Here is a 72,089-nt window from a genome sequence, read left to right on the forward strand (position 1 = left end):
CCATTTTGGAGAGAAGCTGTAAACAATGAAATGCAGTCAATTATACAAAATCATACTTGGAAACTGACTGATCTTCCTTCTGGATGTAAAACTATAGGTGCAAATGGATCTTTAAGAAGAAACTTAGGCCTGATGGCTCTGTAGATAAATTCAAGGTTAGATTAGTTGCCAAAGATTTTATTCAAAGATCTGGGGTATATTTTTTTAATATCTATGCACCTGTAGCTAGGATTACTACCATTAGGGTTTTGATAGCATTAACCTCCATCCATAGATTAGTGATTCATCAGATAGATGTGAAAATAATTTTTCTAAATGGAGACTTAAATAAAGAAATTTATATGAACTAGCCAGAGGGATTTATAATTCCAGACCAAGAAAAGAAAGTTTGCAGATTAGTCAGATCTTTTTATGGTCTTAAACAAGCACCCAAGCAATGGCACTTGAAATTTGATGAAATCATACTGACATTTGGATTTGAAATCAATAGTACAAATGAATGTGTATACTATAAGAGAGTTAGAAATAAATTTGTGATCTTGTGCCTCTATGTAGATGATATACTGATCTTTGGATAGATCTTTAGATAGTTAATGAAGTAAAGCAATTTTTATGTCATAAGTTTGATATGAAAGACTTGGGACAAGCTAACTTAATTTTAAATAACAAAATAATTAGAAGTGCAAATAGAATTGAGTTATCCCAAAGTTATTATGTTGATAAGATTCTCAATAAATTTAATTATACCAATTGTCAGTCCGTCTCTACTCCTTTTGATTTCTCTACACACCTTAAGAAGAACTTAGGAATTCCTATCCTTCAAAGCCTATATGCTCAAATCATAGGCTCATTAGGATTTCTAGCAAACTACACGAGGCCAGACATAGCATATGCTATGTATAGACTTAGTAGATGTACTATTAATCCAAATAGAGATCATTCGACAGCATTAGAGGGGATGCTTAGCTATCTTAAGGGTACCAAGTCCTATAGTTTGCACTTTAGTGGATTTTCTGCTGTTCTAAAAGGCTAAATCATAGAAAATCCACTAAAGTGCAAACTATAGGACTTTAGTGGTTTCACTAAATCGGGCTATATTATGTGTGTTGCTGATTTGATCTGAGCCATCGACCGAAGTTCAAGGTTAAGACCACCTTGGCTTCACAGATGTAATCAATTGTCACTAAGTGAAGGTTCAAACCGAAAGATACTTACACCTATTACATAATATAAGAAATCTAGCATTTTGTTTTGATTTTAAAATTATTTAAAAATTAATTTTTGTGGGAGATTGTTGGAAAAATTAATTAGCGCACCCGGCCCGAGACACGTGTCTCGAGTGCGTGCACGTGCTGGCGCCCGCTGGGGCACGTGTCTCAGGCGTGTGCACGTGCTGGCGCCCGCTGGGGCGTCTGCGGGCTGGCCGCGTCCGCCCTTTCTGCGGACGCATGCCAACACCCATTGGCCGTGGAATGACCGCAGACGCATCCACAAAAAATCCAAAATGCCCCTGCTTTCTTTTTTTGGGCCAACGTCTGAACCCTATAAATACCTCTCATTTTTCTCCTTTCTGGACACGAAAAAATAGAAAAAAATTCTGAAAAAATTCCGAAAAAAATTTCTTCCTCCTCTTAGCCACTTTCTGATTTTTATTTTTGCACCTTTATTCAGCAAAATTTATTTTATTCTTTTTATTTCGTTCTTTATTGGATCTGCAAGTCCAATCAGGTTCGTTTTAGCTTCTTTCGAGACGTACCGAAGAAGAAGTTTTAGGATCGTCGTATCTTTGAGGAGGATTGTCAAGAGACCCGCACGTGGGGGCAAATACTTCTTTGGGACAGCATCTATGCACTTTGACCTGCCTTCAATCAGGATATTTTTTCTTACTTTTATTTTAAATTTAATATTAGTAGATCCGTAGCATCCACAACTTTATGTTTTAAATTTATTACATGAATAGATTTCTTTTGTGCTAGAATAGATTTCTTTTGTGCTAAAATAAATTTATTTTGATGCTGAATAATATATATATATATATTATTTCTTTTAATATTTTCTATTAATTGTAATTATAGATTTATTTGCTTATTTAGGTGATGTATTGCTAACACCTTCTACAACTTGGAAAATAATTTTTAAGATTTAATAAACTAGTATCAACAAAGGGCAGTGCAGTTGGATGCTCAATCCGTGCCTACTCAGGACAGACCTCGTCGATAGCCAACCCCAAACCACTTTCTAAAGGAACAAAGCCATATTCGGGTGAAGACCAAACCTCTAGATTCAGGAGCAATCCTGCCTTAGATACTTCTCACTGAAGAAGGTCATAAATATCTCTCACTCTGACTCTGGGGTTGTAGGATGTACATCAAACCCTCACATCCAGACCAGCATACCCCGAAACCGCCAACAATTGTACACTCTCTGCAATGTGCTCCAAATAGGTGGCCGATCCGGTTGGAATCCCATCCTATCCTGTCGGGGCAGATGAGATCATGAACCCGCAAACCATCCACGACCTCAATTTTGACCATAGTCGGCTATAACCTCATCGGAAGAGTATTCACCCAAGGGTCCTCTACAATATTCATGTTGTACCCATCTCCAATTAGCCATATGGTGTTAGCCAAAATGGTGGAAACATACCTACTAATCTCTCTCCATATGATGGAGCACCTTCAGCTATTCTAAACTGCCCCACCTACCGTAATCGGTCTGTAACGGGCTATCATCATTTAACTCGAAAAGTACTAAAGCTCAAGGACCAGTCTTACTATATGTCTAGCAATTAGTGCCTCTCTCCTCGTAAGTAGAGACTAGACACCCGACCCTCCTTCCCATATTGGCTGGTAAATGGTACCCCATGCGAACAGGTGCACCCCATATATATGAGACTAGTGTTATTCAATTCTTGAGTAGATACGTTTCCTCAAGGAAAAAGATCAATGTATACACTAAATAAAGTGAAGGATCTAAATCCAATTTGACCTATTTTTCATGCAAAATTCTTTGTGATATGTGAGAGATGCCATATGGTCGCTCATATATCTAATAAAGGCTTCTTTAGAAGAGCAAGAAAAGAAAGAGGAAACAGCACTACGGATCTTGGAATGAAGGTTGAGGCCTAGAACGAGGAAGCTTGAGGGGTCCTTAATGAGTACCTGTGGGTTCACTCACCTAAGAATAGAAGCACGAGCAAAGTCATCTTGATGCTGCTGAGCAATAGTTTGAAAAGTAGCTTCCTAATCCATGATAGCTAGATGGTCTATGAGAATGGTTTGCAAGAAGATGGATAGTAATAAAGACCCAGGAGGCTAAATGTTGTGGTAGAAAAGGTTGAAGAATGCATTTGATTTATAATCAAAGTGTGCTCCATACCAAGGCGTAATCCGAAGAGATTCATTTTGATTACAACATTTTTAAAAATTAGGTTGCAGCAGTTTCCAAGAGACAACCTATGTTACATAGGCATGTGTCCACACTATGATGAAGGAGAGGAAGCGATGTTACATGGTTCCTATATGGCGATAGAGATAAATTTAAGAAAAATGAGAATCCTAATAGGCAAAGTTATTTAAAAATCATTTTAGATGCTGACATTTTGCAAGAAGTATGAACATGCTCAATACATCCCATCACCCTTTTTGATAGAGATGAGATGTGAGGGCATTGTTTATATCATATTTTGCTAATGATGGCACTCGAAGGATGCATGCATATTCAATCACATGGCAAGGCCAAGGTAGGATAATGATGAGCGGTCTCGAGCCAAATACCTTGAACTACGATGATAGCTCAGAGGCCGAAGTCCTAACACCATCTAGGAAAACATGCTAAATGAAGATCAGTTTAGAAATGGCAATGGGTAGGGTACCCATAAAATTTGAACTACACATACCCAAAACTATTTAAAATCCTATGGCCTAAACCTATCCCAAATCCGATTAAAGATTTAACCAAAAATCTCAAAATCCATCCCATCAAAAAATGGTAAATACGGTATCCGAACACGCCAAATTAATCTTTATTCAGATTGGGTTATTCGGGTTGGGGTGGGTACCTGACCTAAAATTTCTAAAAAAAGGAGGGGGGATAAGATAAAGTAAAAATGGGTATAAATAATTTGACAAATAATTTAAACATAAAAGAGCTTTGTAGCTTAATGATAAAGGCAGAGGTCCCTCTATCGGTTTGGAAAATGATGTGAAATCTAGCGGTTACTAGAACATAGAGAGTGGAGGACATTTAGTGTTGGTTACTGGAACTATCAGAGAAGTGGAGGTTAGACAGCTATCGACACTAGAAATGAGCAATTACCATACTGCTTACTATGTTATGTATAAATAGCAGGATGTAACCTGAAGAAATAACCTTTTGGCCAATCAAATAGGTTATTCAATTATGTCTTTTGTTTATCACCGCATCTATTTTTAATTTATTTCGTTTAGTTATCCAGCTTTACTTTGGTTTATCTGTAAGTATATAGCATAGAAATATAGACCCCGACTATATCCTACCTCCTTTTTTGGGCAAGCAATATTACGATAATGAAAGTTCTTGAAGATCAAGACATCAAAACCCATACTATCAACCCTTTATCCTATCTTCTTTTCGACTATCGACATCAATAGCATGCCCATGCACTCGCATGAACTTGCTAAGGGATGCATGTGTCGCCCATCCTCCCTCCTCCCCTCCGCCAACCTACAGAGGAAGATTCCATGACTAACAAAGATGGATTCCATATATTTCTTGGGTTGAAAAATAAAAAAAATGGATAGAAAATTTTGTTTTAAAATGGGTTGAACTAAAAGGACTCAACTACCAAGATAATAGTTGAAACACATAATTTTCTATAAATAAATACATTATATTATAAATGAGGTTATTTTAAGCAAGTTAAGGCATTTCCATAATTTGTTCTTTCCATAACAATGAATCCTTATTCTTTTGTTATAAAATGAAAGGAAAGAAAAGACAATATACTTTATCATACCAATTGATATTTTTGAAACTTTATTATTTTGGAATAACTAAAACCAGGGCCGGCTCGAGCCTTAGGCGATTGAGGTGGTCGCTTAAGGCCCCCGACCCAAGGAAGGCCCCGCTTTGCCCAGTGCCCATGAGCCCATCCATCGTTGCACAACTTTCACATCTGAAAGCTAGTAAGACAGTGAGCTACTGTCAGGCTACGCTGCTACAGTGTGTTTCCGACGACAGACAGGCTACAGGTTACAGGTGACTGAGGTGAGGTAACAGGCGAGCGGCGGCTACGAGCCTACAACAATTGACAAACAACGAATATTTTCTCCCCCCTTCTCTCCCCTTTCTTTGCCCGTGCCTTTTTTTTGCTGAACCTTCTTGGCTTCCTCAGTTCTCCTCTCCCCCCAGACTCCAGTACTTCTTCAGTTCTTTAGTTCTTCGGCCCTTCCCTTCTCGGCTTGATTGTCGACGGCTTCTCAAATCTTCAGTTCTTGGGATGCCCCTGCTCCAGAGTCCGGACCTCCTCTCCAGCTCTCCTCAGCTCTTCCGACCTCCGGCCTCCGCTCTAAAGTCTAATCCTCCTCGGCTCCTCTCGATCTCGTCAACAGTCCACGGTCCACCGTCCTCCAGCTCCAAGAAAGCTAGAACCCAACGACCTGCCACCATCCTTCTGGTTCTGCCGACTGCCATTCTGGACCTTGACGGCGGTGGGCGGCCACCTGGCCCACCTCCCAGTCGATCGGACCACAGGTCCACAACCACAGGGCCACTAACTCTAAGCCGGGAGCATCCAATGGGAAGCATCCCATTTTATTGTCGCTGCCCAACTTGTAGAGCTGTAAGTCTTGAGCTCTCTTTTTCTTGATTTTCTATGATCAAGTGCAAGATATAAAAAAGAAAACCCTGATTAATGTATTTCATCAAATGTTAGAGTTGTTTAATCTATTCATTCTCTTGGAATGAAACCTATATGCACAGCTCGTATATACTGAACAAAGTGTAAAAAGCTATCTGATGCCTCACTATTCTATCAAGAGTCTCTTATCTAGTGGCCTCTAGCCAGTTCTAAATCACTACATAGATATGAGGCACTTTATTGCATCATATAGTTCCTAAGAATTTTTTCTGCTCTAGATTGAATTTCTAAGTTGTTATACATTTTTCTGAATATACGGAGAATTCTGTTAGCTTCTGAGCTAGTTTGTTCATTAATCTTTTTTATGTAGATCATCTTTTATCACCATATTGACCTTTGATTTACCTGATATTCATTTACTCCCGAGGGTTCCACTGCTATTCATTACGAGCTTCTGAGAATTTTTTGGGTGCTAACTGATGATGCATCTGAGTTATTGTCAGATTATTTTATTAAGGTCTAGCTGATTTAAGCATTATTTTTTCAAAAAAGAAAATCTAAACATTGTAGGTTAGTCTTGCATTTTGAAACAATTTTTTTTTGGTCCAATTGATTTTGATTTAGTCAAGTTAGAGACACTATAATTGATTTTTTTGGTCCAATTGTAGGTTGGTTAGGACTTCGGCGGTTCGGCCTCTTCTCGCCGTCGAGTTCGGCACTACTTGTTAGGACCTAAGTTCGTTTTTTTTGACACAATCAAGTTTTATCATTTTCAACTTCTTTATATTTTGATTTGTTTGTGGTGATTTTTTTAATTGCTTTGTTTGATAATACTATTTTTAGATTAAAATATCTAATAGAAAATATGAATGTGGTTATGAAAAACTCAAAAAGAGAAGAAAAATCGATAAACTCATTTAATCTCAAAAAGGAGCTCTAGATAGATTTGTTGTCACAAACAAACAAAACACTACATCGAATTCAACTCAAAAATTAGCAACAGAACATGCACTCGAAATAGAGTTAGAAGATGACATAAAAAGAACGAAATACAATGATATTGATAACCAGATTTATAGTAGTATTCAAACATCTACTGAAATAATATTTAGTGAAGAATACAATGAAGAATCAGATGGAGATAGAATAAACAAGAAAAAAGATTGTGAAACTAGTTCTATTCCTACAAATTTATATGATCGTGGTTAATGAAAAAAATGATATAAAGTTGAAAGATTTAATAGTGGAAAGAGGTCCAATTAGAGATTATGATCTTCATTTTTCTAAGGATAAAAATAATAGACACTTCTCTACGATATATTGCATTCGTAAGTGACCTAATGGTGAAAAACATGATAGAAGATGGTTAGTATATTTGAAGGAAGGATTTGGATAGGGTATATTATTTTTGTTATAAATTATTTGATTCAAAGCCTATTACAAGTCAATTAGTCAATGAAGGAACTAGGAATTGAAAAAATATAGGTATCAAGCTCAAAAGTTATGAAACAATAATGAAAATATCACTAGCATGAATAAGTGGATTGATTTAGAAGTGAGATTATTGAAAAACAAGATAATTGATAAAAGTCTCCAAGAACAAATAAACTAAGAGAAGAATCATTGGAAAAAAGTTCTATTGAAAATTATTGTTGCCATGAAAAATCTTATAAAAAATAATTTAGCATTTTGAGGAAAGAATGAAAAGATCTACTAAAGCAATAACGAAAATTTTCTAAGTCTTATTAAAATGATTGCAGAATTTGATCCAGTAATATAAGAACATGTTCGATGCATTCAACATGGTGAAATTTACAATCATTATTTAGATCATAATAATGAATTGATTCAAATATTATCATCTAAAATTAAAGCTATAATAATTAAAAGATTAAAGAAGTAAAATATTTTCTGTAATACTTGATTGCACTCCTGATGCAAGCCATCAGAAACAAATGATCCTAATTTTAAGATGTATAGGTACTTGAACAAGTCCAATAAAAGTAAAAGAATATTTTTTAGAATTTTTAGAAGTAGATGATACCTCTGGAAAAGACCTGTTTAGTGAACGTATAAATATAATAGACAAATATAAACTTGAGGTTAATGATATAAGAGGATAAAGGTATGACAACGGGTCTAATATAAAAGAAAAATATCAAGATGTACAAAGAAGATTATTGGATATAAGTCCTAGAATGTTTTACATATCATGTGAATGTCATAATTTAAATTTAGTATTATGTGATACTGCTAACTTATGTCCTAAGGCTACATCTTTTTTTGGAGTGATACAACAAATTTATACCTTATTTTTCTCTTCTACAAAATAATGAAAAATTTTACAAAATAATGTATCCATATTGACTCTTAAATCTTTGTACATACACATTGGAAAAGTCGTATTGAAAGTATCAAAGCAATTAAAAACCAAGTTCCTAAAATAAGAGATGCCTTAGTTCAATTAGTGGAATTAGTGAAGATCCTAAAACAAAGAGTGAAGCTACATGCTTAGCTATATATGAGATTGAGAATTTTGAATTCTTATTTGGCATGAATATTTAGCACGATATATTATTTGTTGTTAGCTCAGTTAGTAAGATTTTACAATTTAAAGGCATGTATATTGATGTTGCTATAGATCAATTAAAAGGTCTTCTTTCTTATTTGAAAGGTTATAGGAAAAACAGATTTATGAATGCTTTGAATTCATCTAAAGAAATTACAAATGGAATAAAAATATAACCTATATTTCGTGAAAAACATGTAATCCATAGGAAAAAATATTTTGATTAAAATAGAACGGGGCAACGCCCATGAAGCTCCGGCGGAAAGGGAAGGCCTGCCAGGCCGTATGCCCATGGGTGCAGGATTCTTCGAAAAAGCGCGGGCTGACTCGGAGACCTGGGACCTTGGCTTAGCAACGAATGAAGGGAAGCTCGAAGAGCTTTCTCCGCCAGCGGCTTATGTAGTGGTCGGCCAACTAAAGCTCGCTAAGCTTCGCTTCCCTCCCTTATGAAACTTCATGAAGTAGTCGGCATTCTATAAGCGACTTGTCGAGTTTACAAAGCTTTGCTTCTTGTAGTCGGCCCTCCATGCCTCCCTTCATTTGCTTGCCTCCTTTCAGCCCAGAATGCCTACTGACGTTAAGCTAACCGCCAGAAGCGACACCCGAAGGGTGAGCTTCTGGCGCAGGAGGCCAAGCATTCTGCCAGACGTCCCGGCCTGGGAGCCCCGTTCGCCTTTACTATAGTCTTTAGTTTTTCTTCATTTTATTAAGTAGCTAAGTTTCAAAAGCAAAGGTGAACAGCCCCCTGTCCTTTCTTTATAGTAGTCAAGGGCTTATACTGCCCGGGCATTCCGTACATCGCTGCCGTCCTTCGTGACTGCAGGAAGTCGATGGTTGGATACACCAAGCAAGCCCCCAAAGCTAATGGTCTCCAACTCCGTCCTAGGCCTCCTTCTAGTCCGACTTCCCTAATGTTAGGTGGTAGCATGTCAGGCTCAGCTAAAGCCGCTCACACACAGCAACTCCAGCTGCAACCGCCAAAGCAAGAGGGTAGGGGTACGTTCAAAATTCTGCTACTCAAATGTACTCTTTAATGCTCCCGGTCTTTGTTCTTTAGCCGGCCGATCCATAGCCGTCGAAACAAGCAGCACGGGGATGGCGCATATACCTTTCCTTTTCTCTCCTGTCTTTTTCCTCCACATCGCTTTCCTCCATCTCATCAACCCTTCCATTTCTTTATCAAATTTGAAAGCCTTTATTCCCACAAAGCAAAGCCACCCTCAACAGTAGATTCTCTTGATTCGGTTGAGGCGGAACAACCACAAATAGTAGCATCCGCCATCACCAGCAGCGAGACTAGTGCCAGCATCCTTGCCTCTTCCAGCATCCCTTAGCAGTGATGATGAGATAGCAAGATCAGCTGAAGAATCTTTTATAATTGATTACTATATATAGAAAATCAAGCTATTTCTTCAATTCAAAATAGGTATAGGTTTGAACAATTTACCATATATGAAAATATTTTGATTTTTTATTTAATTTTAGAAAGTTAAAATCTTTGAATGAAGATGATTTGAAAAAGTATTATCTTGATCTTGAAAACTTTTTAAAACATGGTGAATATTTTGATATTGATGGTTTTGATCTGTTTTCAGAGTTAAAAGTTTTAAAAGAAGTTTTACAAATAGAAACTAGTACCCCTATTGATACTTTAAGTTTTATACAAAAAATAGATACTTTTTCAAATGCATGCATTGCTTCCAGAATTTTGTTAATAATACCTGTAACAATTGTTTCTGTTGAAAAAAGTTTTTCAAAATTAAAGTTGATAAAATCTTATTTGCGGTCAACTATGCTACAAGAAATATTAAATAGATTAGTTATATTATCGATTAAAAATAGTATTATAATGAATCTCGAGTATAAAAGATTGATTAGTAATTTTGCATCTCAAAAAGCTAGACAAATTATTTTTAAATAAAAGTTTAAAGTATTTTATACTTATTAAAATTTTTTCTTCATTTAAAAAAGAAGGTCTCCTTTAGTAAGTTTGCCTTAGGATCCAAAATGTATTGGGCCATCTCCGACTAAAACAACAGTAAATTATGTATATTTTATTTAATATATATATATTTTACATAATTTTTAAGAAAATTAAATGACTTACGATTATTTTTATTTATGTTACCATTACAGAGAAATATAAATGTAGATCCATATGATTTTGTAGTATTAAAAATTAGAATTTATTAATATTCATGCATATTTTTATTGTGTTATAATTTTTTTTATACAAATATTTACATATATTCTAAAATAATATGGTCCAAGCAATTGACCTAATACTTGCAATAGTGACCCAATCTCTTGGTCAGGTTGGTTTGTGGTCTAGGTTCAAAAAGTATGATAATTGGAGCAATAATGTAGGACATGTCTTTTTTCCTTGAAAATTTTTATCGACCTGCAAGGATATTAATTGAATTTATAAAGTAATTTTCTAAAGTAGAACAACTAGGATCAGCCAATTATTATATTGATAGCTTTTCTGGATGCAAGAGGAGTCAGACAAGAATACTTGCCAGACTAATGCATGGGCCTGCCAGCAGTTACTGGAATGTTACCCACTCGGAGGATGGTAAGCAACTAAACTAAGAAAAATAAAGAATGGTATTGATTAATAATAAAAAAGATAAATATAAAAAGGTAGTAATGATTCAAGAAATTGATCCTCTTTCTACAGCTGCAACTTTGGATTTGTAGACCTCCCTAACTACTAAGTAGATTTCTAATTATTAACTTGCTATTTGTCCACTTGCAGCATTCCGACCACTTCTTGATAGTTTCCATTTTTAATCTCCAACTATTATCCTCACCCTTCACGTTCAGACCTTTGGTACGGCTCCTTCTCTTTCTCCATATCCTAATTCGTATTTTTTATACAGAAATCTCTTATCAATGATAGAATAAGATTCATTTTGCATCGGATTATTGGATCGGAATGAAATTTTGAAAGGGTACACTTGACGATATGAATCACTTGAAAAATAAATGTATTCGTTCTGTAGCAGACCTGTTACATGATGAATTCAGCATATTAAAAACAGAGGTTGTCCACTAATCATTTGATTTAGCTAGACCTAAAACTTTACCCTAGGGTAACAATTTATTATTCAGACTACATTCTAGGTACCTTGTGTCAGGCTAATAGTTATTTAGACTTTGTTCTTAGTGTCCTATCCTAGGCCAAAAACCTTTACTTGGTCTAATATTTCTATGCTTAGCTTGCACTCCAATGTTAGCTTGTGTCTTAGTACTCAGCCTGCTACCTAGCAATTTGGTTTTAGTTAGCAGTGTCTGCGCCCAGCTTATTAAGTCAAACTCTGATGCTTGGCCTGTCTCTTATACCTTAAGGGGGCATTTGGTAACCCCAACAGGATTACCACGATGATCTAAGATCTCCGGTGATCTGAATACTGGGGTAATTTGATCCCTAGTGATTTAAGATCAATGTGTTTGGTAGGCCATGGTCTAGTGATTAAAAATTTTCGAGTATCCATGAGTAACTTATTTGATATGGTACGGAAATCTAAGATCGCCGACCAAATAATACCATAAATACCCCAGATATATCTTAGATGAATTTTTTGTGTTTTTAATTCTCATGAATCAAAAATGTAAATCAATATGCTAATTCCTATAATAGCTCCATAATTTTGTCACATATTCTACTTTTAGTAGCCCTTATCATATATTTATTAATCATATAAAATATATTATAATAAAATATTAATATATTTATCAATATATTAATTATTAATATATTCTATAAAAATATATTTATTACTCCTATAAATTATTAATCTTATAAAAATGTGTTATTTTTATTAAAGAATTAATATTTTTATTTATACTTATAATATATTTTTTAATACTAATAATTATTTTGATTAAAAAATAAGGTAAATAGGAGTAATATATTAAATATTTTCATTATATAAATATAAAATATAATAATATATTTCTACTATAATTTAAAATTATCCTTCAATAATAATAGGATAACAATATGATTAGTATTATATTATAATATAATATATATATCATTAATATAATATATAATATCAATATAATATTATATATATATATATATATAACATTGATATAATATATTGATGGTATATTGATATATCAATTTTTCTGCTAAATTGAGGGACATTTTTGTCTTTAATTTTCAACCCAGGATCACTGCCATGGGATGATCTTGGATTTCCGACTTTAAGGACGGGTATCCCATCATCGAGTTGGACAGTGATTTGAGTAGAGGTGATTTAGGATTACTGCCATGTAGGATCACCGTGGTGCAACTAAACGCGGTAATCTCACCACCTTCACCCACATCATCCTTGATTCTGGGACGATCATCCCATACCAAATGCCTCCTAACACTCGCTCTAGATCAGTTACTAGGGGTGAGCCCTTCTTTCATTAATACTCAGCTTTCATACGATGTCCGGATGTGGTTAGTATTTGGAATTCCACTATATTTTGTCGGATGTGGTATAAACATATTGGTATGTCTGTTTTCAAGAAAAATATTTCTACACCTCCACCACGGCAAGTAAAAGTTACTTATACATCCCATATTGGTTCTCAATTGATTATAAGATGAATCACTATTTATGAACCTCTTTCAATTCTTGAATTAAATTAATGCTATGGGAAATCTATTTTCTGCATCCTATTTAACTATATTCTCTGTGTGGTATAAACATATTGGTATGTCTGTTTTCAAGAAAAAATTTTCTACAGCTCCACCATGGCAAGTAAAAGTTACTTATAAATCCCATATTGGTTCTCCATTGATTATAAGATAAATCTCTACTTATGAATCTCTTTCAATTCTTGAATTAAATTAATACTATGGGAAATCTATTTTCTGCATCCTTTTTAACTATGCTCTCTTATTAGGTTTGATAGATGAAGAATTGAAAAGGATATATATATGTGTGTGTGTGTGTGTGTGTGTGTGTGTGTGGGTAATGATCTATCTTAGAGTAAATAAGAACTAATAAACTAATGTGGAATCTGAATACTTTTCTACTTACCATCATGAAACCATAAATTTCATTGAAAGAAATTGTTGGGGGAAAAACCCCAAGTCATGCCGCCGCGGAGGCGCTCGACCAAAGGGCACCAACCAGAAGGGTGCTCGGCTAGAGAGCGCCGACCCGAAAAGGCCCAACCAAAATAAGTAGGAACGCTCGGCTAGAAGGTGCTCGCCCGAAGGGCGCCGACCAGAAGTACTAGAAGTGACCCCGCCACAGGGCGCCCATTGGGCGATCAGCTCGGCTCGGCACCCCTGCCGAGCCGATTGCCTTCGACCAAATGTTCAACTCCCGCCTAACCCTCTAAGGGACCTGACAACTCCACTACAATCTGTCGCTATCTCCAAGTTATCAAGGCAAAAGATCTCCGCAGGTATTCGGCACGGCCTGCCATTAATGCATGAGACCCCCCTCAAGTCTCCGATGCACTCAGTCATTTTAATGAACACGGCTCAAGGCGATCTCCGGATCACTGAACCATCAAAGCGTATGGCTCTCCCTGACCGCCGGTTCACTCGGTAATAAATACACTTACCATCCACGGACCCCAGGCCCACCACAGCCGGCGGTTCAACCACTCCAACAGGTCCGATCGACCGTGACGACTCCCTGGCTCCGGTCTGATTCGGCCTTATTCTCCGCCACGCTATTAATGGGCCAAATCGTGCCCAATTATTACAAAAGAGGACAAATTCTCCTGTCACCTCCCAGGTAACACAATATCCCTCTATAAAAGGGACCTGGGGGAAAGAAGGAAGGGAGGACCCGGACTCGACCAGGAGAGGAGAAAGAAACAACACAGACACAATTAAACACAATATTCTCTTTATTTTTCTCCACATATCTCTTCCTTGCTCTCCCCACATATTGGCCCCCTCTGACTTAAGCATCGGAGGGCCGGCGCCGGGGAGCCCGGCCACCGGCTTTTTTGCAGGACAGGACAGGACGCACCCTTCTTTCCGCTCTCTCATCCCCACGAAGGACGCGGTCGGCCGGCGCACCGCCGTCCGCCCTCCTGGCAGCGGAGCTCCTCCTCCCCTGGCTTTGCGGCGGCCCCCGGGTCCAATTTCCAGCAACAGTTGGCGCTAGAGGAAGGGCCCCGAGTCGCTGCCATGAAGCTAAGAAGTAAAGGGGCTTCCAACGCCTCTCGATGTCCTTTACCCCAGTCCTGACAATTCTGTCCAAAACTCGCCGCCTCCGGCCGAGTCAGCACCTCAAGTTCGGCCGGAGCAGTTTGATGCCCTGGTGCAACAAGTGCAAGCCTTGGCTACCGCCGTCCAAAGCTTGCAACCCCGGGGCATCCCAACAGCACCACTTCCTCCGGCTCCAGTTCAACCAAAGCCTCCTACAAGCGGACTTCCCCTTCAAGGTCAGGACTCTCAAGTCCAGGCCTCCCTCTGGAGAGAGCACCCAGTCAGAGGCCACGGAGGCTGGCCACAGCCTTCAGAAGCTGAATCGGTTCCAGGGCAACCTGCACCCGAACGAACCGCTGCAGCGATCCTCCAGAATGACGAACTCGACAAGAAGGTCGAGAAGCTGGAGCGCCAAATCCAGGCACTCCACGGAAGAAAATCAGGACGTGATGGCGACTTCGAGTTTACTACGAAGTCGCCCTTCTCCCCGGAGATTGAAGATGAACCGTTCCACTACGGTTCAAGATGCCCCAGGTGGAGCCTTACAACGGCAAGGCTGATCCCCTTGACCACCCGAAAAGCTACCGGGTCTTGATGGCCCTACAAGGAGCCTCGGAGGCCATGATGTGCAAAGCTTTCCCGGCGACACTCCGAGGACCAGCCCGGTTTTGGTTTACCGGACTGAAGCCGAGTACTGTCTCCTCCTTTGAGCAGCTCGGCAGACAATTTGCCGGCAACTTTGCCGCCAGCCAGCCCCAGCGACGGACGTCCGACTCCCTCCTAGACATTAAGCAAAAGGAGGGAGAGTCCTTCAAGGAGTATTTGGACCGGTTTACCGCCGCAACATGGGAGATCCGGGAGCTTGACCAGTCCATCGCCATGTCAGCGCTAAAGACTGGAGCCCGTTCTTACAGGTTCCTCTTCTCGATCGAGAAGAATTTCTCCGCGGACCTCACCGAAATGTTCGCTCGGGCGCGGAGGTATGCCAAGGCTGAGGAAGCCGTGGCTGTTAGGCGGGGCGGGACCGAGCAGAACCCCAAGAAGAGACGCCGCGAGGAGCGCGGCCAGCCCAGAAGCCCGTCTCCGCGACGAGCTAAGAATCCGCCCCGCCCAAAGAGTCCACCCCGGTTGAGGGGACCGCCACAGCAGAGGTCACCACTCTGCCCGAGGTTCCCACTGCGGGCCCATGCACCCGAGGAGAGGTATGAAAAATATACTCCCCTCAATGCTCCTCGGGCTGAAATCCTCATGGAGATCGAGGGTCGGGATCGCATCCGGCTCCCACCTCCAAAACAAGATACCAAAATTCGGCGTGACTCCCGAAAATATTGTCGTTTCCACCGGGATCACGGCCATGATACTGAGGATTGTTATCAGCTCCGAAACGAGATCGAAGCACTCATCCGCCGAGGGGTGCTTGATCGATTTCGTGCAAGGCCGGCGTGAAGAAAAGAAGCCAGCCGAAGGAGCCGCCCAGCCTGAAGGTTCAAATGCCAACAGGCCCATCGCCGGCATCATCAACACCATCCGGGGCGGGGCCTCGGCTGGAGAAGCTTCATGGGAAGAGACCTCCTCAAAGCGCCTGCGCGCCTCTGAAGCCATCTCCTTTTCAGATGATGATCTAGAGGGAGTCGAAACTCCCCATGATGATGCCGTGGTCATCTTCATGATCATAAATAAATTTGATGTAAAACGCATCCTGGTTGATAATGGAAGCTCGGCGAATGTTTTGTATTTGGTGCCTATTGTAAAATGGGGATGACCAAAGAACAGCTACGGAGGATGAATGCTCCGTTAGTTGGATTTACTGGGGATTCAGTCCCAGTAGAGGGCGAGATTGACCTTCTGGTCACAGCTGGGCTCGCCCCCCGTGAAAGCACCGTGAGGATGAGCTTCCTCGTGATACGCCTTCCCTCAGTCTACAATGCCATCCTCGGAAGGCCAGGCCTCAACGCCCTCCGAGCAGTGGTCTCAACTCACCACTTGCTCATGCGGTTCCCCACCGGCCAGGGAGTCGGCGAAGTTCGAGGAGATCAAATGGTGGCAAGGCGATGCTACCTGGCGACCCACGAGACAAAGCGACTAGCCGAGGTGCCTGTCCCAACGACCGGCCAGCCCTCGACTAAGACTTTGGAGGCACGGGTCCGTCCTCAGAAAGAGCGGGTAGAGCCTGGTGAGTTATTAATTCAAGTTCCTTTACGAGAGAACTCTCCCGGGCTAACCGTGCAGATCGGCTCTGGCCTCAACGAGCATGAGAGGGGGTCGCCTCGTCAATTTCCTACGAGACAACATGGATGTCTTCGGCATGGTCGCCTGCAGACATGCCGGGGATAGATCCGGAGATCATGGTCCACCGGCTCCAAGTGAAGCCAACCAGCAAGCCCGTGCGATAAAAGAAGCGAGGCGCCACCCTGAACGACAGCGAGCAGCAGCCGAGGAGGTCAGCAAGCTCCTTGAGGCTGGCTTCATCCGGGAAATATCCTACCCGGAGTGGCTCGCCAACGTGGTCCTCGTCAAGAAAGCCAGCGGAAAGTGGCGTATGTGCGTGGACTACACCGACCTGAATAAAGCCTGCCCAAAGGACAGCTTTCCGCTCCCCAGCATCGACCAACTCGTGGACTCCACCTCAGGTCACGAGCTGCTGGCATTTATGGACGCCTTTTTCGGATATAACCAGATCCGCATGGCGCCAGAAGATGAGGAAAAGACAGCCTTCATCACCGACGGGGGAAACCTACTGCTACAAAGTGATGCCATTCGGTTTAAAAAATGCCGGGGCAACTTATCAAAGGCTGGTCAGCCGGATCTTCAAAGACCAGATAGGCCGGAACATGGAGGTCTATGTTGATGATATGCTGGTGAAAAGCAAGGTGGCACAAGATCATATAGCCGACCTCAATGAAGCTCTCTCCACACTCCGAAAGTACCAGATGAAGCTCAATCCAGCCAAATGTGCATTCGGAGTCACCTCCGGCAAATTCCTCGGCTTCATTATTACACAACGGGGAATCGAGGCCAACCCCGAAAAAATTCGAGCCCTCCAAAAGATGACGCCTCCTAGGATGGTCAAGGAGGTACAACGGCTCACGGGCCGTAGTGGCAGTCCTCGGGAGATTCAATCTCCCGCTCGGGCCGGACGCCTGCCTTCCATTCTTTGCAGCCTCAAGAAGCCGAAGAACTTTTTTGTGGTCGGCGACGAGTGCCAGCAATCTTTTGAGGAGCTCAGGCATCTACTGGCTTCCCCTCCCCTGCTCACGAAGCCTCAACAAGGAGAGCTTTCTCTATCTATATCTAGCTGTCTCCCCTGTAGCAGTAAGCTCGGGTCCTGGTCGCCGAGAGAAGGATAAACTCCAAAAGCCAGTATATTACACCCAGCCGGGTCTTTGAGGGGACGCTGGAGACCCGATACTCCAAGCTGGAGAAGACTGTCTATGCTGCTGGTCATCTCAGCTCGAAGGCTCCGACCCTACTTCCAAGCCCACACAGTGCCGTACTCGGACACCGGACCAGACCCGGTTCAAGCAGATCTTGCAGAAATCAGACCGTGCGGGCCGGATCACTAAATGGGCCATCGAGCTCGGGGAATTCGACCTCGAGGTACCGACCCAGACCGGCGATCCAAAGCACAAGCGCTCGCCAGACTTTCATAGTCGAGTGCACCATACCGGACGAGGCCGAGCCCGAGCCTAAGCCACCAACGGAGCCGACCCCGAGGTTTGACATGACTCTGCATGTCGATGGCTCTTCAAACTCGGGGGGTAGCGGAGCGGGGCTCATCCTCACCAGCCCGGAGGGGGTGGTCGGCCGAGCAAGCCTTGCGCCTCGAGTTTCTTGCTTCCAATAACACGGCGGAGTACGAAGCGCTCGTCGCCGGGCTCAAGCTAGCCAAAGAGCTAGGAGTGAAGGACTTGAAGGCCTTCAGTGACTCTCAGCTCGTCGTCAACCAAATCGTGGGCGACTTCGAAGCCAGAGACCCGACCATGCAAAAGTATCTTCAGAAGGTACGGGATCTCGCCTTGACCCTGGGACGTCTTTTCACATCCAACACGTTGCCAGGGGTCGGAGAATCTCAGGGCGACCAGCTGTCAAAGCTGGCGTCCTCTCGCATGAGCGAGCTTCCCAAGGAGGCAGTACTGGAGTATCTCCAAAAGCTCAGTACAGACGAGCCCGAGCAGACCTCTGCACTGAGCTCGAGCCGAGCTGGATGGACGAACTCATCAGCTACCTGCAAGACGAAGTCCTCCCCATCCAGATGAACGAGAGGCTCGACGAATCAAGCGCTCCGCCACCCGATACATATTGTATGAGGGGAAAGGCTCTATCGGAGATCTTTCACATCTCCCCTCCTCAGATGCCTCCGCCCAACGGAGGCTGATTACGCCATGCGCGAAGTCCATGAAGGAATCTGTGGAAATCATCGTGGGAGGGCGAGCATTGGCCCACAAAATTTACGCCAAGGATATTATTGTGGCCGACGCTCTCAGAAGGACGCTACGAACTTCGTCCAAAGATGTGACCGGTGCAGAGGAACGCCAATGTTCAACGCCGACCTTCGGCTCCCTTGACTTCAATCAGTTCCCCTTGGCTTATTTGCCCAGTGGAGAATGACATTCTAGGGCCATTTCCACTGGCCACCGGGCAAAGAAAGTTCCTGGTCGTCTCCATTGACTATTCACAAAGTGGGGTGGAATCTGAGCCCCTCGCCACGGGATCACCGAGCACAAGATGCGGGGATTTCGTCTGGAAGTCCATAATCTGCAGATTCGGGCTTCCCCGTATCCTCATCTCTGACAACGGTCGCCAGTTTGACAACATTCACTTCAGAAAATTCTGCTTCGAGCTTGCATTGACCACCGCTTCACCTCGTCGCGCACCCTCAGACGAACGGAGAAACCGAGGTAACAAACCGTTACTATTTTGCAGGGGTCTCAAAGCCAGGCTCGACAAATTCAAAAGGACAATGGGTCGAAGACCTATACAATGTCCTGTGGGGCTTACCGGACCACGTTCCGCGTCCCCACCGGCGAGACTCCTTCAACCTGACATACGGGACGGAGGCTGTCATCCCCACTGGAGATTGGGATTCCTTCTCCAAGAGTCGAGCATCACGACGCCAGCTCCAACTCTTTGCAGCTCAGAAGTAACCTTGACCTAGTCAAGGAAACAAGGGAGGCCGTCCGAGTTCGTTATGGCGAGGGTACCAGCAGAGGGACAGCTCAGTTACTACAACGCTAGGGTCAAAGTCAAATCTTTCAGACCAGGGGACCTTGTCCTCAGAAGAGCTGAAGCCTCCCGACCAACTGAGCAAGGGAAGCTGGCCCTGAACTGGGAAGGACCATACCGAGTCACGCGCATCCGCCGACCCGGAACTTATAAATTGGAGTCTCTAGATGGGACTCCCATTCCGCGGAGTCTTGGAGCTCTGAAAATCTCCGCGTGGTACCACCAGTAGAACCCCAAGGGGTCCCTCATTATTCAAACTATTGAATTTCATTCTATGAATTTCATTTCATGATAAACCTATGGTCTGGCATACTCATTTCAAGCTCACCGATTTTCCTGGTTATTCTCATGGTCCCAAGTTTATTTCTCTCCTCCCTGACCACGGTTGGGATGCCCGCGATGTCTCGGGATGATGGGGGACTTACGAGGATTCCCTGAAGATGTTCGTGAGTTCGTGATACGCTCTCCATCGGCCAACGAGCTCGGCTCGTTCTCCTACCCTGACCACGGTCAGGATGCCCTGCCACAACGGGATGTCCCGACCGTCGGGATGGCTCGAGACGTCGTGATGCGGGTCTTAAGTGACCAGACGAGCTCGGCTCGTTCTCCATCGACTCTCCACCGACGAGCTCGGCTCGTGCTCCATCGGCCAACGAGCTCGCTCGTTCTCCACCCTGACACACGGTCAGGATGCCCCGAGACGTCGGGATGCCCCGATCCGTCGGGATGCCCCGATCCGTCGGGATGCCCTGAGACGTCAGGACGCCCCAATATATTGGGATGCCCAGCCACAACGGGATGCCCCCGATCCGTCGGGATGGCTCGAGACGTCGAGATGCGGGTCTTAAGTGACCAGACGAGCTCGCTCGTTCTCCATCGGCCAACGAGCTCGGCTCGTTCTCCTACCCTGACCACGGTCAGGATGCCCCGAGACGTCGGGATCCGATCCGTCGGGATGCCCCGAGACGTCGGGATGCCCCGGCTATAGGGATGCTCGAGACGTCGAGATATGAGTTGCGGTCCTCACTGACCAGACGAGCTCGGGCTCGTTCTCCATCGACTTCCACCGACGAGCTCGGCTCGTGCTCCATCGACCAACGAGCTCGGCTCGTTCTCCTACCCTAACCACGGTCAGGATGCCCCGAGACGTCGGGATGCCCCGGTTATAGGGAAGCTCGAGACGTCGAGATATGAGTTGCGGTCCTCACTGACCAGACGAGCTCGGCTCGTTCTTCCATCGACTTCACCGACGAGCTCGGCTCGTGCTCCATCGACCAACGAGCTCGGCTCGTTCTCCTACCCTGACCACGGTCAGGATGCCCCGAAGACGTCGGGATGCCCCGGTTATAGGGAAGCTCGAGACGTCCGAGATATGAGTTGCGGTCCTCACTGACCAGACGAGCTCGGCTCGTTCTCCCATCGACTTCCACCGACGAGCTCGGCTCGTGCTCCACTCGACCAACGAGCTCGGCTCGTTCTCCTACCCTGACCACGGTCAGGATGCCCCGAGACGTCGGGATGCCCCGGTTATAGGGAAGCTCGAGACGTCGAGATATGAGTTGCGGTCCTCACTGACCAGACGAGCTCGGCTCGTTCTCCATCGACTTCCACCGACGAGCTCGGCTCGTGCTCCAGTCGACCAACGGAGCTCGGCTCGTTCTCCTACCCTGACCACGGTCAGGATGCCCGAGACGTCGGGGATGCCCCGGTTATAGGGAAGCTCGAGACGTCGAGATATGAGTTGCGGTCCTCACTGACCAGACGAGGCTCGGCTCGTTCTCCATCGGACTTATCCACCGACGAGCTCGGCTCGTGCTCCATCGGCCAACGAGCTCGGCTCGTTTTCCTACCCCGACCTTGGCCGGGATGCCTCGAGACGTCGAGATGCCCCGATTCTTCGGGATGCCCCGATTACGTTGGGATGCGGTCTTCACTGGCCAAGACGAGCTCGGTTCGTTCTCCACCGGCTTCAACCCAACGAGCTCGCCTCGTTCTCCATCGCCGATTTCTCTGCCGACGTCCTCAAAGAACGGACCCCGAGCAGAGGAGCGTCTTCAGTCGCCTCGGCGCAAGAACGCACACGGTACAAGGGTACCCATTTATTTAATATTTTTTACATTGTCTTATCTGTTTTCGGAATCTCTTGCCGACGTCCTCAAAAGAACGGACCCCGAGCAAGAGGAGCGTCTTCAGGTCGCCTCGGCGCAAGAACGCACACGGTACAAGGTACCCATTTATATTTAATGTTTCTACATTATCTTATTTGTTTTGGATCCTCTGCCGACGTCCTCAAAGAGTGGACTCCGAAGCAGAATGTTTTTAGTCGCCTCGGCGTGAAAACACTCACGATACCAACAAACTTGGTTATAAACCTAGTCTGTTGAATCCCCGTCACGAGCTGACGGCATTCGACCCATTCGTTGGAAAAGAATCCGGTCCGCCCCGGCGACCCGAGGCTCGGATTCGAAGTTCACTACGCTAAAAATCTAAGTCCTAGCGACCGCCCCAGGGCTTGGGTCGAATTCTGGACTAGGCTCGGAAAAATTCTCCGAGCCCAAATCCCCTTAGTATGAGCATAAGCGTCGCTATACACTGGTCGAAGGACCGAGCAATGGAGCTCGGCTAGCCAAACCTAAAACCAAACCCGTGTGGCGGGCAAAGCTGAGGCCCTAGGGCCCATATCCTCGGAAACCTAAAATGGATCCGAGCAGAGAAACTTGGACTACAACAGACGAGTTTCCAAAAAAAAGGTTATATTCATTTCAAAAAGCCCGTAGGCTGAGTACAAAAATCAGGTTCGGCCCTTACAAGTATGGGGGGTCATCCCGACTTTACAAAATAACAAAAATTACATCAAGGCTCGAGCTCGACTACTTCGGCTTCGACAGTAATCGGGAGCGGTAGGCTCAGCAGTCGGGCTTCAGTAGCCTCGGCAGCAATGGGAGTAGCCTCGGGGCGGCTTCGGTCGCCTCGGCCAGACTTCCCTGATCGGCCCCCGGAGTTTCTGCCTCCGCCTCCGGCCTCTCGACCCTGCTCCCGGTTGAAGCAAGGTTTACGTCAAAATCTGGGAGGAGCCGCCCGCAGTTGGTTGCGGAAATCCCGGAAGCCCTGGATCAGACCCATTCACGCCCTCCTCTGCTAGGGAGGTCGTGAAACTCCTCCGACTCGCGGAAGAGCCTCACCGCGTTCTGGGCTTGCTCCCGAGCCTCGAGCTCCCGAGGCCTCGTGGTATGCGGCCTTCCGCTCAAGGGTTTTTATTTCCCGCTCGAGCTCTAAGTGTCGGAGGCGGGCATTTCCCCACCTCCTGCTCGCGGAAGGCCGACGCCAGCTCGGCTGCGGCCAAACGAGCCTCGGCGGCGCGCACTTCGGACCTTGTTAGTGTGTGCGCGCCCTTCTCTTCATCGAGCTCGGCGGTCAGAGCTCGAATTCTTTCCTCGGATGCTCCAATTCTTTCTTGGAGCACCTGACGTTCGGCTCGGAGGCCTGGTACCTCGCCTCGGCGGCCAGGTACCTCGCCTGGGCTCCTCGTAACCACGCTGGCACCTCCGGGCCCGCTCCCGGTAGTCTTGGACTATGTGCATCAGCATTTCCGTCTCGTGCAAGTGCTGTAAAAGAGACGAAAAGAAAAACATAAGGCGCTGCGAGTAAAATTTTTTTACAAATTACACAGATGAAAATTTTTACTTACCCGGACGGCGTTGCAGCGGGTAGCGTCCATGAAGGCATTGTAGCTCATGGACTGTATCGTGGCCCGGTCGGCCGGGAGCAGCGCGACCCGAAATACTTTCGCGCGCCACTCGAGGGTTTTCGAGGGCTGAATCGCCCTCGAATACCGACCAGGTGAGTGCAAGAGGCACTCGCTCCCCCGAGCCTGATGGGCCCGGAAGGCCAGCTTCGGCTGGCCTAGGCGGAGCGGACCCCGAGGCTCCCTGACTGCTTCCCGGCTCGGAGCTAGGGGGCTGGGGTCGGACAAGCGGCCGATCTGACTGCCGCACGATTGAAGCGGGGCGCGCAAGCGCGGGACCCGCAGGGCTTCTCCCCTGGTCGGTACTGAAGCATCCTGCCGACCAGGAACTTGCGCCAAAGGCACCGGGCATGGGAGCACCACCGAAGCTCCCCGGGAGCCCGAGCCCCTGGAATCCGCGCCCTCCCTCTGACCAGCATCGGGGTGCGCGGGGCGGGAAGGGCCCGCCCTCGGAGTGCGCAAGGCGAGAAGGGCCCGCCTCGGCCACTGCCGTCGCCGGGGTCGCTGGGGTCGCCGAGACCTTCTGCTTCTTCCTCGGCTCGGTGGGCTCGCCCGAAAGCTCGGCTGCCCTCTTCTGGAAGCGGGCGTAGAGGACTTCGCTTTTAGTCACCATCTTTGCGATGTCTGCAAAGGCGAACAGGATTAGAACATTAGAACAGTAAGGAAATAAATAGACACCTTGTAATTACTCTTACCATGGGGACGCGCCGAGCTCAGGCCCACGTTTACTAAAGCGTCCTCACATATGAGGCCGTTCAGCAAAATGCCGTCCCCGAGGCCGCGGATGGTGTCGATGATCCCCTGCTCACGTGGAGAAAGCTGGGGGGGTTTGTTGATGGACCTGAGCTGGGCCGGCCCCCACCTGGGGTCAAACCCCCAGAACCGTTCAGAACCTAGGAAGAAGAATTTCTTCTTCTAGTCATGAATAGACGAGGGGGCACCATGAAAAAGTGGCCGACCCGCCCAAAGGGCGATATAGAGCCACTCTCCGTCTCCCGGGTTCGACTTAAAGATAAAAAGTCGCCGAAAAACGTTGACAGAAGTCGGAATCCTGTGCAGTAAGCACAGTGACAGGAAACCGATCACTGTCTTCCAGGCATTCAGAGCGAGTTGCGCCGGAACCAGCCGGCATACCATCAGCAACTCATTCACGAAGCCGTGAAGAGGAAATCGGAGACCGGCCCAGAGTGACTCTAGGTACACTCCAATCCGGCCTACTGGAGGATCGGTTACCCGATCCCCACGCCTGGCGGGTTCCAAACGGAACCCGTGAAGAGGGAAAAACCACTCTTCGGTCATTTCGACCTCCAGGACGCTCATGGTGGACTCGACCTCACTGGGAGAGAACCCATTGCAAGAGAAAAAGAAATCCAAAAAGAAGGGGGACCTGAGGAAGATGCCGGAGAAAAGGAACTTCGGTCTGAGGAAGACTGGAAGAAGAAAAGCTGGAAGCAGAAGGCGATAGGAAGGGGACGGAGGGCCAGGGGAGAGTTTATATAAACCTCCCCAACGGCCCCGATCGCAAAATAAAAGCCGCACCCCGTTGAGATGACCACACGTGTCGGTCCAAAAGACAGAACGACGCATTTAATTAGGGCTAGCGCTTCGAACGCCGAAGCGCCCCATCGGATCGTGCGGCCCCATTATGAGCCCACGACGCGAGGACGCTTCGCAAAAGGTGTCCCAATAATAAGGCTTTTCGGGAAGGAAGAGACGCCGCCTATTAGAGGCACCTCGGGGCGTCCGATAATTCAAAATGCGCAATTAATTTAAATTTTTGGAATCCGTAATGACCCAACTAAAGCTACTTCCCGCGCTCCAGCTGGTAGCCAACTGGAACTCGGAAGTCGGGGGGTAGTGTTGGGGGAAAAACCCCAAGTCATGCCGCCGCGGAGGCGCTCGACCAAAGGGCACCAACCAGAAGGGTGCTCGGCTAGAGAGCGCCGACCCGAAAAGGCCCAACCAAAATAAGTAGGAACGCTCGGCTAGAAGGTGCTCGCCCGAAGGGCGCCGACCAGAAGTACTAGAAGTGACCCCGCCACAGGGCGCCCCATTGGGCGATCAGCTCGGCTCGGCACCCCTGCCGAGCTGATTGCCTTCGACCAAATGTTCAACTCCCGCCTAACCCTCTAAGGGACCTGACAACTCCACTACAATCTGCCGCTATCTCCAAGTTATCAAGGCATAAGATCTCCGCAGGTATTCGGCACGGCCTGCCATTAATGCATGAGACCCCCTCAAGTCTCCGATGCACTCAGTCATTTAATGAACACGGCTCAAGGCGATCTCCGGATCACTGAACCATCAAAGCGTATGGCTCTCCCTGACCGCCGGTTCACTCGGTAATAAATACACTTACCATCCACGGACCCCAGGCCCACCACAGCCGGCGGTTCAACCACTCCAACAGGTCCGATCGACCGTGACGACTCCCTGGCTCCGGTCTGATTCGGCCTTATTCTCCGCCACGCCATTAATGGGCCAAATCGTGCCCAATTATTATAAAAGAGGACAAATTCTCCTGTCACCTCCCAGGTAACACAATATCCCTCTATAAAAGGGAACCTGGGGGAAAGAAGGAAGGGAGGACCCGGACTCGACCAGGAGAGGAGAAAGAAACAACACAGACACAATAAAACACAATATTCTCTTTATTTTTCTCTACATATCTCTTCCTTGCTCTCCCCACATATTGGCCCCCTCTGACTTAAGCATCGGAGGGCCGGCGCCGGGGAGCCCGGCCACCGGCTTTTTTGCAGGACAGGACATGACGCACCCTTCTTTCCGCTCTCTCATCCCCATGAAGGACGCGGTCGGCCGGCGCACCGCCGTCCGCCCTCCCGGCAGCGGAGCTCCTCCTCCCCTGGCTTTGCGGCGGCCCCCGGGTCCAATTTCCAGCAACAGAAATAATTGATCTCGTATAATTTTTTCTTGTTTAAAGAAGTTACCTAATAACTCTAAGTTTCAATTGAAAAAGGACATGTAGGTAATTGCGACACCAATTATTTCTCAAACATCCATAAAACAAAGTTATTAAATTCAAAAACAGAGATCTACCTGCCAAATGTATATGGCCACTAGGTCACCAATACGACCACTAGGTTGGTTAGACAAGATTCAAAAATAAATTATAAAAATAAATATTAAAAGCCTTAGAGTATATTAAATCACAGATTTGCACCTCACTCTTCGATTGCAGCAAAAGTATAAAATAGTGACGAATAATATAAATTTAAAGGAATATAAAAAATAATAAATTAGAGAAAAGCATGTCGAACTTATTGACTATTTTGATAGTTTAAACAGTAAAATATTTAAGATATCCAGAAGAATAGAATAGAATTTATTTTTATCATGTTTTGAGAGAGAAAATTTGATATTGCAGTATCACAGCTTATTATAAATAAATTTATGTTATACCACATAGCAAAATATGTAAATAATAGTTACTAGTGAAATTATGTTGAGTTAAAAGTTTTGATTATATCTCAATACCCATTTTGGAAGTTGTTTTAAAATTTTTAAACTAATTTGTAACGTAGAATGTTGGCTGGTGGGATTGATTATATTCCGGAAAGGTAGACACATGGAGAGACATGCGATCGCCAATAATTATGAGATTCGGATTTTTTAAATTTTTTTTTGCATGAATATCTTTCTAAAAATTTAAATTTACATAAGTACCTTCTTAAATTTATATTTATTTTTATACCTTCGTAAAATATTATTTTTGCACAAATGCTCCTAATATAACGATTCTTCTAACACCGTTAATAAAAATCATATTTATTTTAATTAAAAATAAAATAGAATCTTAAAATTATTTTTTTATCCTCCATCATAATTGCCTTAAATATGTTTTGTCCATCTATCCATTAAGGATATTTTAGTCATTTTAGTTTGAAACTGTTAATTTTTTAACGGTGTTAAATGGCATGGGTACATATGCAAAAAATAAGGATAAAAAAAGGTAGAATAGTAAAACAAGTGTTTTTATGGGGGTATACATACAAATATCAATTTTGAAAGGGTATTCATACAAAATTTGATATTTATGAGGGTATTTATGCAAAAAAAAGCTTTTTTTTTTTCTAGAAATTGGTTAAATTATTTATTTACGCTTGAGTCCAGAAGGGTTAAGGAGTAAATGATGGGAACTTATCTTTTCAGCCTTAGTGGACATACGTGGTTATTTTTAACAGAAAATATAGGATAAAATATCATTTAAACTAAATGTAAATGAGAGAGGAACACACCATTTTATATTCTCTCTCTCAAATTTTGTAATTAAAATAGCCTTAGTTCTTCTCTTCATAAATATCCACAAAAATAAGTACCCACATGCATCTCTATTTATTCTTCTATTTCTCATATATATGGAAATCTCTATTCATATCATATCCACATCCTTCATCAAATGGACTCTTCTTAAAATTAAAAATAAACAAAAATATCCGTATTTTTTATTTGATCCATATATCTTCTCTTTGTCTCCCTCTTATTTTTTATTTTTTGAATTCTTTTTTTACTGATTTATTTTTTAAGTTGGATTTCTAGTATCATAGGTCAATGTGGTTAGGAGTTTAATATAGTGTTGAAATTTTTTGGTGACATTTTGGAATAAGAAGTCATGTTGAGTTATGGTACGTTTGTTATTATCTTTTGAAAAAAATATCTTTTTTTATTGGTACACAGTTATCACCCACCTATCATTATTTTATTGAGCTGACTAACCAAAAAAAAAAGAAGATAAAAGTGCATCGAGCTCAAAAGGTTTGAGGGAGCAAGCATGGTGAACCATCTAACCATTTGTTTGCATAAACTAGTTTTCTATGTATTGAATCATCTAACCATTACCTTTCTTTCTATTTTGCAATGTTTCTTATATTATCTGTCAAAATCTCAATGTTGTTATAGATTTCTTTAGCTACAGCACCAACTCTTGTTGGCCCCACCACCTACTTATAGCCATAAATTTGACATGCATTGGTAGTTGACGCTGAATGCAAAAGGTCTATATTATTTGCATGGCTAGGCTGCTTGCTTTAATAGTAGTACTATTTTAGTTGGTTAAGCCTTTGAATTTGCTGACAGTAAGACCGGACGCTTTCACATCCAAACATAGCGTCTAAGACGAAATCAATCAATTGATCCACTCATCTAGATGCATAAGCCTCGCCCATCTGGCGAAGTTTTTGAAGGGCCAAAAAGTACTTTTTAGCCATTCAAAAGTACTTTTAGATAAAATAGGGGCGTTTGATAAAAATTTCGAAAAGTTGTTTTAGACTCTGCTTGAGGGAGCTGTTTACAGTAGAGCTTTCAGAAGTAAAACTTTTGAAAGTAAAGATTTCTGAAATAGAGCTTTCATAAAAAGTTGTTTACTGTTTGGTAACACATTTATAAAGTGTTGTGGCACTCTAACATGTGTTTGGTAAACAAACTGAGAAAGTACTTTTGGTATGACAAAATAACAATAAAAAGCATGTATTATACAATAGAGCATAATAAAATATAATATATATTAATACGTAAATATATGATATAATATAATATTACTATAATGTAATATAATATTATATTTATAGTATAATATAATAATAAAGATATAAAATATTATATTTATTAGCTTAAATTAAGTTCTTATAATATAATATTAAATTATTTAACAACACATATTAATGTATTATGATATAATGTAATATAATATTATATTTATATTATAATATAATAATATATATATATAAAATATTATAATTATTAGCTTAAATTAAGTTCTTATAATATAATATTAAATTATTTAACAACACATATTAATGTATTATGATATAATGTAATATAATATTATATTTATATTATATTATAAAAATAAATATATAAAATATTATAATTATTAGTGTAAATTAATTTTACCTTTCTTATTACCATTTTATCTCTGTAACAAATTTTCTAGCAGATTTTCAGGATTATAAAAGAATATTTTGTGTAATTATTATATTTTATTATGGATATTTTGGTCAAAAAAATAGCTTTTCGGCCAGGCCTAAAAGAGCTTCTTCCGGAAAGCTCCAAAATGGAGCTTCTTCCGGAAAGCTATTTTTAGCTTTCTAAAAATACTAAAACAATTTTTTGAAATTTTTACCAAACACCGTTATTTAATCTAAAAGTGCTTTTTGGCTCTTCAAAAGCTTCTCCAAATAGGGCCTTAGCTTTTTTAGAAAGCTGAAAACAACTTTTTGGGAGAAGCTCCATTTTGGAGCTTTCCAGAAAAGTACTTTTAGACTTGGTCGGAAATCTATTTTTTTAACCAAAATACCCGTGATAAAAAATATAATAATTACACAAAATGTCCCTTTAATAATTGTTTAACTAATTTTATCACCTAGCTAGAAAATTTGTTATATTATGAAAACTTAATTTACGCTAATAATTATAATATTTTATATCTTTATTATTGTATTATATTGTAAATATAATATTATATTACATTATATCATAATACATTGATAGTTATGTTTAATAATTTAATATTATATTAAATTATTATGCTATAGTATGCAATATTATATTACTATATTATAATGATATTATATTACATTACAGTAATATTATACTATATTATATATTTATATATTAATATATATTATATTTTATGCTCTATTGTATAATACTATGCAATGTTATTTATGATCATTTTGTCATACTAAAAGTACTTTCTCAGTCTGTTTACCAAACACATGTTAAAGTGGCACAGCGCTTTAGAAATGTAGTTACCAAACAACAAATAATTTTTTATAAAAGCTCTACTGCCAACAGCTTCCCCAAACAGGACCTAAGACAAATTTAATCAAAATACAAGCTATAAAACTGATAAAAAAAAAAGAAAGAAGGAAAAAGGAGCCTTATAGTTAAGCAATCTCATGCAAACTTTTTAAATAAAAAGTGGCACCAGAAAGCGAGTGTTGGGCGCAAAACGTATTCTCCTTGAGGACTCAATCACAGTGATTGAGTAGATTCAGGATTAGGGGCACGTTGTCGATGGGATGCAGCTGCTCCATGATATTCGTAGTCTTTTGAGTGAGTGTACCTCTCATTGGAATAATCATGTTTACATAGAGGTAAATAGTGCTGTAGATTGAGTGACATCCTATGCAATTCATTACTTCGAAGATTTTATTTGGGAAAACCATGTGTCAGTCCTGTGTATGGGTTGCCTGTGTACCAAAAAAAAAAGAATGCTTCTAAAACAACCTTAGTCCATATGAATTCAAATAATAATTGGTTCTTCGAGGATTTCTGGTCAAAAACTTGTGCCAAAATAAGGCTTTGGACACTTAATAGATTTTGAATTACTATTTCTGTATCTATCTGATCAAACCCTCCTATATTGGGATTGTTTATAAATGATTCAGCCTCTGAAACAAAAAGTTCTAGTTCAGAGGGTATAATATCAACCACTTGATGTCTATCTGATATATTAGCTACGGTTATTTTAGATCCTCTTTTTTTATTACATACCATTCCACTTACTATACCTGCTCTTACCTCTCTCTCTCTCTCTTTATATCTATATATATATATATATATATATATATATATATATATATATATGAAATAATTTAAGAAGTGAACCTCTTTCCTCGTAGTAGCTCCGGGGAAAGAACGGGGAAGGCGATTTCACTGTATTTCTGGCCGGAACGGAAGCTATCAGAAAGAACGAGGAAATGTAAGGCGTTTAAGCGCTGATAACGGCTAGTTCTCCGAGGTCATATCCGTAATAAAATTAAAATATCGGTGGCATTTTCATTTCTAACTTTAGATATAAAGTAATTCAACTGCAAAGAAAGACTGTACGGAGATGTCCCACCGGCTACATCCGGTCTCTTACCCTCTCCGACCGGCAACTCCCGTAGCTCGGGTTAAATGCCCAACTCCTCACTAGCTCACTCCCGTTTATCTCTCTCTAAAGTCCCATCTCATTAGCCGGAGGAACTCATCGCCGGTTTCCCTCTCGTCTCTCTGCTCTCGCCGGCGCTCCGCCCGCAGATCCGAAGCTTTTCGAGGCCTCCTACGGTTTCCCTTCTTCGATCCGCGCGTCGCCGAGGAGATCTTGAGCTCGTCCGTGGTGTTCGGCGGCGATAGGAGTGGTTCCGAGGGTCGCGGAAGCGTTGGCTGCCCGAGGGTCGGTGGAGGCGGGGTTTGTTTGGATCCTCCTCGCCGATTTCGGCAATGCCATGTGGAATCTCTGCTCTTTCTAGGGTTTTTCCGGTGTATTTGAGTGATGGGAGAGTGGCGGAGCTGCTGCAAACCCTAGGTTGAGCTGGAGTCGTGGATGGGAGCGATTTCTTGGGTTCATCTTGGCTGATTTGAGTGGTGGTTGGCAGCCGGAGCTGTCGATTGTCTTCTTGGAAGAGTTAATGATGGAAAAGTCTTGAGCTTTTCTTGTATTTTTGGGTTTTGGATTGAACGAAGCGGAGGAATTTGGTAGAACTTAGAAGTTTTTGGGATCAGGAAGTAGTAGTTTTGATGTCGGGACCGCCGAAAGTCCGGTCAATGAATGTGGCTGATCTTGAATCGAGGCCAGTGCTGGTGCCGGCCGGGAACAAAGCCAGGTCGGTGGCTACAGCACGAAAGCCAGCTTCAAAGCCTTTTAGGAAAGTAGTGAGAACAGAGGTCACGGCAGCTGAGGGAAAGAGGGACTCGAAACAGAGTACAGATCTGTCTCCTTTATCTCTAAGTGCTCCTTCAGTGTTGGGGAGGCATGAGCTGCTGTTGCACTCGAACCTGTCGCTCAATGCTTCTTGCTCCTCCGATGCATCAACTGATTCTTCTTGCAGCAGAGCATCCACTGGGAGGAATGGTAGGACGAGCTTGACGACCCGGCGGAGGCCCAGCACTCCAAGGCCCGAGAAGATCACGGCAAAGGTGGAAAAAATCATGCTGGATGATTCCTCTGTAGGTCTGCAGGAGCTGTTACATGTAAAAAAGAAGTGTGCTTGGGTGACACCAAATATTGGTATGGTTTCTTTATTTACCAGCTCTTGTGATTTTTTTAGATTTTTGGCAGGCTATACATCCTGCTCAATCCAGTTGCTTCATTTCAGCATTCTATTCTAATCCTTGACTCAAAATATTTTCTCATGCATGCATATTCTTAATTCCATTTCTCATGATTAGTTTTCCATTGACTCATCTGTGGATTTGTTAGGTGAAGTCATTTGTCTTGCAATTTAGTCAACTTATATGCGTCTTTATTTTTATTTCTTATATCTTTTCTCTACTCAGTCATTACTGTTCCAGTATTAATACTTGGTATTAAAACTATATATAATTAAAACTATATATCAACATCCACTGATCTTCCCAGTCTTGAGATTTTTTGCAATTTCATGACACTTTCACATATTAGCTGTGTATCTCAGTCTTATCTAGATTGCTTCATTGTTTTAAATACCTGGCATGCTTAGCTGCGGGAATGTCTCCCACCTGCCTCTGAATTCTTGCTTATTCTGCTTGTGGTGCTTCATTGTTGCTCCTCATTTTAGTTGCCAACATAATGTGTCGTTGGTTACTTCACCAGCTAGCTTCTTTTTGTGCTAATTGACTTTTCTAGTTTCACCTTCTGCTAACATTGTTAGCCTATTTTCTTCACCTCTAAGTTTGCTTGGTTGGAAAACTGCTTGCAATTTTCGCTTGAAAAAAGCTTGGTTTAGGCTTTGATTTGAGGCTAAACAGACCAAGCTTGTACCAGGAATTTTGGCTCAAAATTTATTCTAAGCTGAGCCAAAAATAGACCCGGATCGAACAAGCTGGGCTCAATTACCTAGAAAATAAATAAATACATGGACAAGCATGGGCGCGCGCGCGCACGTGTGTGTATATACGAAGTTTAGACAATCCAATGGTCCATAATATTATGATCATTTCAAGTTTGAATGTTTATTTAATTTTTGAATCCATTAAATGTTAGTCTAGATCTGAACCAAGCTTGAATCAAGCATGAACGTAGATTTGTTCAATCTTGAATTGATTTCTAGCTCGATTTAGAACTTTCAAACTGATGTCTTTGGCTCAATTTGAAACTAAGCTCAAACCAAGCTTGAAATAGTGGTAAACAAATCAAGCTTGATCTCAACTTTCAGGCTCGAAACTAATTTCAAACCAAGCATTATCAAACCCAGGCTTAATGATGCTTGGCTTATGCTTGGCTTATTTACACGCCTACCTTCACTGCTTTATGTCCTTACAACCTTAGATTTTGCACTTGAGCTTCGTTGATGTTGTTCTTCAACATTGAAAACACTTGAAGTACACATAAAGTTTTTACTACTTATAAATAATGTCATTAAATGTAATTCTATTTGCAAATATTCATCTGCTACAACAGATCCAGCTTATGCTGCTTTCCATGATGAAGAATGGGGAGTTCCTGTCCATGATGATAGGTATGCAACCCCAACCTTCCCTCATTCTTTACTTTAAAGAACTCAAGGGTTCTTTATCCAACAAAAACTGCAAATTAACGTGGTTCTAGGGTGTCTGTTTATTCTGAACAATGTACAGGAAATTGTTTGAGCAGCTTGTACTATCAGGTGCATTGGCTGAACTTACATGGCCAGCAATTCTCAACAAACGACATATTTTCAGGTAAATCTTATTACCCACGGAACTTCATTGAAATATCAAATGCAAATATTAACATCACATGTTGCTTCTCTTTAGGGAAGTCTTCATGGATTTTGACCCCGTCTCAGTCTCCAAATTGAATGAGAAAAAAATTGTAGCAACAGGAAGCACTGCCAGCTCCCTTTTGTCAGAACCAAAGCTACGAGCTATCGTGGAGAATGCACGCCAAATACTCAAGGTCATTTCCTTTTTCTCTCATCATTTTGTTGTCCTCATTGTAGATAGCTTCAGTTAGGTGCTTCCATTTGTGTACCTGGGATTGTTTTTCAATAAGCCCCTCATTACATCCATGATAACTGTTTCTAAATGCAATATTGTTGGTTCTGGAGAGCTATCGCATCTTTGCCAGATGAATATGATATTTGAAGAGCTCCTGATTTCTTTATTTCCAGTCTGAGTTGTATTCCATTTATTGGGGAACCAATCAGTAAAACCACTGCTGAACTTTTTTCTTTAGATACGCCTGTCATTTCGACTTTGATATTACATTGATGCAGATCATAGATGAGTTTGGATCATTCGATAGATACTGCTGGAGCTTCTTGAACCACAAGCCCATCATCAGTAGATTCCGCTACCCACGTCAGGTTCCTGTCAAAACCCCTAAAGCTGATGTGATCAGCAAAGACTTGGTTCGAAGGGGATTTCGCAGCGTGGGGCCAACGGTCATCTACTCCTTCATGCAGGCTGCGGGGCTAACCAACGACCACCTCATCAGCTGCTTTCGATTCGAAGAGTGTATAGTTGCTGCATCATTAGGCAGGGATGAAGGGAATGAGATCAATGCTAAGGCCAAAGGTGAGGTGGAAAAGAAAATTACATGCTAGGAGATTGTACGCACAGATTTGGATTTGTCAATAGCCATGGATGCGCCGAGCAATTCAAACTGTTTTTTTGGAGATGAGTGGGGACATTTGTCTGTACACCACTGATACTGCTGGATTACCTTGGAAAAAAAAGAAGTGGCAGCCCTGTGTGTATAAAATATATTTTTTGATATTTATGCATGTTGATTTGTAGATGTTATACCAGAGGCAGAGAGAGAATATGGGCACCACGTTGCAGTGCACCATGCCAATCACACGTCTCAGTTTGTGTAGGCTCTATTCATCATGCACTTATCTTAGATTGCCACTTCGCTCATTTTGTCGTGATTTGCTTCAGTGTGCGCCGCTAATGTGGTGCACCCGGTGTAGGATATAATTTCTTCGGAAAAAGGTGTTCCGAAGGGGAGCCGACAGATCAGTCGGCTAGGATTTGCTGTTAATGTTGCATATCATGTTTTTTTACAGGGTCCCTTGGCTTTGGATTTCCCCAAAAACTGGTGGGCCTACAGATTGCCAAAATATTATGGCCACAAGTTTAGATGTTTCATGAGATGCGGATGACATGTATTGCATGCATATGGACAGGAACACCAGGGAACTCTAATTACAAAGGCAGTTGTATATATTTAATATCTCAATATTCCAGCACCAAAATCAGTTCATAATGTGAAAATCTTTGTTAAAATAAAAATTCCGTTGTTCTTGGCTTTGTAGTTAACAGCACTTAACTTACGGCCAGTTCTACTCTCTTTGATTTCCTGTTATACCGTTATGTAATATGCAAAATAATGTAAATGCACTAACCTACATTACTATTCAACTGATGGTAACTTAGTATTTGATTTCGTTGCCATTTTTCAAAAACTTGTGCGAAGACTTTTGGCAAGTAATGGATCATTTTGATTGTCTGTTTATTGAGATTGCCATCAAGCTATGCCGTGCATCTACTCTTGTATTAGGGGTTGAATTGATGTACAAAGATGCGTAACTTTTTTTTTTTGGGAAAAAGGGAAAGTCTGGACCGTGCCGAGGCGTGGATTAAGGTGCTGTCGAAAGTGCATGTATGCCCTTTTTTTTGGTTTGTTATTTTATCGGGTCAAACTCACACATTGATTATTTGTTTGCAAGTTAGCCAAAGGGGTGATACAGATGGGACCGTCTTGGGACCGTCTTCCACCGCAAGTTACAGTGAGACATACGACAAGCTGCGGTCTGTTCCAAAGGAAAAATTATATCCTACAGTAGTTGTGCATGCTGATCATAGCAGTAGCTTACTGCTGTAGGCTCCATTTGATTCAACACACTGCTACCCGTGGTTGTGCATGACACCAATCATAGCAGCTCAATTTATCAAACACTTATCTTAATGTACCAGTACAAAAATGGAGAGGACTGTGATTAGCAGCGCAAAGCCACGTGGTGCAGGATACAATTTCTTATTCCAGTTCATGTGGCATATGTTTATTTCCCAAAGACCGATCTAGGAGACTTTTAAGAGCGAAGACCACTACTAGATGGAAGATCCATGATGAATCCAATTGAAAACACACAAAGAGAGAGAGAGGGAGAGATAACATGCTGTTCTAATTAACAATAGAAAATATAATAATTTTTCAAATGCTCAATTTATCATATGCATGCCACCAATTATAGTAGCTCAATTTATCAAACGCCCGTCTCAATGTACTACTACAAAAATGGAGAGGGCTGTGATTAACAGCGTGCAAAGCCATGTGGTGTTTTTCATGGTGCAGGATACAATTTCTCATTTCAGTCCTTGTGGCATATGTTTATTTCCCAAAGGCCGATCTTGAAGACTTTTAAGAGTGAAGACCACTACTAGCTGGAAGATCTATAATGAATCCAATTGGAGGGAGGGAGAGAGAGAGAGAGAGAGAGAGAGAGAGAGAGAGAGAGAGAGAGAGAGAGAGCTGGAAGATCTATAATGAATCCAATTGGAAACATAGAGAGAGAGAGAGAGGGGGGGGGGGGGGGGATAACATGCTGATCTAATTAACAATAGAAAATATAATAATTTATCAAATACTCAATTTATCAAATCCATGGCTATGCATGCCACCAATTATAGTAGCTCAATTTATCAAATGCTCGTCTCAATGTACCACTACAAAAATGGAGAGGGCTGTGATTAGCAGCGTGCAAAGCCATGTGGTGTTTTTCATGGTGCAGGATACAATTTCTCATTTCAGTCCTTATGGCATATGTTTATTTCCCAAAAGCCGATCTCGAAGACTTTTAAGAGTGAAGACCACTACTAGCTAGAAGATCTATAATGAATCCAATTGGAAACACACACAGAGAGAGAGAAAGAGAGAGAGAGATAACATGCTGATCTAATTAACAATAGAAAATATAATAATTTATCAAATGCTCAATTTATCAAATCCATGGCTATGCATGCCACCAATTATAGTAGCTCAATTTATCAAATGCTCGTCTTAATGTACCACTACAAAAATGGAGAGGGCTGTGATTAGCAGCGTGCAAAGCCATGTGGTGTTTTTCATGGTGCAGGATACAATTTCTCATTTCAGTCCTTGTGGCATATGTTTATTTCCCAAAGGCCGATCTTGGAAACTTTTAAGAGTGAAGACCACTAATAGCTGCGGAAGATCTATGATGAATCCAATTGGAAACACATAAAGAGAGAGAGAGGGAGAGATAACATGATCTAATTAACAATAGAAGATATAATAATTTATCAAATGCTTAATTTATCAAATCCGTGGCTATGCATGCCGCTAATTATAGTAGCTCAATTTATCAAACGCTCATCTCAATGTACCACTATAAAAATGGAGAGGGCTGTGATTAGCAGCGTGCAAAGCCATGTGGTGCATTTCATGGTGTAGGATACAATTTCTCATTCCAGTCCTTGTGGCATATGTTTATTTCCCAAGGGCCGATCTAGGAGTCTTTTAAGAGTGAAGACTACTACTAGTTGGAAGATATGTGATAAAACCAATTAGAAACACACAGAGAGAGAGAGAGAGAGAGAGAGAGAGAGAGAGAGAGAGATAACATGCTGATCTAATTAACAATAGAAAATATAATAATTTATCAAATGCTCAATTTATCAAATCCGTGACTATGCATGCCACCAATCATAGCAGCCTAATTTATCAAACACTCGTCTCAATGTACCACTACAAAAATGGAGAGGGTTGTGATTAGCAGTGTGCAAAGCCACGTAGTGCAGGATACAATTTCTCATTCCAGTCTATGTGGCACATGTTTATTCCCGAAGGCTGATCTAGGAAACTTTTAAGAGCGAAGACCACTACAAGCTGGAAGATCTGTGATGAATCCAATTGGAGAGAGAGAGAGAGAGAGAGAGAGAAAACATGCTGATCTAATTAACAATAGAAAATATAATAAAATAAAATGGTGACATAATTTGCTCCTCTTAAAGAAACATGACAGTCCTAACCATCAACACACTTATTATGATTAATAATAACCAATTGTCTTTATAAGTTGGTCATGCCTATCGATCCGGTTTCTATTACAAGTATACAGGCATGGAAATCTATACGGGCATGGAAAGCGTGCTTAATAACTGCAATCAGTCTGCTCTTTATGAACTGATAATACTATGATGGAAATGTCTATAATCTTAGATCAGGGATGCCACTACCAGACTATACAGAAGCAAATAAAACTGAAGTTGACAATAACGGCAAATAAAGAACATACATCAAAATTTAATCAAACTTGTTGATTCAAGAGTTTTGGACTGGTACTGCTGCAGCATTTTCACTAAAAAGCGGGTGTTTCACACCCTCAGAATTAGTTCTGTTGGCCTCCCCGGATGCTGAGTTCAAACCAATGCTTAGAAGGGTTTGAGCAGATTCCAATGCCTTTTCACCTCCAACCTCTACTGCTCTCTCACCATCCAAGTCTCCACCTACATCTTGTGTTTCTTTCGACGGTTTTTGATCTAATAACATATCAGATGTATTCAGTTGTTCACCAGTATCTGCCGTTGCAGCAGTAACAAGAGCAGCAGCTGGTGAATCGCTGCTATTTTTGGGGGTTGGCTGGTCATGGTTATGTTTACCCTCATAAGTTATAACAATAGCTTTTGCATCATCTGAAGACCTCTCAACATGCTTACGAACAGGACATCCATTATGCGTGCATCTATAGTAGCTTCTGAAAAAATATCACGGTAGGATCAGAAAACATATAAAAGATGACAGAAGCAGCAATTACGAAAGAGAGGCTAAAGCATCAACCTACATTAGTTTAAATGTCTATTAGCTTCTGCTACCTAACCAATTATTACATAGATTCATATATCACATATTTAAGCATCTCAAAATGATCTTGAAACATGATTAGTTGATTACCTCCATAAATATGTGGTGTAACCAACTATGACATTTAACACCAATAACATTAACAAAGCACATGGACATTTAGGCTGATGAATAAATTTAGAACAGTCTATAAAAAATAAGGATATAGGGTACTTTATACAAACTATTATAGGCTAACTGGTTCAGCATTCTTCCTTGTGCGTGGCGCAGGTATTTTACACTTCCATGATCAAATATGAGATGTGATTATCTGATGTCCGAACATGGAGATAAGCTTAGTGGTGCCTGATAACTGTCATGTCACATTTTTATCAAGCAACTCATAAGCATGGTATGCAATTGAAAGTTTCTGTTCCATTAAAATTAGCATTGCATTCTTAATTGCTTCAAAAAACATCTTATAGTGCAGGTCCCTTCAAATGCATGTCGGATTAGACTCAACCTTAAAAATTTACCTCCAAGATTAGCAAGGGACATGGAGTTGGCACCTACACAAACTCGGCAAGATTAAATAAATTAAATTGCTCAAGCGGGTTGCTCTATTTATTGTGCTAATGCAACCTGGAAGGATCAGACCGTAAGAATTAACTTAAATTCCAGGAATAATTTTCAAATCTGATTTTTACTATTTAAAATAGCTAGATTAGCAAAAGAGAGCAATTGAACAGGTGAAAAGTGGAGAAAGTAAGAGGATATGAGAGAGAATAAAAGCTTTTAGATAAAAATCCACATAGAGAACAGAAGAAGACGAATCATAACACTTAACAGAGAAGAAAATTACTTCAATCTATTCAATTTTTTATGACCAAAACTGTTTTCACGCTGTTCCCTCTCCTCTTTTAATAGTGAAGGACATAATGAGACTTCCTGGACTCAAAGAGCTAAGCTGCCTTAAACTTTGTCCCCTAAGAAAGAAAAAAAGAGATAAGGAAACAAGATACTTTTGACATTCTAAAAATAGAAAAGTGACATCCATGGAACCAACATAAAATGACATTCCAAAACACAACTTCAAGGACTTCAAATCTTGACTAGCTGAACCTAGACATAAGGACTTTGTAGACACTAGTTCTACTCAAAACAGGATTCAAAATCCTCACTACAAAAAAAAGCCTCAAAATTGAGCATGAATATCATGAGAAACTAGAGAACACCTGGCAATTCCTGAAAGATTTAAATACAACAATCCTTAACTCCTAAAACTCAATAAAACAGCAAAATTACTTGAAAATAAAAGCCATTTTTTTAATTAAAAAAAGAATAATTAGATCTAAACCTTGATTCAGATCCAACTCCATCAAGTGTAAACTTCAACAATAGACATAAGGAAATGTGTGGACAAGCATGACGCTAATGCAAGGATGACTCAGAAAACATCGTGTTGGTTGGATCTTGTTTCTTTCTCAACTTCTGAGAGAGGATTTATCTTCCATCACCTAAGCATGCTACATTTAGTTAAATGACATATATTTTAGGGCACACGTTCTTGTGTGTTCTTTATACATGTATTTCCTTCATGAGTTAAATAAGTCTATACGTGAATTATATACAGTTGATTGCTATTCTGTTTGTGAGAGGTTGATCTCCTATAGCTGTATGTATCTGGATTAATACCCCGATTGTACTTTCATTTACTTGCTCAAGTCAGATGGCATTAGAGCATAGGATCATGACATTTGTCCAAAATTTATTCCCTATCATATGAGAGATATCCTATACCAGTTTTCACTGTTAAGTAAATAACCATATGATCCTCCATGTGCTTGAATCATTAGTGACAAACTCATTCATCCTACCACTTGTAGGGTACAGTGTCTTTGCCATTGACCAACCAGCAAAAGGTCTTCAGATATAGCCCCTGAATGCAAAGCCAACCTCCAACAGATAAAATCTGGATTATGCTTCAGCTGGTGATAGTGCTGAGAACTTACCTAAATCAGGAGAGGGTACTGGAGCAGAATTGAGCATACGAGAAGGGAAGCAGAGTTCCTAAAGAGATTTAGGAAGTGGTTGGAATGCAGGTGCAGGACCAGAATTCCATTAGTTCCTCAAGGGGTGGAATTGAGTACAGAAGCCAATAAAAGTATCTGCTTTGGTCATTTCTATTGCTACTGCACTAGTAGAGGAGATGATTGTGGCTGTTTCAATTTGTTAGTGCCTTCCATTTTCATTCTGTGTTAACTCTTGATGCTTCGTTCAAATTTGAGCAAGCATCATTGGTCCATCCAAAAGCCGCTTTTGGACCTAAATTTTATGTGTCTTTTCCTTTAGCTCTTGAAATTTTACTCCCAGTAGAAACTTTATCTAAGTTTTGGCGCAACGTTAAGTTTGCTCCACTCTGATCTAGAGGTCATGGTTTGAAACAAGAAAATAGTTTCTCTACATGGGGCAAGGCTGCATACACCTGACCCTCCCAGACCCTGCGATGGCAAGAGCCCCATGCACTCGGCCGCCCTTTAGCATATAGTACATAATCTTTTTGATTTTCTATGTGTCATTTGCATTTGCTTTTCCAAGTGTAGCACAGCAGATTTGTCTTTGTTGGGCAAAGTTTTACTTTAATTCTGCCAAAAGCCTCTTTCAAGTATGATCATTTTTTATGCAATAATCTGATTCACCAATTTGACATGGATGGTTCTGTTCGGTTTTAGCATCTTTCACACCAAATCTTTTGTTTGCTTCTTTGTTGTCTAACATATTTAGCTTCTCCATTTGCCAGGTTTGGTTATTTTTGGATACAAAACCCTTTATTCAGTCTTTGCTGGACCATGATCCCTTCTTCAAGCCTCCAACTATCTTGAGGCAACTCTTAGAAACTGATGATCTCTTAAACCTTGTTAGATTTGTCTGCAACGTCCTTACGCTCAATTTTGACATTCAAGGAAATCTCTAAATCTTTTTTTGTAGTCATTTTAGAGCTTGCCAAGAGTTTAACCCACAGCCACCGTGAGGTTTCTTATCTCTTGCTTCTTCTAGTTATTGAAATTTCCTAGTTCGTTTTAAATAATATTGACATAGAATAAGTAGAATGAATCATCCTAGTGAAACAGCTTCAAGCTGGATCTCCGTGGTTGGAATGGATTTTAACATTCAAGTGGTTCATGGTTCGAATATGTTTTCCACAATCTTAAAATAGAATCTTTCAAATTTTACCGCACCCAACCCAACTTGGTTCCCAACCTGCCTGGTTTGCCACTTTTCTAGAAAACTGGTTGGTTTAACCTAGTTTCCACTAGGCCAATGCAAATCAATTTCTATCAGAAAACCAGACAGGCCAGGGCTCTGGATCACCAGTTTTCCAGTCTGATTGGCCGGTTCAGTCCGGTTTTTATGACTATTGATATAGGAGCAAGCAAGTGGGCTCCAAGTTCTAACTAACCTGAACCCAACCTAGATGGCTTTTCATATCATAACATTATAAGCCCTCAACCTAACCAATTGACAATTTGCTCCAGATTGAGCATTGGATTGTCTGATCTGGTCTTCTATGGAAAACATTGTAAAATTACAACTTTGGATAAGGTAACCTAGGTCTAGTTTTACTGGATCTTCAGTTGACAAATCAATTCATTATTGAATTACCCTTAGGATGGTTGCAGATCTCTCATCTGCATGCACCATTTTTAGGTGGCCACCTTATAAGATGACATCTCATATATTTTCTAAATAATCCAAAATACTCCGTCCAGTGAGCTGTTGAGTTTCGACTGGTCATATATTGGGATATAAGGCATTTAAAAGACCGACCAATGATGGACAAATATGAGGGAGAAGCACTGTTGACTTTAGGACGCATTACAATAAAGGCAATCTCACATATTCAGTGTCAAGTCATAGACACAAGATGAAGGTTTCCACCATCCTTCGCACTCCTTGTATATTATCAAGTTGTCCATTATAAATCATCTCTTCATACTTGAATAGGTAAAGATTTTAAATTGTAGAGAGTTGATAAAAGACCAGGTAGAAGCTTAGGAGAATATTGGCTTGATCGGTGGTTGACATCATGGGGCCTTAGTGGGGTATGTCAATTATGGGACAGTGGTGTACTAGATGTTAATAAGCAGGACATGTTATTCTTGAAAGTTGCTTGTGCAAAAACCGTAGTGGATCATTATCACTATTGATTGTCACAACGATTCTGCTAGCCAGGAGTTAAGAAAAAAAGAGGAGTTTGCAAGAGAGAGTTAGAGGACTATAGCTCATAAACCAGTCATCATATTGTGACCGATTACCCCTTGAGAGGAGGTATTATTTATTCTGAGTTGGAAGAAACATGATTGGTGGTGTTGCTATAATAAATGATGAATTTACATGGAGTAATCTCATGGTGGACATCATATTGTGACCTACCTCTTGGACTCTCATCTTCTTGGATACTACTGAGCTTATTAATGCCTACTGTCAATTATCAAATCATAATGCAGAACACTGGCATGACCAAATTTTTCTCTAATGGTGTGAAGGGCTATGTTGTTCCAATACATTATTCCATGCTTGAACAGCTATCTTGTGTATCTTGCATCTCACCTGGAAAATATCTGGAAGTATATGGATGTGGTAAATCCCTCCAATGGATAATGATGGGAAGATTGTATGGTGTCATATAAATTCGGCAATGCTCAGGGAAAAAAGATCAATAAGGGGTTCACAAGAATGCATAGCTTGAAGAGCAGTTCTGAGATTGCCAAGATAGGGTTTATGATTTTGGTTAAGTTTTCATTCAAATTGTGACTGATATAAGACCTTGGTTCTTTTGAGCCTGGTTTAGTGATTGTCAGGTCATAAAAGTCCACATAGCCCCCTAAAGTCTGCAAGAAATTTTGTTATTAAAGTAACAAATTTTCTTAAGGCATGATATCATTCTTTATTTTCAAAGTAGAAGGTGTACTGGGGCTTGTGGTTTATTTTTGGACATGAAGATATGCCATGGGATTTAAAGGGGAGTAAAGTCTATCCTCTCACTTTCTCTCACAATGTTTGAGAAATCCTGATTCAATCAGTGTGGCTCCTTGGCTTACAATTTATGGACCAAAGGTGAAAACAGCTTCATTATTAAGTACTGCCTTCTTGATTAGACTTTCTCATGTGTAGATAAACCAAAAAGTGCTGTTTTGTGATTTCATGCGCATAAATTTGTGGCCAATAATGTAGGTCTTCCTACAACTGGCCTTTTAGGCTTCATACCAGGCTCAGTTCTTGTCTAACAAACCGACACTAATTCAAAAGGTCAACAGCAAGTTAAAAAAAGACCACAGTACTCCCTAATTATGAGAGAGAATTTCTTGATCCTTCAAGCCCACATCATACCATGGCACCACAATTGCTAGTTAAGGTCCTGGTTCTTTCTTTCATCTTGGCAATAGTCCAACTTTGAATTATATAGATGTCACCATTACAGCTCAACATGGTTTTGAAAAAGCTGCCTTAGCTGACTAAATGGTCCATCTAGGCAGGACTAACCAGTACCTGCCTTAACATGTGCCGTAAAGTTCATGTAGGATGAGGTTGATCTATAAATTAGTATGAGATGTTTCTCAGTTGATAGTTCCCATTAACTTTCTATGTTTTATCTAATAAGTTATCTTCATTGATTAGATGATAAATCTTTCTCAGCTTCTCCTTTTATTTATTATTCATTTTAAACATATTATTTTTGGTCCTCCTTGACCTCTGGGCACCCACCTAGGCACTTGCATAGCACCTATGCACTAGGTGGGCCCCTCGCTGCCTATCTGTCATCTACATCTAAAAAATTGCAACTAGCCATCAGGATAAGTCGGAATGGCAACTTAGAGATTGACTAATGGATTTTATGTTGGATATAGTGAGAAAATATCTCCATTGCAACTTTTTCCCTTTCATTTTCTTTATCTTTTACTCCCTACTTTAATTTATTCCTCCTTACAATTCTTATCTAACATAATACTAAAATTAGGCCTGCATTAGTGGCACCTAAAATCTTCTATTTGCATTTCTACCATTTCCTGAAAAATAATTCCCCTACTCCTCTACTTATGATTCATCTGAAGTTGTTTAGGTGCATGTGGTTATATAGCTGCAGGAATTGAAGGGTACAATAAGATCTCTGTACCACAAAATCCTTATTTTTTCAGTTGTAGAAATGCAAAAATAGGTAACCTGGATTTGATGGATATCACTTACAATCATGCAATGAACCCAGTATCATTATTAAATGATATCAGAGGAAGAGGTTAGATAACTATATGGAGAAAAAAAAATGAAATAGCAGTTGCAAAGTAGAATTTCCAGGACATATTGGCTGTCTTTTAAAGAGTCAAATGTCCTGATATGCGGAGAGTGAAATCTACGTGGTGTCCGCATGGTGAATAACTGTAAAGGAGGGAGAAGTAATTAAACATAAGGTACTCTTAAGAGCTCAAGCAAAGCAACTTACAAGGTGGTCGACTCAGGTTGAAAATTTCTAGAGGGTTAACAACCGAAAGTTGCTAGTTGCTGACAATAACATGGCGGAAACATCACGAGTCACAAGAATAGACATAGGGGAGATTTTGTTCATTTCACTTTCAAGTTATAAAGCCAGCTTCATGGATTAATTTGAGCAAATCCAACCTCACCTCTTTTGCAATCTGATGGCAATGTTTTTCCTAGTTTTATAGTTGAAGATTGAGGGTATTTTTGATAGTTCATATTTTTGTAAGGAGATAATAACTCAGAAGGCTGTCATAATTTGGGTGGCATGATATTGACCCAAGAGATAATGAGTGTCATGCACATCATGTTGTCCAGAAACATAATATTAAAGTCAACTATCCAGGTTACCATGAGAATCTGCATGGCAGCTTTCAGAATACCATACAGAGGGGCATATCAAAGTGTTTGTTGACATTTACCAGCTGCCACATATCTCAAGGACTAAATAAAGATCTCTGATGTAATGATAGGCTGGATAACTTTTCTTCATGGCCACAAGAAGTGGCATAAAAAGAATCTGAGCATGCTACTACAATCTGTACAATCAAGAAATGCAAGTTGTCATGGAGTTTCAAATCTCCCTGGCATCTTACATTGTCCATCCATCCCAAATGTTTGACACCAAGATACGTTGTGCCGGCCCAAACCGGGGGGTACGGGGCATACCAGACCATACCAGTTCAGTACAGATACCCGGTATGGGTGGTGTACCGATACTTGGTATGCCAAAAAAACTTCGTACTATACCATATCGATATTGTGCTAGTGTGGCACCGGTATGAAGTCCGGTACCAAGACAACGAACCTTGTTTGACACAGTAGAGAACGTACATTTGAAGTTTCCAGGTTACACTGCGAAGGTGAGCCATGAGGAGTGTTATTCGAAGGTTGATCATCATAAGACTTATGATATGCCAGAGATCTTTTATCTCCAATAATGATGGAAATTGTAGGATTTTGTCAGCTATGGAGGTGATGTAAGGGGTAGAATTAGTGCCATCCTAATTCCATGTTCCTGTAGATAAGATTATGGTGAGAAGTAGGGATATTCATCACTGGTCTCACTACATAATCTGAGACCTGGATTAACTGATGAGTATGCGGTTCTTTTGGCATTGAACATCATCAGTTCTCAGGACCAGCAGCTGAGATGGGTGCAAGTCATTTGGGGTTTTATGAATGACAGAAGCACCCGCAGTTGTGCTTTTTAAGTAATGCTTGATAACTAAATCTAAGTTGTTGATATAAGAAACAAAGGGACACCACAAATTGAACCCTGTCTGCATCCACATTTGAAATGGTTAATGATATATTGTGGATGGCTTTTCAACTGTCCTTGAGTTTGTCTGTAAAGTATTATTCTCTGTATCCTGAGAACCTAAAAAATTCAAATGAATGTTGATAGATGGTGATATAGTCAAAACAGGGCAGTGGCTAAAATGATGTGCAGCTGTTTTCCATGTTTACTGGTGAAGGGACCAGAAAATTATTTTGCGATAAGACGAGGGTCAACTCTAGGGAACTCCAGTTGATCCTAGAGGAGATGAAAGGCTTATAAGCAATAGAAGAAACTGATTTCAAGAAGAGCATGCATATTATTTAGGTTTAAATGCACCTATTCTTGCATAAAGTTCAGTACAAGCTGCCTAGTATAGCAATATTTACAATGAAAACTTAACGATACCTATCAAAACAATATAGATGCACAGGGAAGAATTGTGAAGGCTGCCTCAGCTTTTGTTTAGGAAAAGTTGTAAGACTATAGAGGGTGATCAAGAGTAAAACAACTATAAAGAATTTTGTAGCTACCAAGATAAGCTGAATGGGCCAAGCCTCAAGAGATTAGGATGATAGTGAGTACCTAGATGCTAACAAGAGGCTGCACAGTTCAAATAATTATGAATTCTAGGCAAGATATGTATGGAGAACCATACTACTGAGAAAAATGGTCAACTAGTAAAAGGTTGAGAGCTTTTTTATTAGGTATTTTCAAAACTTTACTATTTAAACAGTTAAATACAAATAGGTTATAAATATTTTCTCACATTATATATACCTTTTGCTTTTCTTTTCTTTTAAAAAAAACATGATTTATGATTATTTCATATTAATGTTGTAATTAAAAAAGTTTAACATATAAATCCATATGATTTAAAGAAAAATTTTGCAAAATAAAAAAATTTCTCAATAATTATGCATAGTATTCTCACATTGTCTATTTTTTAATGAACTAGTGCCTAGTTGGATGGGTCGACCTCTGCTCTGGGCTTAATGACTATGCCTATACCACCTTATGCATATCATATGTCAATGGTGCAACACAAGCATACAATAAAATAGTTGAGCATGGGGCGTCATACTTTACCAAATCGAATAGTATGGGCATACCAATATAGTGATAAAATTGCACCAGTATAGGGCCCAGTACTGAAACGACGTACCTTAGTTATGAGCATAATATATGATAAATTCATGAATTTTCATTCTGAAATGCTCATTGCAGTAGTGTAGTGGTTGAATCAACTGAGTAGTCAAAATTATTATACTTTCTTCTCGGGACCCAAGTTTTATTTTATATTATACATAGGTAAAGCCGTGTGCAATGAAAAATGCAAGCACGGTTTGGGGAGGGATCTTTTTCCTCTATTCCAACAAAGAAAAGTTATCTACTCCATAACAAAATCTAATCATTTCACTTATAGGAAGCAACTAATTTTAGTAACATACTCTGACATGTTAGACAGTGGTGCCTTCATGCACCATAATAAAAGAACATATTTAATAATGGAAAATGCATCTTGAAATAGTTTAGAATAGTTATTTGAACGGAAGAAAGAATGTCATAGGTAAACAAAAGCTTTAGATGCCATTCAACATCACTTTCAACTTTTTATTTTTAAAAATAGAAAGAAAGAATAGTTTAGAATAGTTATTTGAACGGAAGAAAGAATGTCATAGGTAAACAAAAGCTTTAGATGCCATTCAACATCACTTTCATTTTTTTTAAAAAAAATAGAAAACATTATTTTATTTTATTTTATTTTTTAAATTTTAAAAAATATAGACATATTTGATATAGTTAATTATTTTTAAAAATATAAACATGATGATGGTGACAAAGACAGTGAAAGTGGTGGCAGAGATAGTGAAGGGTATTATGGTGGTGGTGGCGACAGTAGTGGTAGTGACGGTGGGGACACCAATAATGTAGTGGTGACGGTGGGGACACCAATAATGTAGTGGTGACGGCGATTATGGTGGTAGTGATGGTGGTGGGGTGGCAGAGGCCATAGCGGCGGAGATAGTAACATGGAGGTGATGGGGTGGTAACAACGACAATTATAGCGGTGGCGATGATAATAGTAGCAATGGAGATAGCGGCAAGAGCGATGGTGATGGTGGAAACGTTGGTGGCAGTGATGGCAATAATGGTGATGGAGATGATGGCAGCGGTGATGTTAGTGATGGTGGTGGCAAAGATGACACCAGCAGCGGTGGTAGTTATGGAGACGATGGCGGAGGTGGTGTTGGTGGTGGTGATAAAAAACATAGTTCATATATTTGAAAATAGTGAAAGCAAGAATTTCTTACTTTCATTTTTCCTAAAAATAATGAAAATGGCTTTTGAAAAATAGAAAATAAAAACAATAGTACCAAACATGTTTTTTTTGCCTCGATGTCCATTTTTTTTTAAAAGAGTAAAAGCAATGCCAAACAGACCCTTAACTTCATAAGAATTAAAAATAAGCTTTCCTTGTAGTATCTATGGTCCCAATAATATTGTATATTTGAGTAGGCTTAGGTTATTAAGGAGTACAGGCGAGATCTCCATGAAATAACAATCCAGGCTGATATAAATGCAAGATACAGATAACCATAAAAGGTATACAGAGAAAAGAAATACCTGGGATTGGGATTTCCCTTGACAATTTTCTGTCCATACTTACGCCACCTATAGCCATCACTTCCATGCCCCACATCACATGCAGTCTGCACAACAATTTTGGGTTCCCTCACCGTTCTAAGTACTGGTGTTGAAAAATTCATAGTGCTTTCACTGAGCCTGCCACCAATGAAAAGAAAAGCTTCCGTAAAATTTGTTGCAAAAGAGTATAAGAAACAAACTCCAAGAAATCTTAACTACTTGCCTGCGCTTTGGATCCGGTTCCTCACCAATACCTTCTTCAGTCTTAATCCCAGCATCGCCTTCACAATCACTTGAACAGTAGAGCTGTTGTGCAGGGGTCTCATTGCCAGAAATCTGTTCTGGTTTACATGTTGAAGGTTCAGATTCATTAAGTTCACTGCTTGGAAGCTCTAAGCTTTCATTCTCTCCAGTAGTTCCACCAGACTGAGCTCCTCTCTCTTTTGAGTATCTAGGCTTTTGAGGAGGGTCATGGTTGTGTTGGCCTCTGTAAATAATTTCAACAATCCGACCATCAGGACAATGCTCGACCTTCTTCTTAGCTAAACAATTGGTATTTGTGCATTTGTAGTAGCTTCGAAAACTGTCACTACTTTTCACCTGCTTCTGACCATATTTCCGCCAGTTGTACCCATCACTGGTAGTTGTCTTTACAACAACATGAGCAGATTGAGGTTTCTGGACAGAAGGCAGTTGCTCTGTCTCTGGTGTACAGACACTATCCTCAGGGACTGCTGAAGGCCTCTGTTGCAATGGCACAGGGCTAATTGTAGACAACATAGGCTGGGAAACTGAAGTTGACGCTAATTCTGATGAAGAAGAAGGATATGCTGCTTGCAGCTGCATCTGTGCTTGAGCTGTCACAGTCGCCAGGGCTGCTTGATGGGTCATTGCAAATTGCCCCTAAGTTTCAAAAGAAAGAAGTGACTGGTGTAAATAACAGATAGCTATACACGTCATCTTAATTTAGGTAAAATAAGGGGTACCAAACCACAATATAATGAACTTCTCTTCGCAAAACATTGTAGCTATGCCAGTTGTCTTTTGTGCTAATTAGAATGGTCGAATACTTCATATAAAACAAATGCCAAATTTGTAAAATACAAAGACCCACAGATCATGTGGAGTATAAACAGGAAGATGAAATCCACAATGATAGTTATCAATGTAACAGGCCCAAGCGATTTCTAGGGCATAGAAGAAAAACTAAGCAAACGATCTATCAATTAGACGATAGACCTGGCTACATGTTTCCATTTTTGCAACTGAACGACCAATTGCCCCTTCAGGTACATACACAGGTTATTATCCCACCGATAGTTCCCTTGGTCCGGCGCAGCATTTTTCAGTAGGTCATTATAAGATTGATTGCCAGTTCTATAATTTTTCTCAGATTCTGATTAATCATATGTAGATCTTTAAATCCAGTTCAAGATAGATGGGTTTGGCTGGCTTTAAAATTACAGTAATGCTAAAGGGCACCTTTGTACACTTGAAAAGTTATTCCGCTATGTGGCACAAGGGGATTGGTGTAACTTGCAGGAATTGGTGCACCGCATGGGAAGTGGTCGATCATTTAGTTGCCAAACCATAATTAGCGGGCCTGAGAAACTTTTTGCGTGTAATGGGTGCTCCAGAGCATTTTCCTTAAATTAAAGTGAAGTTTAAATATCTCACTAAGATATCCACAAGATACCTGTCATATATGGATGAGAGCGGTATGATGAGGGGATACCTGTGTGCAAATTCAGTTAGAATTGGAGTCTCTGATCAAATTCCATTTAAAAAATGTGATTTTCAGTCTCATCATAAGGAACTTGGAATTTTGGAAGTAATGGCCTCTTCGGTCCCCCTATTTCTCACTTACTCCATCGAGTTTCCTTAGCTCAATTTCAAACAAAGAATTCAAGCTAATTTTCCCACCCAGTGGTCGAGTATGCAATGAATTCTAAGGAATTCCATTTCTGCAAACTAGTTTCCTCCAAGTGCAGATACATCAAAGCAGGTGACCTCTCCAAGACCACCTGACCTGACACAGCATTTACAACCTATATATCATATTATGCTTTTCTTGAGTGAAAATTAATTGCTAGACACCACGTAGCAGAATGGTTCAAACGCTCTTAGATCCCATTTAACAGTGAGAATCCTAACTTCTGAGCTAAAGAAATGAAAAAAAAAAAAACTCTTTAAACCTAGAAATGGAACATAACATTAAGGAATAGTAGGGGTTAAAAAACAAAGATTATTACTGAAAGCTTCAGCAACAAAAGTGCCTGTAAAGAAAGCAGTTGCTATCTCATGGCAACCCCCCAATTCTACTAAAGAGCATAAAACCCAACTGAGAACTACCGGAGCAATTATCTCCGAAGAATTAGCAACACCCAAGGCGTATTTCGGAAACTAACAAAACTAACAAAGAAAGCTAAAACCACAAGCGAAACCATCGGATCAAAACTAAGGAAGGAAGGATTAGGGTCACCAACCGAGAATCGCGGCGACTCGAGCAGCGCGGCAGGGGCCAGGAAGCAAGGTACAGCAACCACCGGGAGCCGCAGGGCATCGACAGGCACGGCGATGATCGGCGTCGAGCGGGGGCTCCCCACCGGCGATGACATGGCCCCGGCGAGCAGCTGCGAGAACGACCGCCCGTCGGCGCCCACCGCCCCTGGATTCTCCCCAGCCGTGGAATCCGGCGCTTCCACGGACTCCGAGCCGGATTCCTTCGCGGCGGGAGTAGCATGAGGGCCAGGATCGGCCGGCGGGGAGCTCTTCGCCGCAGGAGGCGGCGACGGCGGGCTGCCGCCGGCCTCACCGGATTTCTCGCCCGCCGGGGCATCGGAGCTCGGCCGCTCGTCCACCATGGAAGCTTCAGGAAGCTTCGGTGGACTTCGAGCTTCCGGGAGGGCGAGAGAGAGAGAAACAGAGGAGAAGATGGGGGGAAGGAGTGGAGGACGAGGTCGAGAGAGGAGGGCAGGGGTTCTTTGGCTTTTGACTGGAATTGACCAGGGGGAAATTGACGGCGTCGTGTCGTCCGTTAATGGCGGACCGGGGACGGGTTCACCAGGAGACAGCGGGGCCAGTCTTTGTGGTGACGACGGAGACGGCCGTTTGCAGTTTCGAGTTTGACCCCAACATAGCATCCTTGCGGCGTGGGTGCTGCTTTGGAGCTTTGGGGGTTCGTTCTTTTTCTTTTTCCTTCTTGTTTGTTGTTTTGTTTTACTTTTCTTAGTGAGGGATGGAGCACTGTTTCTAACTTAGGGGAAGGGGGGTTGAAGAATGGTTGAGTAGGTGAACAAGTTGTATGTATAGATGCAACTAGGGAGGACATATTAATAGTTAAATGGGCTGAAAAAGGGTATATCAAATTGTGATGACATCTACATACAAAAAGTCATCTATGCTAATCTATGGACTTGTAATTAAAATTGATGAGGAAGGATTACCTAGAGATTATTATTTTTCTAAATTTGTTCCTTCTTATTAATGAAATGCTTGAGAGCATTATGGCTAGCTATGTAGAACTTCACTAATGAAATGCAAGTCTGAGTGAAATGTGATACCTAGTATGTAAGCATAGTCCGTTTGACTGGCGAGAGTATTCGGCCTAAAGGACTTGGCCCAACCAATTGATGCATGTGAGCGGCACATGTGAGGAGGAAAGAAGACTCCCGATGAGAGTCTTTTTCCTCTCGAATTCGTCGAATAGAATCTAACTCTGGGTTGGATTTCGATCGCAACCAAGCTCTATGTAGAGCTCCTCCCTCATCCCTCTTCCACCACATCGGAGAGCCCAAGTCCTCGATCAACACTATCACCAGAATTCCTTAATTTTTCTCCTCGAATGCTCACCACATCCGACGTCGTTGCCGCTGCCAACCGTAGCTGGAAGCTAGATAAGAATCCGACAACCTTTAATTGGCTTCTCTATCCTTCTTCCGTGGTCCTTGGAAGCCCTAATTTCGATCAGTGATCGCTGAATTTTCCGTCAAGAATGGTTGCTATATTTTCTCCTCTCTTTTTTTGAATTTTTCTAATTTCATTCCTTCTTTTCAGCTGGTGATGCCGACGGATCTTGTCACCAAGGCCTCTGCGCGATTCTTCATGATGCTTTGCAGCTATGGTCGGGGCTCTGACCATCGGGAAGCCTCGGTTACATAATGTAAGGAGTAGAGACCTCTGTTTTCGAATGGGTTTCCGCCATCGGCCGCCTGCTACCACCGACTACCAACCATCAGTTGGTCGGCCGTGGGTCCCTAGGCCACCCATCTTCCACCAGCAACCACTCCTCTCTTCCTTGGTTAGAGAGAGAGGAAGCGTCTCTCTTTTCTCTCTCTTCCGCCCATTCTCTTTTTTGTTTCTCTCAAAGTTTCTCTCTACTTTCTTTAGAGACATTGGATCTAGCATGGTATCTCTTTTCATGATTCTGGTTCAACTTTGACAAAGGGTTCTAATCTAAAGTCGTTAGGTGGCATGTCAGCCCCACCCTAGCCCATGCCAAATACTATTAGATTTGATCGCCATGATCTTTGTTGAACCATGTGTATCCTACTCCGAACATGATTCGATGAATTTTACTTGATCGAACCGACCGAAATATCGGGCATTCCCGTTTGGTTGGTCCTGTGAGAGTGTTAGAATTCAAAATTTTTATAATTATGATGAAATTTTAATAAAAAAAATAATTTTTAGATATTAGGCTCTGAGAAAAAATTTTGGAATTAATTGGATCTGTTAACAAGGTAAGTAATATTTCACTTTTTCTAAATTTATCAGTAATTATTAAATTATTATTTTTATGACTTTTGAGTGGGATTATTCATGATGCATGAATTTGATGGATAGTATATTATTATGAAGAATATTGTTTTGAAATATTATAATGATATATGGTCTTATTATAGATATGATTGATTAATTTTGACATCGCATAATTTTAGAATTGAAATATGAAATCTAGAACTATTTGAATTTTGACCTAGCTATGTTGAGGACCCTACCAATAAGGGCTAATACGTTGGTACATAATTTATTTTTAAGATTGTATGCAAGATGATTAGCGACATACCACCCGTAGACCAGCGGTCCTGAAGAACTTTACTGCAAGATGATGGATATCTCATGGCAAGAAGATTAGTCGGTGTTATAACCCTGCCACAGGATGATGTAGTCATATCTCAGAATCGATAAAATAAATTAAAAATTTGAAAAAAATGAATCTATGAACATAATTTAAGATTTTAAAAAAGATTTGATTTGTATATTAGTATAGCATTTATGCTTATTTTTTGTAAATTATTATCTATTTGATTGCCTGATTTTATTTAGTTAAAGTAATCATTGCTTACTGGGTTATTTAGCTTATTATACGATTTTTTTAAAAAAATTTAGAGAACTAGCCTGATTAGGATTTTCAATATAGGAGAGAAACTAATAAAACTTTGGCACAAATTATTCTAGATTAGAGTTTATTTAACTTGATTTACTATCCTAGAATACTGTTAGAATCGTGAGACATTTAAATGTTGAGTTAGTTATTGAAATAAAATTTGCATATTATTATTTAAATTATTTAACTGTATATTTATGATATCATATTGAGATGTCTTGTATACTTGTGGGGAGGATTTTTTATGAGTATGCAGCGGTTGACACAACCTCCGATTCGTGAACTCGGGTCGGGGGCGTGACATAAAACAACTAGAGCATCATGCCATACATGAGGTGATTTTCTCCAAAAATTAGTCTAATTCTATATCATAATAAGCCTGACTCTATGGGTTTCGGCTGCAAGATGCAAGATGATAGGTAATTAAAGACTTGAATAATACTAAAATAAACAAGATGAAATTGATCTTCATAACCACTTGTTATAGGTTTTTGAAATGGAAGCATGTGAATGCTATATGTGGTATTTAAGAAATTAAGTCATATACATCATAAATGCAAGGCCCTATTTGAAGAGGCATTTGTGCCAATAGTTTTGGAGGGAAGTATGAGATGCAAGTAAAATATCGATCTTAACAAAATGTTAGTCATGTCTATACTTTACATTCTAGAAGTGAGTATTATATATCACTCCAAAAGTTAAGAACTGGGGATGAGAGGAGTTGTTATATTCATTTTAGGGAAACATTTAATTTGTCATATATAGAAACTTAATGAATTGGCATATCTTTATAAGCCCCATTGATATCTTATTTTTTCCTCATATTTTACTCATTTTATTTCTAAAAAATAATTATAATAAATTTAAAATATCGTCAATAGTTGTTAGCTCGGTCAATTGGCCCTCCTTACCTAGTACTCTACACTTTGGGATGTCCAAGGTTCTTAATCTAGTAGTATTACATGACCACCATGTTGCTCCAAATGTGTATCTTACAGAATTTATAATTAAAATTTAGTATCACTATTGTGAATCAGGACTTGCCCTAGTGATGACACCTCTCTATTTAGTAATCTAAGGTTCCAAGTTTGATTTTTGGTTGGTGCATTTTTAAAAATTGGAACTGGGTAATTATAATATAGAGATGTCTCCTTCCTTATCTCTAGAATAAATGAATAAATAAATAAAAGATGGTATCAAAATACTTATGCGATTGTATAACCATGCACAAATATATTTTTTAAAAAACAAAGGCTTTCAAAGTATCTAGAGAGTTAGTATCTTAAAAAAGAGAAGGTCAGTTAAAATAGATATTAGAAGGTAGCAAATTAGACATTATTATTTTGGTATTAAATGAAATTTGCTATTATAGTTTTTATTTTGTAAAGCTATATCTAAGAAATTAATAACAAGTTTGCCGATATACAAGTTTGTGTAATACACATGATGTGGAAAAATGATTAGATAAAAATAGTAAATGATATGAAATAAATAAAAATAAAATGGTAAACAAAAATTAAAAACAAAAACTAAAATGGGAGATAAAGTTTTGAGGTGGATAAACTTATTAGAGAGGAGGATAGAGATAGAGGGGAAATAAGTTTGTCATAGAGTAGTTAGGATAGAGAGAAAGGGATTTGAATAGAGAATTTAAATTAATTATGTGAATACTTTGTCTCCAAAAATATCCACATTGATTACTATCAACTCAACACTTTTTTTCATTGCAAATACTTTTTTTAACATAGTGTAGATTGTAGAAAAATAAATAAATTTCAAAATACAACTCTAATTGTAATTATGGTTTCTGTACTATTTTAGTAATAAAAGCTTGCATGATTAGACTATTCTAAGGCATGAGAGGGGGATTTAGTGGTTTATATTGGCTAATGAATTTGAGAGGAGATGATAGGAGAGTGTGTTTTCTTGAATTGTGTTTCTTTAACAAGTTAGGATTTTGTAGAGAGGGAAGTGATTATATATAATTTAATCTTAGGAAATATAAGAGGTCATGAAGAATCTAAGGTGGTAAAGGCCTATTGGCTAAGAGATATTAAGAAAGAATTGAAAAGGTGAATTGTAGGGATTTAAGGAGGAAATGTTCATTTGAAGTGTTTTTCTTTGAACAAAAAAGATTAGAGAAGAGAGAGAAAAGACTAGGACTAGTGAAGGAGAGCTGGATGAAGAAATTTAATTGAATCTTCCCCTCCTCACAAGGGTAGATGATATGAAAGGTGGATGGATGGCTAGAATATTGTAAAAAAGAAGAAGATTGATCGATGGTATAGATTGATGGTGGCATTGATATAAATATCATGAGATTTAAGAGTAGATCTAGGGTTACTTAAGTTTTTTAGGAAATATTTGGAGATCGAACATGAAGCCTAAAAATTAAGCCAATGCATGTCAAGGATTTAACACCAAAATAAGTTAGGTTAATTATGAAGAAAAACTTGGATTTGTCATTTAGTGAAACTAGGATTAGATATGATAGAGAGAGCATGTTTGGATATAGATATATGGCAAGAGAAGAGCAATAGTAAAATGGAAGAAATGCCACTTGGCAAGTGGTCTCAAGAGGAGAATTGGATGGTGGGTTAGGATGAGTATGGTTTTATCATGATGCACCATTATAAGTAAAAGAATATTCTCCTTGGATGATCTCATGATAAGGCGGTATAGGTCATGAGGTGAGAATATTAATGGATCCAATGACATATAGGCTTAGCTCGATCCTATGCTTCATTTATGTCAAGCTCAATTTGGATACAATTAAAAGATTTAGGGGCTACTTAGGTTCATATACTATATTTGGTCCTTCAATTGGGATAAATTGGATTGAGAAGGATAAAATAGGCTTAGGAAGGCTTTAGATTAGTTGGGCAAGGATTTGATAGAGTATGATCAAACATAATCAAGTTAGATACAATTTAAGAGGTTAATTTGGTTCTATTTGGATAGGTTAGGATTAGTTGGCCAGGCGGACTAGGATGTATTCAAGTTTACTTGGTAAGGAAGTTATTTTCTCTCCAACTAGGGCCTCCATATATAGCCGACTTCACTCTTTTAGAGTTCTAATGCCATTGAAAAGAGAAAAGAAATAAACTTTCTATTGTATTTTTTTTATTTTTATATATCTCATGCAGCCTAGCTCCCACATCTCTTTTTTCTCTTAGATATGTACATTGCCCATGATTGGTTCTAGGTATTGTAAAGAATGCAAGAAGATGAGGTGCTACTAGCTAGTTAGGTATATATAGTACTAACGATAAAGATTTACAGAAGGAATTTTTAGAATTAGAGGTCTATTCTATGCTTGAGTGAAAGGTGATTCCTCAAAATTTATTGGGTGGTTAAAGATTTTTTTGTGAAATTTTTTTCATGCTTGCTTGCACCTAACACTTCTCGATGTCATTCATTTGTTGTCGGGAATGAGTTCAATTCAATCTTCATACATGTTGCTGCCAAAACCCAATCATAAGGTATCAGAGGTGCTGATCAATCTACATGAGAGGAAGCTTTGATCTGAACACAAAAAGAAGATAGAAGGTGGCCCAAGCTAATCTGGCTAGGGTTCTCCGACTTATATCACTAGAAGGGCTTTGGGGAATAGCAGAAGGCCTGAAAAAGAAAAGTAGTGTAGACGAGTATGAGATGCGTACCTAGTATATTGAGCTCCTTTTATAGCTATGGAGTTCTTGTCCCACCAAGGTTGGAAGTTTAGTATCAAGTGAAAAGCTAGCTCTTAACTTTCCTTATCTGAATTAGTCCAGGAGTCCAAAGAAATAAGTTTCCTTCAATGCCATGTGTTAACCCATGATTGATAGGCCAAATTTGGGTCACATCGGTATATATTTATGAAAAGTAACTGAGTTGCTAATGTGAGACATGCATTCACAAATTATGATGAAAAATTGAATTTATCATTTATTTGCAATTTGTTATTCCATTTCAAATAAAATAAATTTCACAAGGTTGATAAATCATGATTTTGAAGTGATTTCAACCTTAAATTATCATAGGTTTTTTTTATTAAATGAATATATATCTATCTCCTGCTATTGTCTTACAAAGAATATGATAATATACATAAATTTTACAAATTCATTTTTAAATTTAATTTGTGTTTTGTTTTGATTTGTTATTTTGTCTACTGGTTGCCTGATACATGTGAGCTAAAATAGAATTTTGGAAGAAACCAATTTAAAAAGTTCAACAATGCTGAGAGCAATGACTAAAAATTTTATATTTTGAAGGCTAGGAATGTCCGATGCCTAATGGCCATTATTTCTTCCAAAACTTGATTCTATGATGGAAAATGCATTATTTTATCTAATAAAAATAAAGAATAAGTTAACATGGATATTTTCCATTTTTGCTTGTTAATTTCTACTTGTTGCCACCAAAATCCAATTTAGTGATTTGAAGGGTGCTGGTAGATTTGCACAGTAGATAAAAAGTTACTAATTTGCACGCAAAAAGAAGAAAGAAAGTCGTCAGAGCTAATCTGGCCGACGGTGTTCCAATGCTTGAATCAGAGTCCAGGCTTTGGAGAGCAATGGAGAAGAGGAAGAGTGCATGGAAAGAGAGTAGAGAGTATGGTAGAGTAATATATTTGTGGTGCTGCGTATGTAGTATCTTAAGTTTTTTTTTATAAATAGAGTCCTTATCCCAATAGGGTTGGACTCTCGATGCCTTGTGTCAGCACATGATTGATTGATTAGATTCGGACGACATTACTACGATCACACTATTATAACAATAATTATTTTAGTGACTGTTGTAATATTAAAAATTTAAAATGTTGTCTTTGAGATATATAATGGCTGTTACGACTACGACAATAATGTTTCGGTGGAGGGCCAATATTAGGTGATAACGTGTTATTTTAAACTATAGACTAAACAACCCTGCTTTCTCTTAAATCCAATTTTCGAATATAACACCACAAAAGTTAGAAAAAAGCTCTTCGGATCATTGGATGGTCCAAATGAGAAAATAATTGGACTTGAACTAATGACTAATCTTTTACCCCAAGATAGCGCATCAACTCAGAGCCTCATTCCACATTTCAATGGCAATGTTGACCATACATGCATATGTCCCTTTTATGGGGCCTTGTGAAGCATGAACTTGGAGAATTCTCCTTCCATATCTAATTGCTTCTCTTGAAGCCAATGCTCGGACAAAGTTCCCAGTTTATTTGAACGTTTTCATTAAGCAATATGTTGCTGAATACCATTGTTGCTGGAAATTGGACCCGGGGGCCACCGTGAAGCCGGGGAAGAAGGAGCTCCGCTGCTGCAGGGGGCGGACGGTGGTGCGCCGGCTGGCTGCGTCCTCCGCCGGAGGGCGTGGGAGCGTCCGAAAAGGGGTGGTGCGTCCAGTCCTGTCCTGTCCTGTCTTGCAAAAAAGCCGGTGGCCGGGCTCCCCGGCGCCGGCCCTCCGATGCCTAAGTCAGAGGGGGCAAGTATGTGAAGAGAGCAGGGGAGAGAGTATGTGGAGAAGACAAAAAGAATCTCGTGTTCAATTGTGTCTGTGCTGTTTTCTTCCTTTTTCCCCCGGTCTAGGAGGGTTCTCTCCAGCTCCGGGTTTTTTCTCTGGTTTTTGGTCCCCTCTCCCTTTTCCCTCCAGGTTTCCTTTTATAGGAGGATTTTTGTTACCTGGGAGGTGACAGGAGGTTTGTCCTGTTTTGTAATAATTGGGCACCATGTGGCCCATTAATGGCGTAATGGAGAACGGGACCGGATCAGACCGGAATCAGGGAGTTGTCACGGTCGATCGGACCTGTTGGAGTGGTTGAACCGCCGGCTGCGGTGGGCCTGGGGTCCGTAGATGGTAAGTGCATTTATTACCGAATGAACCGGCGGTCAGGGAGAGCCATACGTTCTGATGGTTCAGTGATCCGGAGATCGTCTTGGGCCGTGTTCATTAAATGCCTGAGTGCATCGGAGACTTGAGGGAGTCTCATGCATTAATGGCAGGTCGTGCCGAACGCCTGAGGAGATCTTATGCCTTGATGGCTTGGAGATAGTGGCAGGTCGCAAGCCGTAGGAGTTGTCAAGTCCCTTGGACTTTAGGCGGAGGTTGAACATTTGGTCAAGGCATCGGCTCGGCGAGGGTGCCGAGCCGAGCTGATCGCCCAATGGGGCGCCCTGTGGCGGGGCTGCTTTGAGTACTCCTGGTCGGCGCCCTTTAGGCGAGCACCTTCTAGCAGAGCGCCTCGGCGCTGTCTTTGGTCGGCACTTTCTAACCGAGCAGCTTATTTTGGTTGGGCACCTCTTGGCGCGCACTCTGGTCGGCGCCTTCTAGTCGAGCGCCTTCCTGGTCGGCATCCTTTGGCCGAGCAGCTTTCTGGTCGGCGCTCTTTGGCCGAGCGCCTTTCCGGTCGGCGCTCTCTAGCCGAGCGCCTCCGTGGCAGAATGACTTGGGGTTTTCCCCCAACACTACCCCCCGACTTCCGAGTTCCAGTTGGCTACCAGCTGGAGCGTGGGAAGTAGCTTTAGTTGGGGCATTACGGATTCCGAAAATTTTAATTTGTTGCGCGTTTTGAATTATCGAGCGCTTTGAGGTGCCTTTAATAGGCGGCGTCTCTCTTTTTCCGAAGAGTCTCATTATTGGGGCACTTTTTACGAAGCGTCCTCGCGTCGTGGGCTCATGATGGGGCCGCACGATCTTCGATTGCGGACGCCTTTCCGCACGATCCGATGGGGCGCTTCGATGTTCGAAGCGCTAGCCCTAATTAAATGCGTCGTTCTGTCTTTTAGACCGACACGTGTTATCATCTAACCGGGATGCAGCGTTTTCTTCGCTGATCCGGGCCGTTGGGGAGGTCTATATAAACTCTCCCCCGGCCCCCTGTCCTCTTTCTATTGCTTTCTGCTTCCAGCTTACTATTCTTCCAGTCTTCCTCAGACCGAAGTCCCTTTTCTCCGGCATCTTTCCCAGGTCCCCCTTCTTTTTGATTTCCCTCTCTTGTAATGGGTTCGTTGCCTAGCGAAGTAGTATCCACCATGAGTGTCCTGGAGGTCGAGATGACCGAAGAGTGGTTTTTCCCTCTTCACGGGTTCCGTTTGGAACCCGCCAGGCGAAGGGATCGGGTAACCGATCCTCCGGTAGGCTGGATCGGAGTGCACTCGGAGTCACTCTGGGCCGGCCTCCGATTTCCTCTTCACGGCTTTGTGAATGAGTTGCTGGCGGTATGCCAGTTGGTTCCGGCGCAACTCACTCCAAACGCTTGGAGGGCAGTGATGGGTTTCCTGTCACTGTGTTTACTACAGGGGATTCCTACCTCTGTCAACGTCTTCCGGCGACTTTTTATTTTCAAGTCGAACCCGGGAGACGGGGAGTGGCTCTACATCGCCCTCCGGGTGGGTCGGCCACTTTTTCATGGTGCCCCCTCATCCATTCATGGTTGGAAGGAGAAATTCTTCTTCCTGGGTTCTGAACGGTCCTGGGGGTTTGACCCCAGGTGGAGGCCGGCCCAACTTAAATCCATCAACAGGCTCCCCCAGCTTTCTCCGCGTGAGCAGGAGATCTTCGATATCATCCGCAGCCTTGGGGACGGGATTTGGCTGAACGGCCTCATTAGCGAGGACGCCCTGGTGAACGTGGGCTTGAGCTCGGCACGTCCTCAGGGTAAGGATAGTTATAGCAACTTCTTATTTCCTTATTGTTCTAATGTTCTAATTTTGCTTATCTTTGCAGACATCGCAAAAATGGTGACCAAGAGCGAAGTCCTTTTCGCCCGCTTCCAGAAGAGGGCGGCCGAACTCTCAGGAGAACCGACCGAGCCGAGGAAGAAAGCAAAGACCTCGGCAAAGACCTCGACAAAGACCTCGACGACCACAACAGTTGAGGCGCACGCCTCTCGCCCCGTGCGCCCTGAGGCTGGTCGGGGAGAGGGCGTGGGCTCTGGCGGAGCCACGACGGCACTTCCATGTCCGGTGCCGATTTCGCAAGTCCCTGGTCGGCGGGAAGCTCCAAATTCTGACCAGGGAGGGAGGACCTCAACAGATCTGGCACTCGCACGCCCCACCTCTACCACGCAGCGGTCCGGTCAGCCGTCTACTCGACCCCAATTCCCCAGCTCTGAGCCGGGGAATAGCCAAGAAGCAACGGGGTTGGCCGCACCCAGGCCAGCTGAGGCCGGTCTGGCGGGTTCTTCGGGTCCTCAGGAGCGGGTGCCTTACGCTCCTGGATGGGCTGTTTTCGAGGGCGACTCGGCCCTCGATAATGCACAAGTGGCGCGCGAAGTTCTTCGGGTCGCGCTGCTCCCGGCCGACCAGGCCAAAATTCGGTCCATGAACTACGGCGAGTTCATGGACTCCGCTATTTGCTCTTCCATCCGAGTAAGTCAACTTTTATCTCTGTGCAAATTTGTGTTTCGGCTTAAAACTGTTTCTCACATGTCCCTCTTGCAGCGCCTCCACGAGACCGAGACGATGATTCACATCATCCAGGACTATCGGGACCGGGCCCGAAGGCATCAAAGGGGGCGCGAGGAGGCCGAAACAAAGTTCCTCGCGTCTGAGGCCGAGCAGAAAGTGCTTCAAGCGAAGCTAGGGGCGGCCGAAGACGAGGTTCGGACTCTGGTCGCCGAACTTGAAGAGGAGAAGGGCGCGCACTCTTTGACTATGTCTGAAGTGCGCGCCGCGGAGGCCCGCCGGACGGAGGCCGAATCGTCGCTCGCTATACGCGAGCAGGAGGTGGGGGAGGCTCGAATAAAGGTCCGAGATCTCGAGATCCGTCTACTTGACGTGCAATCTCTGCTCGCGGATCGCGAGAGAGAAATAAAGATTTTGGAGCGGAAGGCCGCCTACCACGAGGCTCGAGAGAAGGAGGCCCGGGAGCAGGCCCAGGACGCCGTCAAGCTCTTCCGCGAATCGGAAGAGTTTCGCGACTTGATGGAAGAGGAAGGCGTCAATGGTCTCATCCAGGGCTTCAAGGACTTCCGCAATCAGTTGCGGCGACTTCTCCCAGATTTCGACCTTAGCCTGCTTCAACCAGGCGCTGGGGTCGAAAACCCAGAAGCGGAGGCGGAGGTAGAGGTTCCAACCTCTGGCGGGACCGACCAGGAGGGTCTAGCTGAAGAAGGCGAGATCGCTCTCGAGGTCACCGAGGCAACTCCCAAAGCCACCGTGGGGGCCTCGGCCGCAGAAGAGCCAACTATTCCTGAAGTCGCCGGGCCTGAGCCCTTGGTGTAGTTTTCCCCTTTTTCCTATCTTCTTTTTCTTTTTTGTAAGCCGGAGCGGCCTCTATACTTTGTTAAGGCCGGGTCCGAGCTCTTGTACTAGGCCTCCGGGCTTTTTGAAATGAATATTCATTTGTGTGGAAATTCGTCTATTGTAGTTTAAACAAGTTTCTCTGCTCGGATCTGTTTTAGGTTCCGAGGATATGGGCTCTAGGGCCTGAGCTTTTCCCGCCACAGGGTTTTGAGTTAGAGTTTGGCTTGCCGAGCTCCATTGCTCGGTTCTTCGACTAATGGTGTAGCAACGCTTGTGCTTATACCAAGGGTTTGGGCTCGGAACGTTTTTCCGAGCCTAGTCCAGAATTCGACTAAGCCCTAGGGCGGTCGTTAGGACTTGGGACTTCTTAATGCGACGAATTTCGAATCCGAGCCTCGGGTTGCCGGGGCGAACCGGATTCTTTTCTTACAAATGGACTGCATACCCGTCAGCCCGTGACGGGGATTCACCGGACTTGCAACAATGTGTCGGTGTCATGAGCATCCAATAATGGGTAATGTAAAAATATTAAATAAATGGGTACCTTGTACCGTATGCGTCCTTGCGCCGAGGCGACTGAAGACGCTTCTCTGCTCGGACTCCGTTCTTCGAGGACGTCGGCAGAGAAATCCAATAATGCGTAATGTAAAAACATTAAATAAATGGGTACCTTGTACCGTATGCGTCCTTGCGCCGAGGCGACTGAAGACGCTTCTCTGCTCGGACTCCGTTCTTCGAGGACGTCGGCAGAAAAATCCAATAATGGGTAATGTAAAAACATTAAATAAATGGGTACCTTGTACCGTATGCGTTCTTGCGCCGAGGCGACTGAAGACGCTTCTCTGCTCGGACTCCGTTCTTCGAGGACGTCGGCAGAGAAATCCAATAATGCGTAATGTAAAAACATTAAATAAATGGGTACCTTGTACCGTATGCGTCCTTGCGCCGAGGCGACTGAAGACGCTTCTCTGCTCGGACTCCGTTCTTCGAGGACGTCGGCAGAGAAATCCAATAATGCGTAATGTAAAAACATTAAATAAATGGGTACCTTGTACCGTATGCGTCCTTGCGCCGAGGCGACTGAAGACGCTTCTCTGCTTGGACTCCGTTCTTCGAGGACGTCGGCAGAGAAATCCAATAATGGGTAATGTAAAAACATTAAATAAATGGGTACCTTGTACCGTATGCGTCCTTGCGCCGAGGCGACTGAAGACGCTTCTCTGCTCGGACTCCGTTCTTCGAGGACGTCGGCAGAGAAATCCAATAATGCTAAATGTAAAAACATTAAATAAATGGGTACCTTGTACCGTATGCGTCCTTGCGCCGAGGCGACTGAAGACGCTTCTCTGCTCGGACTCCGTTCTTCGAGGACGTCGGCAGAGAAATCCAATAATGCGTAATGTAAAAACATTAAATAAATGGGTACCTTGTACCGTATGCGTCCTTGCGCCGAGGCGACTGAAGACGCTTCTCTGCTCGGACTCCGTTCTTCGAGGACGTCGGCAGAGAAATCCAATAATGCATAATGTAAAAACATTAAATAAATGGGTACCTTGTACCGTATGCGTCCTTGCGCCGAGGCGACTGAAGACGCTTCTCTGCTCGGACTCCGTTCTTCGAGGACGTCGGCAGAGAAATCCAATAATGCGTAATGTAAAAACATTAAATAAATGGGTACCTTGTACCGTATGCGTCCTTGCGCCGAGGCGACTGAAGACGCTTCTCTGCTCGGACTCCGTTCTTCGAGGACGTCGGCAGAGAAATCCAATAATGCGTAATGTAAAAACATTAAATAAATGGGTACCTTGTACCGTATGCGTCCTTGCGCCGAGGCGACTGAAGACGCTTCTCTGCTCGGACTCCGTTCTTCGAGGACGTCGGCAGAGAAATCCAATAATGCGTAATGTAAAAATATTAAATAAATGGGTACCTTGTACCGTATACGTCCTTGCGCCGAGGCGACTGAAGACGCTTCTCTGCTCGGACTCCGTTCTTCGAGGACGTCGGCAGAGAAATCCAATAACGCGTAATGTAAAAACATTAAATAAATGGGTACCTTGTACCGTATGCGTCCTTGCGCCGAGGCGACTGAAGACGCTTCTCTGCTCGGACTCCGTTCTTCGAGGACGTCGGCAGAGAAATCCATCGATGAAGGGACGAGCCGAGCTCATTGGTTGAAGCTGGTAAAGAATGAGCCGTGCTCGTTTGGCCAATAAAGACAACATCCCAACATATCGGGGCATCCCGATGAACCGGGGCGTCTCGACGTCTCGAGGCATCCCGGCCGAGGTCGGGGTAGGAGCACGAACCGAGCTCAACAATCGATGGAGCACGAGCCGAGCTCGTCCGGTCAGAGAGGACCGCTACTCAATAGTCGATGGAGCACGAGCCGAGCTCGTCCGGTCAGAGAGGACCGCTACTCAATAGTCGATGGAGCACGAGCCGAGCTCGTCCGGTCAGAGAGGACCGCTACTTAATAATCGATGGAGCACGAGCCGAGCTCGTCCGGTCAGAGAGGACCGCTACTCAATAGTCGATGGAGCACGAGCCGAGCTCGTCCGGTCAGAGAGGACCGCTACTCAATAGTCGATGGAGCACGAGCCGAGCTCGTCCGGTCAGAGAGGACCGCTACTCAATAGTCGATGGAGCACGAGCCGAGCTCGTCCGGTCAGAGAGGACCGCTACTCAATAGTCGATGGAGCACGAGCCGAGCTCGTCCGGTCAGAGAGGACCGCTACTCAATAGTCGATGGAGCACGAGCCGAGCTCGTCCGGTCAGAGAGGACCGCTACTCAATAATCGATGGAGCACGAGCCGAGCTCGTCCGATCAGAGAGGACCGCTACTCATGTCTCGACGCCTCGAGCTTCCCGGTAACCGGGGCGTCCCGACGTCTCGGGGCATCCTGACCGTGGCCAGGGTAGGAGAACGAGCCGAGCTCGCTGATGGAGAGCGCACCATAAACTCATGGACATCTTCAGGGAGTCCACGCAGGTACTCCATCCCGAGGTATCAGGGCATCCCAACCGTGGTTAGGGAAGAAGAATAAACCTGATGCCATGGGATAATCAAGAAAATTGGTGAGCTCGGAATAAGTCCGCAAACCATCAGTTTATCGTGAAATGAAATTCATAGAGTGAAATTCATAGAATGGAATTTAATGGTTGAATAATGAGGGACCCCTTAGGGTTCTACTGGTGGTACACGCGGAGATTTTCAGAGCTCCAGCTCCGCGGAATGGGAGTCCCATTTAGAGACTCCAATTGATAAGTTCCGGGTCGGCGAATGCGCGTGACTCGGTATGGTCCCTCCCAATTCGGGGCCAGCTTCCCTCGCTCAGTTGGTCGGGAGGTTTCAGCTCTTCTTAGGACAAGGTCCCCTGGTCTGAAAGATTTGACTTTGACCCTGGCGTTGTAGTACTGAGCTGTCTTTTGTTGGTACCTCGCCATACGCACTCGGGCGACCTCCCTTGTTTCCTCGATCAGGTCGAGGTTGCCTCTGAGCTGCGAAGAGTTGGAGCTAGCATCGTGGTGCTCGACTCTTGGAGAGGGGAGCCCAATCTCTAGTGGAATGACGGCCTCCGTCCCATATGTCAGGTTGAAGGGAGTCTCGCCGGTGGGGACGCGGAACGTAGTCCGGTAAGCCCACAGGACATTGTATAGGTCTTCGACCCATTGTCCTTTGGATTTGTCGAGCCTGTTTTTGAGACCCTGCAAAATAGTACGATTTGTTACCTCGGTTTCTCCGTTCGTCTGAGGATGCGCGACCGAGGTGAAGCGGTGGTCAATGCCAAGCTCGGAGCAGAACTCTCTGAAATGGATGTTGTCGAACTGGCGACCGTTGTCAGAGATAAGGATGCGGGGGAGCCCAAATCTGCAAATGATGGATTTCCAAACGAAATCCCGCATCTTCTGCTCGGTGATCCGGGCGAGGGGCTCAGCTTCCACCCACTTAGTGAAGTAGTCGATGGGGACGACCAGGAACTTCCTTTGCCCGGTGGCCGGAGGAAATGGCCCAAGGATGTCAATTCCCCACTGGGCAAAAGGCCAAGGGGAGCTGATAGAAGTCAAAGGAGCCGAGGGCCGGCGCTGAACATTGGCGTTCCTTTGGCACCGGTCGCATCTTTGGACGAAATCCATAGCATCCTTCTGGAGTGTCGGCCAATAATATCCTTGGCGCAGAATTTTATGGGCCAAGGCTCGTCCTCCCAGATGGTTTCCACAAATTCCTTCGTGGACTTCGCGCTGGGCATAATTAGCTTCCGTTGGGCGAAGGCATCTGAGAAGAGGAGAGGTGAAGGATTTCCGATAGAGCTTTCCCTCGTATAGTATGTATCGGGTGGCGAGGCGCTTGATTCGGCGAGCCTCTCGTACATCAGCAGGGAGGGTTTCGTCTTGCAGATAGCTGATGAGTTCATCCATCCAGCTTGGCTCGAGCTCGGTGCAGAGGGTCTGCTCGGGCTCGTCTGTGCTGGGCTTTTGGAGATATTCCAGGACTGCCTCTTTGGGAAGCTCGCTCATGCGAGAGGACGCCAGCTTTGATAGCTGGTCGGCCCTGAGATTTTCCGACCTGGCAATATGTTGAATGTGGAAAGAGTCCAAGGTCGAGGCGAGATCCCGTACCTTCTGGAGATACTTCTGCATGGTCGGGTCTCTAGCTTCGAAGTCGCCCACAATTTGGTTGACGACGAGCTGAGAATCACTGAAGGCCTTCAAGTCCTTCACTCCTAGCTCTTTGGCTAGCTTAAGCCCGGCGACGAGCGCTTCATACTCCGCCATATTATTGGAAGCAGAAAACTCGAGGCGCAGGGCCTGCTCGGCGACCACCCCCTCCGGGCTGGTGAGAATAAATCCTGCTCCACTACCCCCCGAGTTTGAAGAGCCATCGACATGTAGAGTCCATGTCAAACTTGGGGTCTGTTCCAACGGTGGCTCAGGTTCAGGCTCGACCTCATCTGGTATGGTGCACTCGGCTATAAAGTCTGCGAGTGCTTGTGCTTTGATCGCCGGTCTGGGCCGGTACTCAATGTCGAATTCCCCAAGCTCAATGGCCCATTTAGTGATCCGACCCGCATGATCTGATCTCTGCAGGATCTGCTTGATCGGCTGGTCAGTCAGCACAGCCACTGTGTGAGCTTGGAAGTAGGGTCGGAGCCTCCGAGCTGAGATGACCAAAGCGTAGGCGGTCTTCTCAAGCTTGGAGTATCGGGTCTTAGCATCCCTTAAGACCCGGCTGGTGTAGTACACCGGTTTCTGAAGTTTTCCCTCCTCTCGGACCAGGACCGAGCTTACTGCTACAGGGGAGACAGCTAAATACAAGTAGAGGAGCTCACCCTGTTGAGGCTTCGTGAGTAGGGGAGGGGAAGCCAGCAAGTGCTTGAGCTCTTCAAAAGATTGCTGGCACTCGTCCGACCACAAAAAGTTCTTCGGCTTCTTGAGGGCTGCAAAGAATGGAAGGCAGCGCTCGGCTGAGCGGGAGATAAACCTTCCGAGGGCTGCCACTCGGCCCGTGAGCCGCTGTACCTCCTTGACCATCCTGGGAGGCGTCATCCTTTGGAGGGCTCGGATCTTCTCTGGATTGGCCTCGATTCCTCGTTGTGTAATGATGAAGCCGAGGAATTTGCCGGAGGTGACCCCGAATGCACATTTAGCTGGGTTGAGCTTCATCTGGTACTTTCGGAGTGTGGAGAATGCTTCATTGAGGTCGGCTATGTGGTCTTGCGCCGCCTTGCTTTTCACCAGCATATTATCCACGTAGACCTCCATGTTTCGGCCTATTTGGTCTTTGAAGATCCGGCTGACCAGCCTTTGATAAGTCGCCCCGGCATTTTTTAGACCGAATGGCATCACTTTGTAGCAGTAGGTTCCCCCGTCGGTGATGAAGGCTGTTTTTCCTCGTCTTCTGGCGCCATGCGGATCTGGTTATATCCGGAAAAGGCGTCCATGAATGCCAGCAGCTCGTGACCCGAGGTGGAGTCCACGAGCTGGTCAATGCTGGGAAGTGGAAAGCTGTCCTTCGGGCAGGCTTTATTTAGGTCGGTGTAGTCCACGCACATACGCCACTTTCCGCTAGCTTTTTTGACGAGGACCACATTGGCGAGCCATTCCGGGTAGGATATCTCCCGGATGAAACCGGCTTCAAGGAGCTTGCCGACCTCCTCGGCTGCTGCTCGTTGTCGTTCAGGGGCGGCGCCTCGCTTCTTTTGCCGCACGGGCTTGCAGGTCGGCTTCACCTGAAGCCGATGGACCATGACCTCCGGGTCTATCCCCGGCATATCTACAGGCGACCAGGCGAAAACATCCATATTGTCCCGTAGGAAGTCGACGAGGCGACTCCTCTCGTTTTCGCCAAGGCCAGAGCCGATCTGCACGGTTAGCTCGGGAAAGTTCTCTCGTAAGGGAACTTGAATTAACAACTCACCAGGCTCTACCCGCTCTTTCTGGGGGTTGACCCGTGCCTCCATAACTTCAGTTGAGGGCTGGTCAGTCGTTGGGGCGGGCACCTCGGCTGGTCGTCTTGCCTCGTGGGTCGCTAGGTAGCATCGCCTTGCCACCATTTGGTCCCCTCGGACTTCACCGACTCCCTGGCTGGTGGGGAATCGCATCAGCAGGTGGTGAGTTGAGACCGCTGCTCGGAGGGCGTTGAGTCCTGGCCTTCCAAGGATGGCGTTGTAAACCGAGGGCAGGCGTATCACAAGGAAGCTCATACCCACGGTACTTTCACGAGGGGCGAGCCCGGCTGTGACCAGAAGGTCGATCTCGCCCTCTACTGGGACTGAATCCCCAGTGAATCCAACTAGCGGAGCATTCATCCTCTGTAGCTGTTCTTTTATCATCCCCATTTTACAATAAGCATCAAAATACAAAACATTCGCCGAGCTTCCATTATCAACCAGGATGCGTTTTACATCAAATTTATTTATGATCATGGAGATGACCATGGCATCATCATGGGGAGTTTCGACTCCCTCTAGATCGTCATCTGAGAAGGAGATGGCTTCAGAGGTGCGCGGGCGCTTCGAGGAGGCTCCTTCCCCTGAGGCTTCCCCAGCCGAGGTCCCTTCTCGGATAGTGTTGATGACGCCGGCGATGGGCCTGTTGGCATTAGAACCTTCAGGCTGTGCTGCTCCTTCGGCTGGCTTCTTTCCTTCACGCCGGCCTTGTACAAACCGATCGAGCACCCCTCGGCGAATGAGTGCTTCGATCTCATTTCGGAGCTGATAACAATCCTCGGTATCATGGCCGTGATCCCGGTGAAAACGGCAATACTTCCGGAGATCACGCCGGATTCTGGTGTCTGGCTTTGGAGGGGGGAGCCGGATGCAATCCCGACTCTCAATCTCCATGAGGATTTCAGCCCGAGGAGCATTGAGGGGAGTATACTCTTCATACCTCCCTTCAGGTGCACGGGCCTGCAGTGGGAACCTCGGGCGGAGTGACCTCTGCTGCGGCGGTCCTCTCAACCGGGGTGGACTTTTCGGGCGGGGCGGATTCTTAGCTCGTCGTGGAGACGGGCTTCTGGGTCGGCTGCGTTCCTCACGGCGCCTCTTCTTGGGGTTCTGCTCGGTCCCGCCCCGCCTGACGGCCACGGCTTCCTCAGCCTTGGCATACTTCCGGGCTCGAGCGAACATTTCTGTAAGGTCCGCTGGGAAATTCTTCTCAATCGAGAAGAGGAATCTGTAGGACCG

The 72,089-nt window shown here is 42.9% G+C and overlaps 3 protein-coding genes across 3 annotated transcripts; 2 read left to right on the forward strand and 1 right to left on the reverse strand.

Moving 5' to 3' along the window:
- The first annotated feature begins 31,491 nt into the window (after positions 1 to 31,491).
- LOC103697341 (probable GMP synthase [glutamine-hydrolyzing]) lies at positions 31,492 to 35,315 on the forward strand. Its single transcript, XM_008779183.4, has 5 exons — positions 31,492 to 32,567; positions 33,939 to 33,996; positions 34,115 to 34,198; positions 34,274 to 34,415; positions 34,735 to 35,315. Exons 1-5 carry the CDS (start codon positions 32,078 to 32,080, stop codon positions 35,062 to 35,064), a joined length of 1,104 nt encoding a protein of 367 aa, XP_008777405.1. The 5' UTR covers positions 31,492 to 32,077; the 3' UTR covers positions 35,065 to 35,315.
- Positions 35,316 to 38,502: 3,187 nt separating this feature from the next.
- On the reverse strand, positions 38,503 to 52,768 carry LOC103698690 (probable WRKY transcription factor 4). The gene is made up of 4 exons (XM_008780732.4): positions 52,275 to 52,768; positions 50,012 to 50,691; positions 49,768 to 49,926; positions 38,503 to 39,240 (listed from the first exon to the last, which is right to left on the reverse strand). The coding sequence occupies exons 1-4, from the start codon at positions 52,650 to 52,652 to the stop codon at positions 38,808 to 38,810; spliced, it is 1,650 nt and encodes a 549-aa protein (XP_008778954.1). The 5' UTR covers positions 52,653 to 52,768; the 3' UTR covers positions 38,503 to 38,807.
- Positions 52,769 to 63,030: 10,262 nt separating this feature from the next.
- On the forward strand, positions 63,031 to 64,383 carry LOC120111677. The gene is made up of 2 exons (XM_039129451.1): positions 63,031 to 63,528; positions 63,601 to 64,383. The coding sequence occupies exons 1-2, from the start codon at positions 63,481 to 63,483 to the stop codon at positions 64,381 to 64,383; spliced, it is 831 nt and encodes a 276-aa protein (XP_038985379.1). The 5' UTR covers positions 63,031 to 63,480.
- The last annotated feature ends 7,706 nt before the right edge of the window (positions 64,384 to 72,089 follow it).

The sequence above is a fragment of the Phoenix dactylifera genome, chromosome 1, assembly GCF_009389715.1.
Source record: "Phoenix dactylifera cultivar Barhee BC4 chromosome 1, palm_55x_up_171113_PBpolish2nd_filt_p, whole genome shotgun sequence".
Taxonomy (NCBI): domain Eukaryota; kingdom Viridiplantae; phylum Streptophyta; class Magnoliopsida; order Arecales; family Arecaceae; genus Phoenix; species Phoenix dactylifera.

Coding starts and splice junctions, on each gene's coding strand:
- LOC103697341 (XM_008779183.4), top strand. CDS start 32,078: ATGTCGGGACCGCCGAAAGTCCGGTCAATGAATGTGGCTGATCTTGAA. Junction 34,199..34,273: donor AACAAACGACATATTTTCAG/GTAAATCTTATT, acceptor GCTTCTCTTTAG/GGAAGTCTTCATGGATTTTG. Junction 34,416..34,734: donor ATGCACGCCAAATACTCAAG/GTCATTTCCTTT, acceptor ACATTGATGCAG/ATCATAGATGAGTTTGGATC.
- LOC103698690 (XM_008780732.4), bottom strand. CDS start 52,652: ATGGTGGACGAGCGGCCGAGCTCCGATGCCCCGGCGGGCGAGAAATCC. Junction 50,692..52,274: donor TCGAGTCGCCGCGATTCTCG/GTTGGTGACCCT, acceptor TTTGAAACTTAG/GGGCAATTTGCAATGACCCA. Junction 39,241..49,767: donor AAGGGAAATCCCAATCCCAG/GTATTTCTTTTC, acceptor ATATTTTTTCAG/AAGCTACTATAGATGCACGC.
- LOC120111677 (XM_039129451.1), top strand. CDS start 63,481: ATGAACTACGGCGAGTTCATGGACTCCGCTATTTGCTCTTCCATCCGA. Junction 63,529..63,600: donor CTATTTGCTCTTCCATCCGA/GTAAGTCAACTT, acceptor TCCCTCTTGCAG/CGCCTCCACGAGACCGAGAC.